The 72,089-nt window shown below is 36.6% G+C and overlaps 2 protein-coding genes across 2 annotated transcripts; one reads left to right on the top strand and one right to left on the bottom strand.

Moving 5' to 3' along the window:
- The first annotated feature begins 37,185 nt into the window (after positions 1-37,185).
- Positions 37,186-39,089, top strand: LOC116265226 (probable inorganic phosphate transporter 1-7). The gene has a single exon (XM_031645787.2). It carries the CDS (start codon positions 37,266-37,268, stop codon positions 38,895-38,897), a length of 1,632 nt encoding a protein of 543 aa, XP_031501647.1. The 5' UTR covers positions 37,186-37,265; the 3' UTR covers positions 38,898-39,089.
- Positions 39,090-49,468: 10,379 nt separating this feature from the next.
- Positions 49,469-51,376, bottom strand: LOC116265227 (probable inorganic phosphate transporter 1-7). The gene has a single exon (XM_031645789.2). The coding sequence runs from the start codon at positions 51,277-51,279 to the stop codon at positions 49,648-49,650; it is 1,632 nt and encodes a 543-aa protein (XP_031501649.1). The 5' UTR covers positions 51,280-51,376; the 3' UTR covers positions 49,469-49,647.
- Between the last annotated feature and the right edge of the window lie 20,713 nt (positions 51,377-72,089).

Below are 72,089 nucleotides of genomic sequence, written 5' to 3'. Positions count from 1 at the left end.
TCATATGTCAATGGTACTCAAACAGGCTCCCACTTTTCAATTGTTCACATAGTCATCTATTTGATTGGCAATATGCCTAATCTTCATTATAACTATCTAAAAGAATGAACAATTATATCCGAGACTATCATACAAGTATTTTTCATCTTGTACAGTCTTTATCAATATACCATTTCATAGACAGAATTTCATTTAACTTATCATTCATACAATAATTTTCATGACCAAATATTTAAATCATAACATGCAAATAAATCACTTATCGCCATGTCAGATTTATCAAGTATTTCATAAAGGTCAAAACATTATTCCACTACCAAATGCATAGAACAACAATTCAAGTATTGCCATTTCTTTCAAGGAATAGAGAAGTTGGACTCAATTGGTTATTCATAAATAAATTCACAAGATGATCATTGAGATCACTAATAAGCTTCAGTCGGTTAATTACCAAACTAATTCTTAGTTGGATCATTGTCTGACTGCTTATTAATATATATCCAATCGATCAAACTTCAACATTAAAAGAATCATCATATTTGTACCATTGGAATAATTCCATCTCATGCATAAAAACATCATATACCCTACTTTTAATTAGGTATCAAATACATATGTATTTGTAAACATATTTTTTCATTTCTAGATATTCATTTGACATGCATTCTTGATCTCCAAAGATCTTAATATCGATCTAGTTTGTGTGGATTTGATTATATTTATGAGTGTTATCTTACACCTCTAGCCAAATATTGTAAAGAAAATTCATTCTTAAATAAGAACTTACTTAGTATCGTACTAGTATAGTTGGATCCACAAATGAACAAATACCATAATAGCTAGTTTATATTAGCATGGACCCAAACTAATAATATCCACTATATAACTAATATGAACTTCAAACACATTATACTCATTTAAATATTATACAATATGATTTAACAACCATATTTGGATCAATATCAACTCATCTCTCTTTTGACAAAATCAAGTTATCACCTTCTAACACTTTAATGCTATAAAACATCAAATAAACACATTCTTGCCAGTATGAATTTTAGTTTATTACATTTCTTGAACATGTGTTAAAACAAATTCATTTTTATAAGAATGAGCAAATAAATATTTATTCAATAGTTCTCTAGAATGATTTTGGATCTACAATGACAACAAATATCACAATATGATCAGATCCAAAAGCAAACATGATAACATATATTTACTCAATGTAAAGAGGATATGAATTTTTTCGCACATATCCAAACAAGTCAATTTAATTCTAGATTTAAACTTTATGTAATGTGGATTTCACCTGTTCAAATCTAAAAATTCAGATCATATCATCATAGATCCAAACACAACAGTAGAACGAATATCTTATCTTAAATAAGAATATAGTTCTCTTAAGCCAACACCAAAGATTTTTTCTTTTTCTCACTTTTAAGATGACGCAAATCTAAATCCATACCAGCTAGCCATCTCTTATAAGAGCAAATAAAATTTCTTGTACTAGAGCTTTAGTACAACTATCTTCAAATAACAAAATATTTTGTTAATATGGACTTCATCATGTGTAAAAATGTCACCTTACAACTGTAGGCAAAAAGCAAATATGATGATATATTGGGATATTTGGATCCAATGATCTAAACAAATTAATCTGGATCTAAATCCATCATAAACCGAGAACAATGATATATGGATCTCACCATGTCTAAGAGTATTGAAAAACTTGCTGCAAGCATTTTTTCAAGAAATGGATGGAGAACCTCTTTTAGTAATTCCATAGAAATATAAACCCGCTGAGAATATTTGGAACAGTTTAACACTATTTTATAAAATGCATAAAACACCATGGATGACAGAGTAATTTCTAACTTGGGATATACATACCTCTCCTTCTACTTCCTTTTTCATCGCTTTTTATTTTCTCTCTTTCCAATGTCTTCTTCTCAGGGGACTCTGCTCCCTTTCTGAAAGTTCCACCGAAGCAGTAGCGGAGCCAGCGTGGAGCTGGCATGGGCGCCTGCCCCACACCAGCCCAAGATAGCTCCATGTGATGATTTGCTTATTCACATAACATAACAAGCAAATCATCTTGTTGACGCCGGGTTACCCATGCTAGAAATGGATCAGGTCCAGTAGTAGCGGCCGGCCTGCCCATCACGCCCAAAATCACCATGTGAAATGGAGCCTCACTAGTCACGCCAGTATTGACGCCGAGTTACCCTTGCGATGAGCGATCTAGCTCCACCAAGAAACTTAAAACAGTCAGCCCGCCCATTACACTCAAATTCATCGAAACTCAAAAAGGGAAAGGCCGAAGGGGTGAAGTGCTGAAGCCGCGAAACGGCGAAGGGCAAGGCTGCAAGGGCCAAGGCCCAGGGGCGGCATGCCTGCAGCAGCCAGCAGCCAGCAGCCGGCAAGGCAGCGGCGCCAGGTGATTCTTCTTCGTGTTCTTGAATGATTGAATCGTTTCTTCTTCGAATGTGTTAGGTTTTTTTCATTTTTCCCTCCTTTGCAAGTTTCAATGCTCTTGGTCCGATTTTTGTGCAAACGCCCAGTGGCCGGATCTCGATTCTCACATGCACAGTCTTGTTCCACATTGGGGGACTCCCGGTAGGGTTTATCTTCTCAGTTCTCCCTCGTTTCTTTTTTTTTTTTTGGTCTAATGTCTAATATGTTATATTTTGTTAGGTTGTTTTCATGAAATACCGATTGTTCTCTTGGTTTAAATCGGACAAATTAATATGTTTTATTTGCTTTATTTTTCAAATAACATATATTTTAGTTTGAAAGTTTAGCCAAAATTTTCTAGCTCCGCCACTGCACAGAAGAGTGGCGATTTCGGCCAACTGGCTGGTCCCACGATGTTGGACGTTAATGGTGGAGGACATTCACTCCCGGCATCCACAGAGTTGATGTTCTTGGGCTGCAGACAAAAGTTTGGTAAGAAAGACTTCTGGCGCCTTTGCTGGAAGAGAGAATAGCCAAAAACTATAGTGGCTAAGTGAAGATGAGGCTCTTAGGGTTTGTCTTCCTCCTGAGCTAAGTCATAAACCAGATCCAACTCAAGGTTGATGGTTTCCTTCCTCCCATTCTCTATAGCAGTGGCGAGATCACCGCTTTTTGGTGACTACGTCGGACAGCCAAGGGCGGACAGTGGCTAGCTCCAGTGAAGACAAAGGGCTAGATTCAAGCATGGACGCTTTGGGTGTCGAGTTGTGTCAATCAAATCTGACCTCTGCAGAGGTTCTTTACCACACAGCGAGATGAGATTAGGCCGACACAAAGATCAGGCCCACAGGGGTTATTTTCCTCCTGAGTGAAAACAGAAAATAGAAACCGTTCGTCCAAGACTTCCCTCTGTCAAGTATGGAACCTTTTTTTGTCACTAGAAGACGATCTCTTCTTGGGCAGTGGTCTGCCACTATGTTGATTTGCTCATCGTCCATCTTACGTTTCTCGTTATTCTGCAGTAGTGCCGGAAAAAACCCCAAAAGTCATGGCAATAGGTAAAGCGGTCATTTCTCTTATTTTCTTCCTCTCTTTTTCATTTGTTTTCTCACGGTAGCCGCTGCGTAGGTGTCAGTTTCTAGTGGCCGAGAAGATGGCCAGAGCCGAATCAGCAAATGCATGGTTACATATTCTGTCTTGAGGGGTTCTTCTTTCTCCTGAGCAAGATGTTAATTTCTCTGTTGGACGATACAAATGCTTCAGGAAAAGAACAACAAACCGGAGCATACCTGTAACTTCAGCGTTGGGAATCCCTGCAGCAACCTAGAAGGGAGAGGAGGTTCTAGCCACATGGTAAATTACCAACTAGTTATTATTATTATTATTATTATTATTATTATTATTATTATTATTATTATTATTAATCTTTCCCACTCTCCCTTAGTTTCTCCCTTAGTTGTTTCTTGTCTGTTCTTCCCTTTCTTTTCCACATACAGAATTCAAAAACCGTGAAATTCACAGGAAAGGAAAGGACAGCATAGCATGGTGACAAGTAATACCATAGTCAGAGAAACAAAAAAAATGGTAAACAACCATTGCATCAGAAAATCTATGCTAGAATGCGTCATCATCAATACCTATTCTCTTTCAAAATACTTGCGTGACATATTTCTAGATGGAAGCACAAATGTACAGACATGAGACAACCGAATATGCAACCATATTAAATCTCACCTGACATGTTATCTAATTTACGGACACATACTATGAACAGGTGAATGGTCTTCAACAACATGCATATGCTAGGTATCACGCTTGCCAGCCTACAATAAAATAGCACCAAACATGGTGTGCATATCAAGCACACAAAAACAAAGACAATAGCAGGTTTCACAAACATTATATTAACTAACTCACTGTTTGGGCATTTTGATTTTTTTTTTTAGGTTGTATAATGAGGCTCTGATACCACTGTTGGAACTTTAATGTTTTGCCGATGATCTCTATGAACCAGCTTAGCCTGCAATTTAAACCTGCACAACTAGAAAACGGGAGAGAAAGGAAGAGAGAAAGAGATTAGACTGAAAAACCATGGTGCGTGTAGCATTTTAGGTTTGCTTCAAGGAACCCTATGTAGCGATAAAAAAATCACTTCTTATAGCTGGGCTTATAAAATAAGCTTCCTTGAATTCCCCGTGTGCCTAGACAACTACAAAGCAAGTGGGCTACAACCTTTCAGTTTTAGATAACTATTGTAAAAAGGTTGTAACTAATTACCATGTAGTATGAGCGGGCCCACTCATACGTTATGAGATGTATGTCACGTTATGAGATGTAGGTCAGACACATGGCCACAACCCAACAAAAGGAAATAAAAATGGAACTTTAATCAATCAATTTCCTAGTCTATTATCCCAAAATCAATTTATTTTTTAAATCCATTGATGCAGCCAACATTGTGAAAGATGCAACTAATTTGTTGAAAATGTGCATGTTGTTAGGGTGATTCAGAGCAGAGGATAACCGCCTCTTTAGTGAAATCCCTGAGGGTTCGGATGGTTACGCAATCTGACGTACGTCGATTAGAGCCCCTTTAGTGGCATTCAAGCTACACCGTAACCCTTTCAATTGTTCAAAGGCGTTGAGCCAATGCCATTATATTAAAACGCAGTGGCACTCTAAATCCAACGCCAGCAAAGGATGCTCTTCAATGGCGCGTGACGCCTCAGCCATTGAGTGTCATAAAGCTTGTAGGGACTGCTCCACACGCTGTCCTAATGCACAGAAGGGGTGCTCTATATACTGTCCTATTGCACACAAGGGGCAGAGAGAGAGAGAGAGAGAGAGAAATGAAAAGCAATAAAGAAAAAAAAAAGACCGAAAGGGGCTTGGCCCTTTTTCGTGTGCAAAGAGAGAAGCTCCAGTGCAGCCCCCTTTCCTCGTTCGTTGCCCTGACGCACATTAAGGGTTTGAAAAAAAAACTATTTATCATCATGTGTTGGGGTGAGGAAGATAAGGGGTGGGGTGATGAAAATAAGGAACTGCGACGGTGAGAGAGAGAGTAGGTATCAGATTGAGAGAGATAATATGAAATCATACCTTATAAGATTCAATGGCGATGATATTGGTGGGCAACGATGGAGGGCAGCTATTGTTTAATGTGGACGATGATGGTGGGCAGCGATAGCGTGCAGCAAGCGAGGGCAGCGATGGTGGGCTGCTATGCTTCAATGGCGTGCGGCGAGGCGACACAGTCTTCAGCTACTGGAGGAAGGAAGGTGGGGAAGGATGGAGAAGCAGCGCCGGAGAGTTCTAGCGTGGGAGGGAAGGAAGGAAAGGGAAACCTCTCGCGTGGAAGAGGGAGGGTGGGAGAGAGAGATCGAGAGAATTAGTTTGGGCAGGGTTTTTGCTGATGCATAAGCGTATGCGTGAGGTCGTTGACGCCGGTCATGTATATGGCCGGCTGATTTCAATTATTCTAGATACACGTATATATATGTTTTTCTCAACCTCTTTTCCTTCTTTCTTCTTCTTCATCCCCATATCCATCTCATATTTCCTTCTTCTTTGGATTTCCCGTGCATAACATACTGATCAAATGCAAACTTAGATACCAATATACAAGATTTACTGCCACTCCTCTTTTTATCCTTCGAGATGTTTGAGGTGTTAATGAACACTACTTCAGATTATCGCTAATCACATCTATAACAAGATGCTAAGAGCAACATGCGTTAGTTGCCGCACATTTAGCAAAATTTTAGTCTATCAATATCACAGGTCTACAAAGCGGACCTTTGCGAAGATACTTTTGCTGCAGCTTGGCCAGAGGTGAATGGTTCCTGACCATTTTCTGTTTCTAATTTACAATGCAGGTTCAATACCTGCTCTGCCAGATTGGGTTCAAAACCAATGCTTCAGCTGATCTGTAGTAAAAGAGACCTTCATAAAAGGACTACAAGAGTGTGAAGCGGTAAGTTTCTTGATTGTGTGGCTTTTGAGTTTTTTCTCATTTGCTCTTTTACAGCTATATGTATTGCCCATTTCTGCATCCTTTTCTTTTTACTGTGTACTTTCATGTGTCAGCTTATTGAGATGAAAATTTCTAGAAGTTCTAGTAATACGTTTTTCTAAATTTTGGGAGGAAGTAACCGTTGGAAAAGAAAATAAGATTCTGAAATGGCCGAGATTGATAAGACTAGTAAAACAATGTAAATTTTCAGTAGTTCATCTACTGTAGCCCAATTGTGAATGTATGTTAACCTTTGAAAAGAAGAGAGAGGACCTAAATTGTCAAGGGCATGGTTGAAGCAACAGTGAAAATCTTTATTAGCAGGCAAAGGTTGGTAATGAAACTGTTACCCCTGCTTGTCTTATAATCTTAGGTATTGGCGATGCTAAATGACTGTAAAATTTCTACAAGGATTATCTTTTGCAATTTAAGCAGGTTGTAAACTTTTTATTATTTGTGAAAAATATGCAAAACATTATAGTTTTTATAAAAAAAATTATTTTACACTGTTCCAGTGTTTCTGAAGGGCAACGTTCACATGCAGGATCCAAGTTTAATTTCCTTGTCGAGGAGAGTGGGCGCAAGTCAGACTGAAGGTCGTGCCGTCTTATCAAGAGGTTGTTTATATTTGAAAGAAAATTTCTACTTGATTTATTGATGTCATGCTTCTTGTATGCAAAAAAATGGAGAGATGCTGTGTTGTTGCCGTTCGAAAGAGTTGTAATTGTCTATCTCAAATTACTATTATTATAAAAAGTTTTTTTTCTAATCACTGGGGCTAACCTAACCATTGCCAGAGAAATGGTGCTCAGCGCCAGCAAGTGATGTTCGGCTGAAAACGGGTATTCGTCTAGCAGGAAGGCCTATTAACATCTGATATCTGAAGCCATGTGAAGAGCTAGAGTTGCATTCAACTCCTAGTGGCACAAAAATAGCGCCAGAGCTGCTGTTTACTGACGCTTTCTGCATGCCATTGATGCCGAGAATTGTCATAGGCGCAGCAAGTGCAAGCATGCTGGGGTTTATCAAATAGCTCAAGAGTAACATCATCCTGCTTTAATTTTATCAAATCTTAAGAACCCAAGTACTAATTTCATCAGGTGGACTTGGAATGTCGTTCCTCGATGCAATCTCCTAGCAAATGCTATCTGCAACTTCATGTAATTTTGGCGGCATGACCAAATTGGCAGCCTTCCCGATCCAGTGAAGAATAGGCCAAAAATATTAAATAAGTTATTTTTAAAAATGTGAAAAATGTAGAGAAAATAATTTGAACAAAAATCTAAAATGTATTGCCAGATGGAGCTCTTGAATCGGCAAGAGAATCAAATCGGTTTGACACCAATTCCATTTGAATAGGCCGATTCAGGCAGGACGATACTCATACACGTCACATCTTCTTCTAGGTGAATTTTCTTATGCATTAAATTATTGAGAAAAGACAGATTGTTTGTCTCTTGGGTTTTTCTTGTTTACTGAAAAGGAAATTGAGAAAACATCATCGTCATCATCTCTCTGTCTCTCTCTCTCTTCCTATCCGCGGTACAAAAGAAATGGAAAACTTTATCTTTGACCACCAAATGCACAGGCCTTTAAATAATCTGATCTGGTGGCATTTAAAGGAAATGAGAGAATGAGTACACACGATGATGTGTACACATGAGTATCTATCTAACGCAAGCTAAAGGTAGACTAAACTCTAATGTCCTACCGTTACGCAAAGACAAAGAACGAGGATAGGAAGAAATATCCATATTTTTGTACAGCTACATCAAATGTCCATATTACTGGTAAACTCTAATGTCCTTACAGAGTATTACATTTGACAATTTATAGTCCGTGGAATTTTTTCCCCTCTAAGAATAAATGTCCATATTTTTGTACAGCTACATCAGATGCTTGCGCAGGCAAGCCATAACGTCATTTAGTAACTAACCTTTATTCAATGGATTGCTAACAAGTCAAGTAATGATGCCGATTTAAATAAAATAAAGATCACGATACTATTCAATTGCCCATCAATGCAAAGAATTATTTATGCAAGTTGCTTTTTCCTGGCTTTAGTTTTAGAAAGCTTAAAACTTAATTATCAGAACCCAAACATAAAACTCCTTGGGAGTACGAAGACTAAACATTCACATTGATGCCCAATTTGAACACGTAAAAGAAGCTTATTAGTGGCCGCTCCTGTCACCATTAATACTGTATAAATTATATTAAAGTACTTTTTCTTACGGAAATGTGGCTCGCTGAGGCTAGATCATGTAGTTAAATAAATCTTATCCACTTCATTCTTGGCGCTGATTCTTTAGGAAAAATTACAATTGACAATTTACAAGGTAAACTAGAATATATATATATATATATATTAGAAGCTTAAATATTCTAGTTTACTATCTATCTATTCCACTGTTCTTTTCAAAATTCAAACTATATAGATATGCTTTGGGTGAGCAGAAGAAAATCACACTGAGTGGATGCCGATACGTCCTCTCTTCTCCCATCCCCTCAAGGTGCAGAGCTGCTTTAGGTGTCAAGGGGTCGTCTCTCTTATTCTTCAACTTGCATATGGGTGATGTCTTTTTACAGCAAGAGAGTTGATGTCATTAGCCTCTGTCTCATCCATTGTGCCAACCCCCATAGGATGTACAAATGTTCTTAAAATGTCCAAATAATATGTTAAAAGATTAATGGTGATTTATGGATGTATAAATAGGACTTTGTGGTCAGGAAATTAGCCCAAGGCTTTTGATTTTCAGATCTTTATAAAATATGATTCAGACATTGGATTTTAATTAGTAATTCTTTTCCTATAATTTTGTAACCTTGGAGATTCTAATCATGTCCGGCAAACACTCAAATCGGTGGGCGATTATATGTGAGACATTTTTTTTTAACTTAGAAACTCCTATGATATGGAGGTATCTCAAAAAGGCCGAAGCTCCTCCCCCCTTCCTCTCAGCTTTGGAGTCCATAGCTGCAAGGGGCATCCATCAATTAAAGTACAACGGATTCACCATTTGCATAGAAGAGTAACACCTGTAGGGATCAAACTCACAAAAGCTTACCTTATTTTGACTTTGAGGCTTTTTCTTGTATTTAAAACTGCCAAAATGGATTATCGTTCATTAATTTGCTTATTTTATGTTTTGTTTCACCGGCCAAATTCTGACTCGGGTTTTCGATCTTGAATGAAGGACCGAATAGCGAGCAGAACTAAGTGGGCGATATTATCGAAGATCATCAATTAGAAGCAGCTGAATTTGAAAACCAAATACGGGAGTCCCGTTCCACCCCGAAAAAACAAATCTGAAAATATTGTCGTTTCAAAATGGATTTTTAAATTAGAAGATACATTAAAATGACAATGTTGAATATAAGGAAAAACTTTATTTAGGTGTCAGTAAGAAATAATTCATTTCTCTTTTAGCCTTGTTATAGACTCACTACATGTCGCTAGTGGGTTGAAACTGGCATATTCATCATTAATTCATAGATTTCGAGGAAGTTTATGTTATTCAACCGTGTTATCTAGCAGGAGTTCAGAATTATCCAAGGCACCTGCATATTTTTCCAAGGCGTTTCTACTGTTGAAGCCGTGGCTGTAGCTAACTGGAGCTTACACCAAAAAATCGGGAGTTCCGCCTGTAACAAAGCACTCGCCTGCCTGGACCCGGCCACAAATTTTGGCTGTCAGCTCCGACGGCGGCAGATGTCGAGCAAGGGCTCTTTGGAATCATTTGCACCTGAAGATCATCTCTACGAATTTTCATAAAGTTTGGAACAGTCATTAAAGAGCTATGATTTTTTGTAAGATCACTTGTTGTTGAAAATGGAGAGAAATAGAGGCAGAAGAGAGGAGTTTCTACCTGTCTGTTCACCACAAATGCTGGCGTTGTCAAAATCAATCATTCTAGCTGTCGAGCAAGAGTCCATACATTTCTTGAACATGTGTAGATTCTTCCAGTAAATTTATAGATTTTTTGAAGCTTCATGGCAGTAGCACTTGGTTTTTAAAGCATCGCTGGTTGTGAAATAGAACATATAGAGCAGCGAGTGGTTTTCTGCTTCTTTATTTCAGCAACCGGCGTTTTCTTCATTGATGATTTTTTTACTGTGATATCACCACGGGAAGAAACTTCATTATGTTACGCATCCAACAGTATCAAACTTGACATATTTCATGATTGGAGACAGCTACAATCATTAATCTTTTGATCGCCTCTCCTGTTGCTGGTTATTGCTGTTAGGCAACGCTGTTTATTGTTTTTCTTTTTTCTCCATCAACTCAGGTTCTCATACCATAAATTGATATGGCGTCTTCTTCCACTCTTGTTTTCCCTTATCCCTATACTATTAATGTTGCAATTTTTGTATCTCTCAAGCTGCGAGCTGAAAACCTTTCTCTTATGAAAAACACAAATTTTGGCACTAGTTGAGAGCCAAGACCGTCAAGGGTTTTTTATTGGTGAAGTTACTGCTCCACCATAACTTATTGATGATTCTTCTTCTCAGAAAATGCCCAATCCTCAATTTACGGCCTGAAGGAAAACTGATTGCCTAATCGATGGATAACCAGCACGTTGTCTGAAAGCGCTCTTGGTCTAGTTTTTGCCCTTGAGACATCCAAGGATATCTGGAGGGCTCTTATGAATATTTTCTCTCATAAGTCACGTGAAAGAGAATTCCATCTCACGCATTTGCTAACTTTGCTTAAGAAGAATGATGATTCTGTGGAAGCCTATATAGGAAAATTTAAACACATATGCGACGATCTTTCAGCTATTGAAAAATCTATTGATGAAGTGGCTCAAGTTTAATGGCTGCTTCAAGGACTTGGAAAAGGATATGAAGCCTTTATTGCATCCATGCTTCGACCACCTATATTGCCTTATGAAGTGGTTGTTTCTCTTCTTCAAAGTTTTCACTCTCGAATGAAAGGTCCCACTCCTCCTATCATGGCCATGACACCAACAATCTGGACGTGGCCGCGGGCGTGGACGTGGCTATAGAGGGCTTGGACACTATCAAAATCGGCCACATGAAAATTTCAATCTCTCTTTTAATGGTGATGAGAAGAAAAACAAAAACCCTGTTGTTTGTCAAATCTGTGGTAAGAAATATCATTATGCAATCAAGTGTTTTGAACGATTTAATCATGCCTATCAAGCCGGAGATACACAACAAGCACTCACCGCCATTACTATTGATGATACAAATGACTCAGAATGGTTAGCCGATACTGAAGCATCAACTCACAAAACTGGAAATCCTGGTAAGATTTCTAAAATCTCTACTTATCATGGGAGTGATCATGTTATTGTTGGGGGATGGCAGGTCTCTTTCTATAACCCATATTGGTAACAGTGAAATTGATACAGGCAATTCATCCATTCCTCTTTCTCATGTTCTATATGTTCCAAAACTAAAGAAAAATTTACTTTCAGCCGGTCAATTAACTAGTGAGTCACCATATGTTTTGAATTTTTCTCCTCATGTTGCCTTATAAAGGACAAGAGAACAGGAAAAATAGTGGCCCAGGGCAGCAATCGTGATGGAGTTTACACCATTGGAAAGGCCAGACATACAACATGCTTTTCATCCAAATTTCAGCGTGTTTCATAAGAACAATGGCATTTCAGATTAGGACATCCTCATAATGGCGTTGTGAGACATTTGTAGCAAAAAAAAATGATTAATGTTTGCTCTTCAGTTCCTAGAACTTCCATTTGTCATAGCTGCCGACTTGGCAAATCACATAGGTTGCCATTTCTTGAATGAGAAAATAAATTTATTGAACCTTTTGAAAAAATCCACTTGGATTTATGGGGACTAGTGCCTGTTTGTTCTCATTCTGGTTATCGGTACTATGTGATTGTTAACATCTAGATTCACCTGGCTATATCCCTTGAAGTCGAAATCTAACTTTTTTGTTTGTTTTCGACATTTCCAGAAATTCGTTGAGACACAATTTAGTAAAAGGATAAAAGTTTTTCAATCGGATGAAGGAGGAGAATATACAAGTACAAAATTTAGAAATTATTTAAAGTCTCTTGGAAAAAAGCAATAGTTTTATTGCCCCTATACTAAACAACAAAACGGCATGACAGAAAGAAAACATCGTAACATTACAGAATTGGGTTTGCCCATTATGTTACATGCCAACGTTCTCAAACGTTTCTGGTTTGAAGCTTTTAGCAGTGATGTTTTTCTCATCAATAGGCTACCATCATCTTCTCTTAAGATGGATTCTCCTTACTTGAAATTTTTTGGGCAGCATTCTAAGTATGATTTTCTTTGTGTTTTTGGATGCCGATGTTTCCCTTACTTAAGTGATTATACAAAAGATAAATTGGAGCCTCGTTCAAATTTCATGTGTTTATTTTTTGGATATAGTGACAGTCACAAATGATATCGTTGCTTATTTCCGGCCATTGGAAAAATGTTTATCTTCCAACATGTTTGTTTTGATGAACATTTTTCTTATAAAAATCCTGCTAAATTATATGATGAAAATTCTCCAACTTCATATTTGATTTCTTTCAAATGAGAAACAAGTGAACATAGAGCAACAGGCTCCCGAAGATAACAATCTTATTTGAACAAATGATGTTCATGAGGAAGAACAAAGTGAGTTTGGCACTCACTATCAATCTCAAAAGCTTCTGATTGACAATATGTCAATTAATGAACAGGTAGTTCACATGCCGCTGGATAATCTTGATCAGGGCGAGCATTAGACAGTCACGTCTGACACCATGGAACAAATTCAAGTACATAGAGATGAAGAAAACACTATGGCAGTCAATGAACAATCGGTTCACAATCAAATGGAAAACTTGGAAGAAGATCAAGGCCACCATGGAATTCTTGATACAAACACAACTGAAAACTAACAAGGTGAGCGATGGTCACTAGATCGATGGTGGGAACTTTTAAACTAAATCCCAAGTATGCCAACTTACATGTTTTGTATCAAGATGTTCCTAAAGAACCTTCAAGTGTTAATGAAGCTCTTAGAAAACTAGGCTAAAAAAAGGCTATGAACGAAGAAATTAGAGCCTTGGATGAAAATAATACCTGGAGACTTGTACCCTATGATCCCAAGATGAATCTAGTTGGTTCAGAATGGGCGTTTAAAACCAAACTCAAATCAGATGGGATGTTGAAAAACTTAAAGCTAGACTTGTTGCTCGAGTGTTCACTCAAAAAGATGGAATTGATTTTCATGAAACCTTTTCTCCTATTGTTCATCCTACTACTATTAGAATGGTCCTTTTCATTGCTATGGTTCGACGTGGGAAATGAGGCAGCTTGATATTAAGAACACTTTTCTACACAGTGCTATTCATGAAGATGTATACATGAGACAACCTCCCGGGTATGAAGATAAAACAAAACCAGGCCATGTTTGTAAATTACAGCGAGCTATTTATGGTCTAAAATAGGCATCGCGTGCATGGTATGCTAGATTAAGCAGTTTTCTTGTTGATTATGGTTTCACTACTTGCATGGCTGATCTGTCTATGTTTACATTGCATCAAAATTCTAAAACTATTGTGCTCCTTGTGTAAATTGATGACATTATCTTAACTGGAAACTATTTCATATTTTTGCAAAGTTTTATTAATGACTTTTGCAAGGAGTTTTTTGTCAAAGATCTTGGCAGGTTGAGTTATTTTTTAGGAGTAGAAGTGACCTGGAAAGAACAAGGGATTCTCTTATGTCAAACCAAGTATGCTAAAGACATTCTTGAAAGAGCAAAGATGGAGGATTGCAAACCAAGTACCACGCTAGTGAGCCGAAAATTGCCTTAGTGTAAAGGTGATGACATGAAATTTGACAATCCTATTCTCTATAGGCAGATAGTTGGTTCCTTGCAATACTTGACTCTAATGCAACCAGACATCTCTTTTGTTGTCAATTATGTTAGTCAGTTTACGCATGAGCCATTTCAGATTCACTATCAAATGGTCAAAAGAATTCTAAGGTACATCAAAGGATTAATACACATGAGACTAAACATATTGATGCAAAACACTCCTGATTTATATGTCTTTTCAAATTCGAACTAGACAGGATGATTTCGAACTAGGAGATCCACCATAGGATTTTGTGTTTTTCTTGGAGCTAATTGTGTATCTTGGAGTGCAAAGAAGCAACATAGTGTAACAAGATCTAGTACCAAGGCTGAATATAGAGCCATAGCTAACCTTTAATCCTCTTCAATTTTCCCACTCCAAGGCCAATACTTATCCATAAGAATTGAAAAATCTAGTCCAACTTATGTTCATGCTTAAATTTGTATACATTAATGATTTAACAATTACTAAAAGAACAAAAATTCAAAATCTCTTTTCTTTGGTAAAGCATTTGCAATCAAGGACTTGTTGAGTGTTAATCTATTGTATGGGAATTGGGGTAGAAAACTGCAGGAATAACTTATCTACGAGGAAGTATGTATAAGATCCTGTTGAAGAAAGGATGGAAATTATTCAAATTGATGTGTTGCTTTAGACGCCTCAAAAAGTAGCTCAATTTATTGCGATTAGTTTACTAGAGCCTTCACAGATGCATCACAATACAAAAAGTTGTAGGAATTACCTTAGGGTGCACAAACTTTTCAAGGTTTGATATATCATATACTGTACAAAACAGGTTAGTTTATGCATAGGCCAATAGTTGATGATTAAGTGCATGTCAAAAAGAAAAAAAGAAAAAAGAAAAAAGAAAAAGAATGTCTCTATCAGTGGTTTGTAATGCTGTGGGCAGTTGGCCTGTATGACAATTTACAATCTATAGGAAAATATCTTATCCTTGTTTGTAGAAATATTTTGCCATGGAAAAGTAGATGGCGAAACACTGTTGTCAAACCAAGCTAAAGGTTAGGTATAAGGCTATTTATGAATTAGCTTGTCAATTAGTTAATCTAAATCAACTTATATTTTAACTTGGTCTTAGACCTTGTAATTCCCACCTTATGGTATGGCAATTTAGTGGCCACATATTTGGTTGTTTGTCTTCTTCTGCTCAAGCTAAACATATAAAAACTTGCTGACTTCATGAAGGAAAAATTATTAAGGATGCAATTCAACTAAACTTTGTTCCACCTAATTAGGAATGTTTTGCTAACAAATTACCCGAGCCTCTAGTAGGTCGACCAAAAGTTTAACTGTCAATCGCAATCTTGTGTCAATTGGGTTTCGCGATGGAGCATGGCAAGATTCTACATATGCCAATAGAGGAAGTAAATTTCTTGGTAGTGCCACACAAGTTTTACCATCTAGAGGAGGATACCTCTCAAATGAAGAAAGCCAAAAGTCCACCTAAAGGGGGACAATGTAATGATCATGTTAAAGATGATATCATAACAAGTAGATTCAAGGATTGTGGTGGAAGAAGAAAAGAGCATCAACACAAATGAGAACTAAAATGCCTCATCAAAATTATATCCCTTGAAAGGAAAAATTTGCCTAATGATGTAACTTGAATTTATGAAAATGGATGCCTTATGTGCATAAAAGGAAGGTGGTAATACCAATGTGTGTGCTAGGCACTCAACTTTGTTAAAATTGTGTACTTCCTTTCGGTTTTTGTGTTTACACAACACCATAAAACTCTAAGGAGGCATTTGTTTAACTAAGATTGAGATCTGATGCGATTTGAGATCATTCTGGATCATAATCCAAGGATTTGAGGCCAGACCCCCACCCATCCAACCTCAAATATGAGATTTTGGCCATATATGGAAACTTCAAGTCCTCTTTTTTACATAGGTATCAGGCATATATTGAGATCTCAAATGCTATTTTTTACATGATGGTCAACTCTGGCGTCTATTTACCATGCGGATCTCACATAGAAGGGATTTCAAATAAGGTGGGATCTCAGTCGTGGAAGAATTCTTGTAGATTGTACATGGATCTATTGGTTGAACATAAAATTCTTCCCTATAAATGGAAGGTCCTTGACGTTTAAGAGATGAAAGAAGAAAGAATAGGCAGGCTATGTATTTTCATTACATTGACATACAGTGTACATCAACTATTTATACAGTGGTAAAAGAATACACTTAACGTCTAATTGTTATCCTCAAAAATTGGCAAGAGGTTGACAACATGATCTATTACAACTGAAAGGATCATGCCCCCCAAATTAGATCATCCCCACATGATACCACTGATCTTGTTTCAAATGCCTTGTGATTTTTGTTATCTGCTAACACTTCCCTTCAAGTTATAGCTTGTGCGTCAGTTATGCCCAACTTATTTATAAGTTTAAAAAATGATTCCTTTACTAAGGCTTTTATGGACACGTCTGCCACGTGGACCTTCATGCAACATATTCAGTGTAGATCTCCTGCCTTTGAACATTTTTTCGAAGCACATGATAGCCAATCTCTATGTGCATGGTTCTTTTATGAAAAACATCAACAAAGATGTAAATAGCTAGTTGATTGTCACCATATAACTCCATGGGCTGATTGTGAGCAATTACTAGGTCGGCAAATATGTATTTTATCCATATCATTTCGAAGAGGCAATGCTATTTCTCTATGATTAGCCTCGACTAATGTTTTGGACACAGTAGTCTATTTTTCTAACTTTTGATGACACTGGGCTATTTCAATGAAGATGAAAAATCTAGATGTCAATTTTCTTGTCATAGGACATGAAATCTAGTTTGAGTCACATAAGCCTTCAACATGAAATTGATTATCAAAGGGAAACAATATTCCACGTCTTGATGTGGATTTGACATATCAAAGTACCTCAGAAGTAATATCCAAATGTGTTGTTCCTCGATTAGCCATAAACTAAGAACGTCAACACTATGAAGTATAATTGGGTGAGCTTTAGTAAAGTAGACAAGGCAGCCAATTAATTTGCTGAAGAAGTTGGATCATTTAATAATTGACCTTTCTCATTTTTGACCTTCAAATGTTGTTCCATCGGAAGCTTGCTTAGCTTGGCACCAATGTATTCTCCTTCTTGCAAAATATCCAATCCATGTTTTTTTTCAGAATGAAAAATCCCTTCACAACATTTAGCGACTACAATGCTTCATAAATGCTTTAACTATCCCAAATCTTTTAGACTGAATTTTTCATTGACGAGTGACTTTAGCTTTTCTACAGCCTCAGCAATTATAATATCATCAATATATATGATCATAAATATGTTGTGTTTGTCGATTTTCGAGGACAATGAACAATCAACCTTTGACTAAGAAAACCCAACTGGTTTGAGAGGCTCAGTGACTTTAGATAATCAATTCAAAGAAGATTGCTTTAACCCAGATAAATATATTTTTAGCCAGCATAACATATTCTTCTCCCTCTAGTAAAAACAGTGAAATGTACATATAAGTCTTTTCATGAAAATCCCAATGTATAAAAGCATTGTTGAGATGTACTTGGAAAAGATGCCAACCTGTAATAGCAGTAACAGCCAAGAGACATCAAATGGTGGTGATTTAGCCATAGAAAGAAAGTTTCAGTGTAATTCATTCCTTTGGTTTGGGTGTGACCTTTACCCACAAGACTTGCCATACATTGTTCGATGGATCAATCAACTTTGTATTTGATTTTATAGACCTAGCGACAACCAATGGGGTGTTTGCTATGTGGAAGGTTGATGAACTTCCATGTGAATTAGCCTCCAAAGCTTGAATTTTAGTAGCCATGACATCTCTGATCAACTCATGATATTGCATTGCCTCTTCTAAGGTTGAAGGTTCATGATGGCTATGGGCATTGGCAAGAAAAGCTTGGTTGGGAGTAGAAAATCTATTAAGGAGATGATAGTGATGCACTGGATATTTGCATGGCTGTTGTACTTGTTGGGCTTGATGTTGGTGAAATGGCATGAGTAGCATAGAAGTGCTTGTAGTCCTTGAGATGTGATGGAACCTTTCATATCTAAGTTGGACACTGGAGTGGAAGATTATTAGTAGTAGGTTAAATGGTGGACAGGTTTGATGGATTTGCAAGTGATGTTAGTGGAGGTGAAGTACTATGGGAGGTAGCTGGATGAGGATAATCACATTCAAGAGACTCATGAGTAGGGAGAGGTAGAACAATCTGGTTATCACTGTCCAAAATGCATTGAAAGGGAAATTCATCTTCAGCAAATCTAACATCTCAACTGATGAAATTTCCTTGGTTTGCTAATCATAAAGCTTGCATGTGGCATGGCCAAATGAGTATCGAGTCACAATATATTTTTGGGAATGAGCATCACATTTTTGTGTTTTTGATGTATCATAAGCATTGTGTAAGCATCTGAAAACTAAAAAAAGATCACATTTGTAGTGTTGTCCATGAAGCACTTCAAAAGTGGTTTGACAATTATGGGTATAGAAGATTCAGAAGATAGGAAGCAGTTAAAGCACATTCTGCCCAAAATTTTAGTGGTAAAGGGGCTTGAAAGTTAAAATAATGAGTGACATACAAAAGGTCCATGTTTCTGCTCAGCAATGCCATTTTGTTCAGGAGTGGAAACACTAGTATGCTGGTGCTCAATTACCTTGTTCAAAAATGTACTACCATTACCACTAAATTTTTTTAACTTGCGTTTGAAATTGAATTTCGACATGGATTTAAAATTTGGATGAAATAAGGTTTCGTATTTGTAGAATAAGGAAAATCATCAATCACTATAAGAAAATAATGTAAAGCGAAGCCATTTGATAGTCTCCCCAAATATCACAATGAATCAATTAACAAGATCTAATGATAGAAATGGAACTAGTAGAAAAGGCAATCTGGATTGGTTAGCAAGATGACAATTAGAACAATGTCTAGGAACATGAGAAAATCAATTTCCCTATTAGTGTTTTAAAATGTGAATACAAAAGATGGCCAAGACGAATGTGCAGTAAGGTGGAGATATTGGCCACGATAGAGGTTGCATCAGGTGCATCAACTTACAAGGCATACAAGCTGTTCATCAATCTACCCATCCCAATTGTCTTCATCAAGCAATGGTCCTAGATACATCAAAATTGATCATCAAATATCACCATGCAATGGTTTATCATTTTCAAGTTTTTTGGCACAAAGCTAAGGTTGGAAAAGGTTTTTTTTCTCTCATCTAAGTGGTCTAGTATTTACTAGAGAGAGAGAGATAGGTAGGTATATGACCCTCAGGTAACGCGGTCGTCTGCAATGTTGTAGCTTGCGGCAGCGCGTTGCGCGCTGCCGCCCGTTCTTTCCCAGCACTGAGACTAGGCCTACGTGGGGTGCAGGTCCTGTTTTAGGTGGAAAACCTTCCCTTGGGAGTGGTTTTGGTCCTTTTAGGGTGGGCATTAACCCTGTCCACACCCCAAGAGGGTGTTTGCAGGGCTAATGACCAATTCCACTTAGTCAAAACCTATTTTTTCAGAAAAAAATTCAAAAATAATTCAAAATACTTTGAAATTCAAAGGAAAATGTTGTAAAATTAAAAAAAAAATTGAATTTTGAGTTTTGGCACCAAAACTCTTTATAAAAGCCCTTATTATCCTTCCTCTTGGGCATGAGCTAGACCTTGGAAAAACTCTAGTCTATTCTCACTTGAAGACTTAGAATTTTTCTCTTACCTCTCTTTCTCTCTCTCCCTCTTCCTCTTTTCATTTCTTGATTCTTCTCCAACTTGAAGCAAGCTTTATCAAGTTACAACTCTCTTGAAGGCATCCTCTTCATCATCTTGGAGCTCCACTCAAAGGCATCTAGGATCATTTCAAGCAAGGTTGTTCATTCTTGCTAAGTCATTTTCATTAGAGGTATGTATTCATCATCCCTCTCCTTTCTTTTCCTTGTTGCTTCCCTTCTTCATATCCTCATGGCCATACAAGATAGCCCTAAAATCTCTATTTTAAAGTCAATAGGCTATTCTTGAGTGCACTAGGAGCATGCAAAGGTAAAGTAATCTTTCATTTTATGATTAAATCATGCTCTTTCTTTTCTTGAATATAGTCTTGTTCTTGTTACTTTATTTCATCTACTCTTCATCTCCCCATGGTCATATGAGATAGCCTTCAGATCTCTATTTTAGAGTCAATGAGTTATGCCCGAGTGCACCGGGAGCATGAGAGGATGAGATGATCTTTCATTTCATAGTTGAATCATGCTCTTTCTTTTATTGAATGTAGCATTGTTTTGGTTTCTTCAGTTTCTCCCTTTTTCAACTCTCCATGGTCATACAAGATAGCCCTAAAATCTCTATTTTAGAGTCAAGAGGCTGTTCTTAAGTGCACCGGAAGCATGAAAATGTGAAGTGATATTTTATTTTATGCTTAAATCATATTATCTCATTTCTTGAATACAGCCTTGTTTTGCTTCTCTTATTTTCTCTCTTCCTCATTTCCCCATAGCCATATGAGATAGCTCTCAATCTCTATTTTAGAGTAAAGAAGCTATGTTCGAGTGCATCGGAAGCATAAGAAGATGAGACAGTATCCTATTTCAAAGTTGAATCATGCTCTCTTTCTTTTTTTGAATATTGCTTACATATTATCCATGCATAGTTGTTCGATTTTTTTCATTTATATGTGAATGCATGGTGAGAATGAGAGTATGGTTTGGGATTTCTCTTTATTCTTATGTTTATTATTTTGAGATTGGAACTTGTTCAACCCGAGAAAAACCATCACGAATATGTATATTTTAATATGCATTTGCATGTCATTTTGCGTTAGTTTCCTTTTAATCATCTCATTAAGAACCCTAATGAGCATCTTATCGTGTGGTTTGAGTTTCTTTCATAACCCAACGATAGAAGAACATATTTCCTTGTAACTAACAAAATGATTATGTTTATGTTCATGTATAAAAATGTTTGAAATATTGTTTTCCAAAATATTTTCAAAAGAAGCCTTTCTAATGTAGCTTTGGGGACTTAGCTCAGGTTCTTGCATGAGTCCAAGCTCCCCTACAACTTACATCAAACTTGAAGTCGGTTGTTTTAAGTAATTTCTTCATTTCTAATCTCATGAAGACACGTGTATATGTACATGTTATATACATATATGTGCACATGATGACTCTTTCATCCGTCTCTCTCTCTATGTTTTTACATTTTATTTTACAAATGTTCATATACATATGAACGCATATACATGTGTTCTATTTTCTCTCTCTAGAACATTTTGTTTGTCTCTTCAAGATAGATGTCTTCTCCTACAAATTTCTCATATATATATATATATATATATATATATATATATATATATATATATATATATATATATATATATTCTTTTTCTTTTTCTCTCTATTTAGGTTAAGACTTCATTTTCAAAAGCTTATACATACATATAGAGAATATGTATCTCCTCCTATTTCAAAATCTTCCATCTAGTGATCTTTGAAGTTTCTTTCTCTTTCTCTCTTTGTATTTATATTGCATCTCTTCCATTCCTTTAAACATTTTCTCATGATCTTTTACTTACCGACTTTATTAAGACCAAAAATCAAATAATGATCCAATATTGAATTCGTATTTGATGGTTTACAACCCCAATCCATTTTCAAACATTTTTCCTTCTTATATATGATAGTTATCAAAACAAAAATCTTAGATGTATGTTATGGTAGGAATGCCTTTAGATGAATGTTATGGTAGGAATGAATGATTTTCCTTTCCAATCATTTAGGATCAATGCATTCATGCATTCACACTCACTTGATATCACTTATGATCACAAGCACCTCTCCAAAAGAATTTAAGTAAGATGAGATGGAGCTCTAGCTAAGTAGTAACCAAATTAATGCAAAATCTCAAACCTACTTAAAGTCTTAAGGGGACCCTAAAATGACTTCAAAATGATTTCTCAAGTTTTCTAAATGATATTTACAAAGATTTCTCAATTCTAGTTTTCTCCAAAATATTTAACATTCTCAAGTAACCCTTCAAGAACCTTTTCAAAATTTAGAAATATCAAACTTTCAGTATTTTTCTATACCGCATATAGAAAGAGATGTTGAAGCGAAGATGAAATGCATCAATAACAAACATAACTCTTGGATTTATTACCCCCGGTAAAGGCACCGGAAAAGTCAATCCTCGTATCGATGGGTGAGTCACTTTCTCTCTCATTTTCAAAACAAAACTCATTTTTCTAGAGCACTCCAAAACCAAACGAAATTTTGCAAATGTGAATACTATTAAAACTAAGTTGATTAATCTCAACCCATATTCTACCACACAACTAGATGTCAGATCTCTACCACTATGTTAAGACAAAAACGTGAAAGTCTTATCATAAAGCAAATTTTATGTTGTCTTGGTTTTCTTAATGAAAGGAATTCAATCCAAACAGATTTTCATGATTCTTTTTCCTATATTTTCAAATATACCGCAACCATATGTGCAGTCAGAGTTTCGAAGTAATATCTGAAACTAGGTGCGGTCAACTCTAAGACACACACAGATATATAGTGCATCATGTTGTATGGTTGAATTTGCGAAAAGTGGCCAAAATGGCTAGACTGATATGTAATTGATGCACACTGTTTTCGTACCTAGGTTCCTTGATAAATTCAACTCATTTATTGGTCCAAGGAATCTAGACAGGAAAGCCTCCATGAACGTCACGGCTGACACTTCAGAGGGAAGTAAGCATCCGATTCTAAATTCACATGCACGCTAAGGCTTTATTCCCGCAAGATATCCTTAGTTCTCTCTCTCGCTGTCTATATCTATAAATGTATATAATGACACAAACCGGATGACCAATTGACCAAGCTTGCCGAAATAAACAAATATATGCTATCAACAAATATAGTCAATATGACAAACAGCAAGTTTTAAGTCACATCAATTTTCAGGAGGAAGAAGAAAATGTGAAGCATATATAAATAATGAGCAGCTCACAAGAGTTTCAAAGGTCATAATCCATGGGTTAGAAAGTCAAGATTTTATCTTCAAAAAGATCATTCCATTTATCAATTTTAGAAGTGAACCCAGTGAAAATGTACACCTAAGGAGAAAAAAAAAACCATGGGCGGTACGGTGGATCCAAGCCCGCCATACAAACGCTTGGCTTTTGTTTTCACCTGAAAAGTCTATGAAATACGATATATAGTTAGCAGCACAACATGCAAGTAATCATATAAATTAAGTGCCCTTTTTCAAAATGTTTAGGATTTTAAGTAACTACATATTGTATTTTGATTTAGTCTGTCACTCTTTGCTTTGACATAAGATAGTATGAATGATATATATATATATATATATATATATATATATATATATATATATATATTCAGGAATTATATATTATTTCATATCACATTATTACTTTATTAAAAAACAAAAAGGGTGTACACTGGACAAAAAAATTGTTTTATCATTTTTTTCATAGCCCTTTCAGATGGTTCAGTGTTGCCTCAACGGAGATGAAAAGATGAAAATCTTTCAATTTTATGTTTGAGAGAACCACCCACCCTCGACTCTGTCCTTCTCACATTTTTGCCCTCTCCCTTCACTCCTTACTGTTGTTCTTGTCTCTCTTGTTCGTGCTTCTGCTTGGTAAAAAGGTTTGGGGGGAATAGTTCTCTGAAAAAAAATGTCCCACGATGTACGGAAGTCCTTAGAAAGAAAAGAGTTTTAAAATATACTTGATAAAGCGGTTTGGGTGAAATAGGCTTAGGTTTGAGAATCAAAACGAGTGTTTGAAAGTAAAAAGAGGGAAGTTAGCTAGCATTCCATTTTGAATTTAAGTCACAAGATTTTACCCCAATTTGTTTACCACCTTATCAGAACTTGATCTTATATAAATTTTCTAAAAAGTGTTTATTGGTTATTCATGTAATTTATAAGTGCCTTTTGTATGCAAGTTAAATAAATTTCTATATGCCAAAAAAGATAAATCATTCATACCACAACATACATTTATAAAACATTTATAAAGTGTTTTATAAATAAAAAGGTAGAAGGTTTTTGGAAAACTAATGGGGTCTTTAGGCTACCCATGTGCAGGCCCCAGTGACAAGACATCATGGTTATAACAGCTTAGTGCTTATCTTGTTGAAGTGGGAATGTTTTAAGCTTAGAAAAAAAAATATATGAGTTCTAAAATCTAAACTTTGAGAGAGAGAGAGAGGGAGAGAAGGAAGTTGCCTCTGTATATTATAGAAAAAAAGAACATAAAATCACCGACACATGGCAGGATGACTATTAGCCAGGCGTCGGTAATAATTTTCATACTACGTTCAGCTAGCTTGCGTTGGTCAATAGGATATACACTAACGTGTGGAGGAGAAATGTGGGTGATACTTTTCACCGACAAACTTTTTATAGGAAACATTGGTAAAACTTTTACCGACGCTCGGCTCACTTTTACCAAAAGTTTTGGTGGCCATCGGAAATATACTCATTTTTTGTAACGGTAGTTGCGGTGCAACGGATCAGCCTCCGCAAGTCTGAAATGAAACAGAGGCACAGAGGCAGATGATTTGCAGAGTAGATGCGTGGAGCCCGGCCATTTTACGTGTCAAGCCTTCTTTGGTTACACAAAATAAAATATATTGACTATAAAAATCTCCTTTTATTTGAAGCATTTCACACTGAAGTCAATAGCCAACGAGCGAGCGGTCGTCACTCTCATTTTCTATGTAATTTTGTGGGTTATAATGGCTCATTTCCATAACCCAAATTAAGCAGAATATCAAATCTTTCAAGTTACAGAATATATATACGTGGAACGGTGGAAACATAATAAATCAGTAAGAGAGAAGCGGCCCGTTGGATCTTGACAACTGCAGAGGACCGCAGAAAGAATTCAATTCAAAAGTAAGTGTTTGTCCATCTTTAAGCAGATAAGAAAAAGGGGAATGGATTTGCCTTAAAGCTAGCTGGTTAGCGCAATAAAATGGGTCATTTTAGATGAGTATTAAAAATAAGCATTTTGATTTTAAAATTTCATGATTCTGAGTATACTAAACACCCTCTATAATTAATAGATATTAATACAATTTCAAATGCAAGGCACTCACATAAAGTATGTACCAACAAGCTAGCGACTCACTTTGTTTGATATCTTAGCTGACAATTACAATGCAAAAAAAAAAAAAAAAAGAATCGATGGTATAAGGAATGGTTGTTTATAAGTGCATGGTTTGTAACTATTTTCAAGTTATTTTCATGCGTTGGATCATATAATTTACTGCCACAAATGAAGAAGAGCTGTTAAATGAATTCAGGCTTGGCCTTTTGATTTGACTCGAATACAATTACTGTGAACGAATAAATAGGTCCGACTGTGTAAAATGAGAAATTACCGTGAACCTGATAGATCGAAGCCATTTTTACTAATTGGATAATAAAATCTTACTAGCAATTGAGATTTGACAAGCAAAAATTTCAGTCTGTTGCTTACTAAAAACCTAAGTCCCCACCCAACTTCTCATTCCTTATGATATATGGCTGCTTTGGGAGTCTCAAAGTGCCACGCTCATCGCAAGATGGCCCCTCATTGATGAACTCAAAAAAGAAATGCATGTCCTCAGAGGGGAGGGGCCCGTAACTAATTCGAGTCTTGCTGCAAGGTCGATCCATTAAAAAAAAACAAAAAATAACAATGAACCATCTTTTAGTCGGCAGACTCTGTAGGTGTACAAAAATTCAGTAACGATCTTAATCAATTAGGAAAAGGGATATGACACAATCTGCTAGTTTCAAAAAGAAACCCGTCTTCTTGTATTTTGAAATCAAATAGTCCTTTTCAACTTTTTTTATTTTTTTTCGTAAAAGGTGCGTTCATCTTGACTCAAAATTAACTTATAATTTTAACTCATGAACCAGTTTTTTCTTTATAAAGGGGGGGTGTATATGGCCACAAAGATTGAAACCTGAAACTTCCCAAACTCTCTTTGTAAGTCATAAATTAATCCGATTTGCCATAAAAGAAGCTGTATGTGTGTGTGTCTGCAAGTGTGTATAGTTAAATTTTAAAACTTTGTAGTTAAACAACAGTCAATAAATTGGCATTAGTCATGGTTTAGAGTACTGTGAGGTTTGTGATGGCTTTAGCAAGAATTATTTATAGTTTTTTAGCGATAAATTTTTAAGTTTTAACCATCTAAACTATCTGGCACACTGCAATATCGACTTGTCAAATATATATATACATATATATAACACACCATTTAATCTTATAATAAAGTTGACCAAGTAGGGGAAGAAGCTATAGTAGTAGGTACAACGTCCATAACTTAAACTTAATTACATTACGTCAACGTCAAGTTAGGGGCGGAGCCAAGGAGGGGCAAAAATTTAAAAAAATACATCAAAGTTTTAGAAAATTTCATGTCTTATATCATAATTTTGAAAAATGATATTTCGGCCCCCATCAAAATTTAGAAACTTTATTTAGATCTCCCTCATAAAAAAAATTTTCTGGCTCTACCCCTACATCAAGTTAGTGTAGATGGTCCAAATCTGTTTTAGCTTCTAACATTTATAACCTTTACAATTTACAGCCATTACGAATAGATTTCAACTATTATGCATATAAGTCCACAAACTGCACCACCATGACTAGGCCCTACGGCTTAAGCATGCGTTGGGAATAGGAAATGAGGACGACCAACTTTCTGCAGACACATATCTAACTCTTTTCTGTCGCTCTGTCATTTAAACATTGCTTAGTCAAGATTTATATGGTTATGTTCAAATACCTAAATCTATATTACGGTCATCGATTATGACTAGACATTGCATTGCTATTATGCCGTATATGTGCATTCGCCATAAACTATTATTTAATAAAAATAATATGCCTTGTTATGCAACTTGTACACAAGAGCACGATATTCAACTCTGAAAAGTCAGCAGGTACGTTATAGATTATTGATTTTTCCGGATCTAAGGCAACGGGTATAGTTACATCTAGGCATCAGGCCTTCAAAGACTAGCAGCTTTTATTAGCTAGATCACTTCTGGAATTCAGATAATTTTTTTTTTTTATGAATAGCACTTAGTCCATGCTGATGCAGGTGAACCCAATTATATGCATATATATAACAAGAAAGAGAGATTATCTTGGCAAACTTGTGAAGGGAGATTATATTGGCAAACTTGTGACTCATACTCAGATTGGTTGAAGATTGAATTGCAGGGTCAGAAATTCGATTTGACGACTTGGCTAGTCAGGTCATAAATTTTTATCGTGGATTTTTCAAGGTAAATTTGTCAGAGCTTCATGTTTCATTTTTTTCAACCATAATTGAATAACTTGTAATATGATGAGCATTTATACTTTTAATTAGTAGAGTTTCTAATATTTTACTGTTTAAAAAATAACAACCTTTAGAATTCAACAACACACCATAAATATATATATATATATATATATATATATGTAATTAGTTGACGAACGCAACTGACTCAACGAACCGTGACTCGTGACCCACTAAATTGATGATCCTAGCCGACTCAGACAACTTGCAACTCGGATCGGCAAGTTAGCAAAGTATGAAGGAGAGATATCAGTCCACTGGTCTGTGGAGTCACACATTTTACGAAAAAACCAACTATATTATACAAAGAAAATTAACATAAAAGGTTGATATTTTTTGTCATAACAAGTTTTATGAGCTCAAACAATTCTGACCGTTGATTTTCAAGTTTTTACAAAAATCTAAGTAACACTTTCAAAACGTCACTTTTATACGCTTTTATAATGTTTTAGTATATGCTTTTAAAATGTTTTAGTAATGAAGATATAATCTATGCGGCCGATTTTGCACAATAATCATGTATCATATATATAAGCAAAAATTAGTACGTGATCGGCCCGTCCTATCAAAAATAGTGACTTGTTATAGTTATACTCATTCTTTATATATATAACAGAAGGAACGGAGTTGCTAACACGCAAGAAAAGAAAAATTCGAGGAAATTAGTGGTCGAGTGTAAATGGGAATAGGAATCCTTTGTAGTTTATGACAAATGTTGTATATTTGACTTTTAGATAGCTGCATGTTTTGTTCTTAGTTATTAGTTTCCTTACATATCCCAAAACACACACACGCACACACATATATATATATACAAGTATTAGATTCTTCTTTCTAGAGATATGGACTCCATGAAATCTGTGACGATTGAAATTAAACAGTCATACATTAATTTCTTTTAGGATTATTTTTTTTCTTTTTTTTACAAAAAAGTAATTGATTAACCAAACAGAATGCTTGTCATCCATAGTTGTGACCAACCAAGCGAAAAATATTCCTCAAACTGCACATAAAATTGTTCAGCATGCATGATTTTGACAATTTGAGCTGTTCCGCGTTATAAAATTCATTTGTATATCATATTACGATTGCGTGAGAGTTTTAGACACCTAAAACGTTGTGTGTAGGGCCCTTTTTATTTTTTTAGTTTCTAGATGGAGCAAAAAAGTGCATTATATATATTAAGATTGTCTTTGCTTCAATGCTTACTGTTTGTATTCTTGCACGCAATCAAATCAATAGTCTATGGCTCGCCTAGCTGTTAATTATGCAACGGAACAATTCAACAGTATATGTAATTAAGCGCATCATAATCGCCTCACTGGAATAGATGCCATCCACGTCTTCGCTGAGAACTTATTAAAAGAGTATATATATATACATAAGAAAATGCAAACTGATTAAACAGGAAGACTTTATGGAATAATTAAGAGAGATTTGATCATGTTGGTTAACGGTTTATGAAGTGTCGGATATAAAGTTATTTTTTCATACGGTTAAATGAAAACTTTCACTTCAATTTTAAAAACGTAATTTGTACAACTAACACTAACTGAACTCGGATAAAGGTGAAAATGCAGCATAAACTAAACTTGTCCACATGCATCTTACATTAAATCAGTTTATAGATTGGGAAGGTATAAGTATATATGTGTGTCAGAATAGACTGATCGTGGCTTATTTGTTTAATTAAATTGATTGTTCTAAATGTGACGTAGGTGAAACAATTTATTCGAAGTCAAAGTACTTCCTACCATTTACCTTTTATAGAAACTAATTTTCTGCGTGACACTTGGTACATTAACAATAATCAACTTGATTAAATTGATCATAATCAATTCACTAATACGCATATATTTGTCTGTCCATTTTTTCCCTGATAAATAAATATTTACTTATATAACCAAGTGTTGAGATAACGTAAATAGACCCTTTCATTATATATATATATATATATATGATTGATTTGAAAGATACCACGCCTTTGTTAATAACAATGATGTGGACTTGCCCACAGCAGGGTTGCAGCGGAAAGATACCAGACCACTTGGCTAAGGGATAAAACCAAGCCTCTTAAAATCATGTTAGAAAGTGTTCTAAGGAAAATGTGAACCTCCTAATGCATTTATAAATGCTAATTTAATATAAATCATGTTTTAGTTCAAATAAGTTTTGTAAAAAAATTGATTTTTCACCTAAAACTTTTGATGTTATAAGACCCTTCATTTTTTTATTATTAAAAAACATTATTTAAGCAAGAAGATTAGTAACTTAATATATATCTCTAATCAAATTTATCTTAAGATCATATTTATTATGTCAGATTACAAAAAAATATTTTTATAATTAATTTTAATGGGTCTGATATTTGTTTCTTAACCAAATAATTTCGTTTTTGCAAAATTATATACATACATACATATATATATATATATATATATATATATATATATATATATATATATGTGTATGTATGTATATATGTGGTGAGTGAATGGTAACTCTTATCTATATAATCACTAAGTTCACTTATAAAGGCTGTTCAATCCATCGTGATGGATGGTTGAGAGACAAATAAGGAGAAAATATGCGAATTAATACTAGATGACAAAAATGTCTATTACTTTTTTCTACTTGTTTTTCTCTCCACCATCCATCACAACCAATCCGAATGTTCAGTCTGAATAGCTAGAGTTACCATTCAATATATATACATATATAATTGCTGACTCCAACAGTTTGCATCAGAATAAAAGTGTCATGCATGCCCAACTTGGAAGAGAAGAAGAAATTAAAACTAATGCGTCATGCGTGCCTAGCTTGGAGAAGGAAGAAGTAAATTAAAGAGTCTCTGAAAATCTGGAGACTTGGCCAAGAGAAATAAGTAAAAGCAATGGATATGCAATATTGGATTGGAAACATCAAAAAAGGAGGAAGAAAATAACAAGTCTTTTGAGATCCAGATGTTTTGGTCCAAATATGACGACTTCTACAGCCAGCCTTTAATAACTTCCATGTTGCGCTTTAGTTGATTCAAAGGGTCATGTATCGGCCAAGCCAACATGAAGAAAAGAGAGTTGAAAGCAACACCTCCTGGGGTTGTCAGACAGGGAATTAAGACCCAAGTGCTTTGGTGTCTAACAAAGTACAGCATGTCATGTGACGCGGCTAATGATCTGATCTTCTGTTGATTTAAAAATTCTCAATGAGCTGCCTGATATAGAAAATTTTAATTTTTGATACAGAATAATAAATATACTTCTGTTAGAGAAACACTCTTCCCCCGACCGATGAAAAATATTCTTGTTAATTTTCAATAGGTATGTTTTTAAAGGTATTCTATATAAAAAATTAATAATTAATTGTGTTATAAGCAGCTCTAAGAGAATTTCTTTTAAAAAAGATTGAGCTGCCATCTGTTAATTTTAAAAAATTGAGCAGTGATTTCTAATTCTCTCGAAATTATCAACTACTCGGAGGGATAGCAACCTTTATATATTTTGTGGCTCGGTTATGTTTACCAAATTCGGAAGAATCTTTCCGAATTTCGAAAAAAATCCAAATGAAAAGAAGGAGAAGGCAAAAAGAAAGCTGGAGATTAGAAGACAAGTAGTTAGATTTGAACGCAGCAAGTAATTCAGTCTGCCTAATCAACCCAATATAGAGCACCGGTTAGAAACTTATTTTAACAAATATTAAGATAGTTAATTATAATTTTGCCCTAAACTTGGTTATATGCGCTATATTGGTGCACGCATTTTACTGTGTTAATATGGTGAATGACTAAAATAGTCTTTGTTTACACTGGAGATGAAAACAATTGGAAATGGAAAAAAAAAAAAGTAAAAAGACTATAAAAGCCCTTTTTAAAAAAAATTATCAAACCACGGCGTACCATATACGTTTTGCACTCAACTTTCTCTACACAGGCAGATCCTTGTAAATATGTTAAAACCAAGGTGGGCTTTCCCAATTTCTCTAGTTTTGAAGAATGGAAATGTAGATTGAGGGTCAGGTCAACTCGCGGCGTGCTCATGAAACTAATCAAGAGTCACGAGAACTGGCTTTCATGGTCAAGCCCAACGTGACGATCATTACTTTTAAGTTGAGCATCGCAATTGTTATTAGATTATGGCTTTTTCGGGAAGATGGCTGCAATTGTTCAGAGCAAATGTCCCCGAGCTGACTCGTCTGCCCTCCATTCAAGGACAGAAGCAGTTGAAAGCAACAGCGTCCGAACCGGTGTCTCCTCCTATCCTAGTGTGGGTCACCGAGGCTTCAAAGGAAAAGTGGCGGCAAATCCTCTTCCTTGCGTAACTCTTCCGGCGTCCGCTTCTCTCGGAGCGTTGGAGAAAGGCTTTTCTTGGGAAGCCGAAGGGTCACACGGGTGAATGAGAAAATGAAAAAAAAAAAAAAATATTTTAATTCATTAAGAATGAAACGTCCTTCGACACGTTATTGTGGGGTGATCCTTCCTTTTCCTTTTTTTTTTTTTTTCTTTTAGTGGTAGCAACGGATTTCGAACCATTCCTACTGCTAGAATCTTTTATAGTGACTATTTGCTCTGGGTGTTTCGTGTTTGTAATTCTATCATTCTTTCATGGAGAGCCTAACTCCCAGCAGATTTGGTTCATGTGGCAACTAAGAAATGATTCCAGACATAAATCCGCATCCAGGAGAGCGGATGTTGTAAAGGGAACGTAGTAAGATTGCAATGAGAACTAGGAAATAGAAAATAAGTACGACCAGCAGTTATGTGCACAAATATCTATTAACTGTTTCTGTCTCCCTTTACTTTAACATTTAATGTTTGGTTAAGATATATATACTGCTGTTGGAATACCCAATTCTACTAAATGACCGTAATATATACATATATATATATCTTAACCAAACATTAAATGTTAAAGAGACAACCCTAGTCATTGTACCATGCAATATACGTTCTATGTGAATTCCCCATAAAGTATCATTTAACAAAAAAAAATATTGCTTGTATTACTGTAACTTGTACGCATGAACATGATATTCAACTCTGAAAGGACAGCGGACATTATGGGTTATTGAATTTTCAAGATCTAAGGCAATTGATATATGCGGTTACATCATCATTGAAAGGGCGCTGCCTTTCATTAGCTGGATCACGTCAGGTTTTCGGATAGAAAAACTCTATTTTCATGAAGTTTTTGCCAACTATGTGAGCATTATATATATATATATATATATATATATATATATATATATATATATATATATATATATATAATTTTAATGGGTTTGGCTTTTGTCTCTTAACCAAGTGGTCCAGTTTCTACCAACTTTCTTTTATATATGTATATAATATAAGAGACAAAAATAAGACCCATTGAAATTAATTATTAAAGTAATTTTCTACATTCTAACCTTATAGATATGATCTTGAGATATACCTATAGAATGACAATGTGTTGGGGTTTTTTTTTTTTATTTGGCAGGAAACATATATTAAGTATTAAGTCAGTATTTTTTTTACTTTAATAATATTTTTTAATAATAAAAAATGTATGGCTCTTGCAACATCCAAATTTTGATGGTAAAAAGGTTTAATTTTTTAACAAAAATAACTTAAGCAAAAACACGATTTATATAAATTATTATATATAAACACATTAGGAAGTTCACATTTTGATTAAAACACTTTTTGATACAAATTTAAGAGGTCTGATTTTTACCCTTATATAACGGTCTAGTATTTACAAATCATTCATATAGGAAGCTTCTATCAAAATCTTATTTACACTTGAAAAATGTCTCTTTTATATGCTTTTATAGTGTTTTAGTTATGACTATCGAGTCTATATGCATGGCCGATTTTGCAACCCACGAATCATATATGTAAAAACTTGTACGTGATTGAACCGTTCTCTAACTATAGTGGCTGGTTCTACTTATTCTTCGTGTATATAACAGAGATAGCTCTCGAGAATGGAGTTGTCGCTCACACGCAAGAGAAAAATATTTTAGGAAAATGATGGTAGAGTGTAAATAGGAGTAGGAATCCTTTGTTGTTTATGACAACTGTTGTAAATTTGACTTTTAGATACCTGCGTGCTTTTGTCAGTCATTTTTTTCCGACACATTCCCACACACAAGAACATAATTATTAGATTCTTCTTTCTAGAGATATGGCATCCATGAAAACCGTGTGGATTGAAATTAAGCAATGACTTGCATTAATTTCTTTAGAATAATATTAAAAAAAAAAAAAACTTGACTAACCAAGCAGAATGGTAGTGCATAAATCATGTATATTTGTTGATCATGCATGATTTTTGACAGTTTTGAGCTCTTTCTCCGTATAAAATTCAATTTGCATATCAGAATCCGATCACGTGAGAGTTCGGACACCTAAAACATTTCATGTATATGAGAGATCGAGTTGGGTATAACACCTTGTGCGCACAACAAATATGTATAAGGAAAAAAAAAAAAAGTACTTGGGGTGGTTTAGAATTTTTTTTATAAAGATAAGGGTATGTTAGAGTTTTAACATTTTTATAATTTCTTTTTCATCATTTTAAAAATCTTCCTTTTTATTTTTTACCTTATCGAAGGTACTTTGGAATGCATAAGACACATTGGAATTCATGGAGCAAAAAAGGGCATTATATATAGGGATTGTTTTCCATTCTTGTGCTGCAGATAAAGGTCTAAGTTTCAATGTTGACTGTTTATATTTTTTCATGTAATCGAATGAGAAGTGTAAGACTCGCCTACCTGTATTAAATTTATGCAAGGGACCAATTTTTAGTGTGAAGAAAGCAACCTAACGGGGGAAAAAATGTAAGGACGCATGTCACTTTCAGCAGCTTTCACCCGAGGTCGCTACAAATGACTTTCTTTGAAATAGACAAATAAAAACGAATATAGACAAGAGTTCCCAGTTTATTCAACAGTACGTCTTATGAGTATATGTGACGTACGTGATAAAGGCACCCTGTTGCCTTGACAATTACTTCCAACCCCAACTCAATATTCAACTCACACCTTCATAATGAGGGCATCATAATCGCTTCACTTAAACACAAGCCTAGATCTCTGTGTATGTGTGTGTGTGTGCATGAGAAAATGTAAAGAATAAGCATGTTGATTTTATAGAATAATTATGAGCAATTCGATCATCATGATTAACGGTTTAAATATAAAGTGTTACATATACATAAAATTATTTTTTCTTGAAGGTAAACGAAAACTTGCACTTCAATGTTAAAAAAGTATGTTTACAGCTAACACTTAATAAAGAACTCCAGTAAAGTTGATCATACAGCTTAAACTCGTCCACATATATCTTACATTGAATCAATTTATAAAATGGAAAGCCATATGTATACGTATATGTGTGCGAAGTGAAAAAAAAAAAAAAGTAAACTATTTAGACTGATCGCGACTTGTTTGATTAATTGAGTTGATCGTTAACAATGTGAAACATGTAAAACTATATTTTTAAAAGTCAAAGTACTTGCTACCCAATTCACCTTTTACAAAAGAATAATTTTCAACACGACACTTGGTACATTAATTATCATTCAACTTGATTAAATTGATCATAATCAGTTTACTAATTTCACATGTCTGTCTGTCCATATATTCCCTGATAAATAAATAAAATATATACATATACATAACCTAATGTGGGGATAAGCTAATTAAATCTTTTAGTCGTCATGATATATAAAAGATTGCTCACCATTAGCTTTCTGAAAGGAACCATCACGGCATGAACATACGTGTCATGCGTACCGAACTTGGAAGAGAAGAAGAAACTAAAAATAGCGTGGAAAAAATCTCCTTTTTTTTTAGAGATTAACTTTCTCACTACTCATTTTTACTATCCTTATAGAAGAACTCTTTTTACTTTTCAAAAGTATTGTTATTATGTCCAGGTGTATAATTTTTTGTGCACCCCGCTGTGCATATGACCAATTTCGCTTATAAGCATCAACAAGGAATGAAGAAAACAACAGGCCCTGTTGAAAGCCAGGTGCTTTCCCGTCCATCGAAAAATCTACGGCTAGGGTTGAATACATGTTGGGCTTCAGTTGAATCAATCTAACTAAAGAGAGCCTCGTATCAACCAAGCGAAGATTGAGCGGTGTATAAAAAGAACCACTCTTCCCCAGGTCGATAAAAAAAAATTTTGTAATTAATTTTGAATAGGGCTATTCGTAACAATCTTTTGCATCAAAGTTAAATTAGCAGTTAATTATGTTACAAGAAGCTCTTAGAGAATTAATTTCTCTCGAAAAAGATTGAGCGGTGAATTATTATTCATTCAAAATTTACACTTTTTTTTGTAATTTTTGTTAGTAGATGTGTTGGCGTCCTAAACTTTGGAGGTGTTGTTTTACGTGAAAAGCTTACCTTTTAAAGCAAGGAAACGTAGAAACTATGCTGGGGACATGCAGCCCACGTAAGACCACCAATGGCGACCGGTGAAACTTGTCAAAAGTCCACAAAATTTGTTTTCATGGTCAATCAGACTCGACGATTGGTCGATCGTCATAAAATCTCGCCTTCTCTGAAAGACGGCTGTAATTATCTAGAGGAAATGTCCCCCCGCTGACTGGTCTGCCCTCCCTTAATTAAAGGAAAGAGTCGAAAGCAACAGCGTTTCAATGTTTGAACCACTGTGAGGCCCTCCTCAATGAATTTTCCACAAAATCGAACGCGATAGACTTAAAAAAGAGTGTGGCAACAATTCATTCGCACTTCCATCTTTCCAAGCGCCACGCCTGTAGCATGTAAGCCTCTTACTTCCTTGATAAATCATGAAGATATAGAAATATATTTTTACTGAATTCATAGGATAAGCATCGATCAGATGGCAGACAAATAAATAAATCTATCTCTTACATGTTAGAAACCTGCACAGCCCACTTTTTGAGGTTTGGCAACAACTTAATCACTGAACAACCGTTATAGTCGGATTTAGGCGAGTTTCTAACGAGCATAGTGCGTTGTCCCTTTCTATACACCAAATCGAACGAAAGTTATTCATCTCAAAATCATAAATCATAGCACACACACACATGTATATATATACATGAATCATTAAAGCTATAAATGATTCAACAAAATAAATTACGTAATCAAACTAATTAAATCTCCAAACTTCTTCATAGATAATGATCGTGACGGTCAAATAAGTGTACCATGCATTAAAAAAAGGCCAAGGAAGGTAGATGATGGGGGCCCACTACATAAAAAGGCAGGAAATCAAAGGAACATTGTAATCTGGAATCCCCAACTGCAATTGTTTACGGGGCTGGTAGTGGGGCCCACAGGAATAGGCTAACTTCACACTCCAGCCAGGAGGGTTGGTTCCTTTGACCGGTACCAATGACGGAAGGCCAACTGGGAATATTCCGAGAGCACATTCCACCTTGTCTCCCCACTATATTTCTCCCGTCCCTCTCCGCCTTCTCCCCACCGCCACCTTTCAGCTACTCTCTCTTCTATCCCTTTTGCCTTCCACAAATTAACGACCTTCTCTTTTGTCTTGAGGTGTGGCGGCCGAAGCTTTGCCGAGAGCAAATGGCGACGCAGCAGAATGAGGGGCAGACACTCAAGGTGCTCAACGCCCTCGACCTCGCCAAGACGCAATGGTACCATTTCACGGCCATTGTCATCGCCGGGATGGGCTTCTTTACCGATGCCTACGACTTGTTCTGCATCTCGCTGGTCACCAAGCTGCTCGGCAGGATCTATTACTTTGAAGGCAACCCCAACCGGCCGGGGTCCTTGCCTCCTAACGTGTCCTCGGCCGTCAACGGCGTCGCCCTTTGCGGCACCCTTGCCGGTCAGCTGTTCTTCGGGTGGCTCGGCGACAAGTTGGGGAGGAAGAAGGTGTACGGCCTCACCCTTGTACTCATGTTCATATGCTCCATTGCTTCTGGTCTGTCGTTCACTACCAACCCCAAGGCCGTCATGACCACCCTCTGCTTCTTCCGTTTCTGGCTGGGCTTCGGCATCGGCGGAGACTACCCGCTCTCTGCTACCATCATGTCTGAGTACGCCAACAAGAAGACCAGGGGGGCATTCATCGGTGCAGTCTTCGCCATGCAGGGGTTCGGCATCCTCTTCGCCGGCATCATCTCCATCGTCGTCTCTGCCGCATTCAAGCACCACTACCCGGCGCCAGCGTACGCGGTGGACATGGTGGGGTCGACGGTAAAGGAGGCCGACTACGTGTGGCGGATCATCTTGATGTTCGGCTGCCTTCCGGCAGCACTGACGTGGTACTGGCGGATGCAGATGCCGGAGACGGCGAGGTTCACAGCGCTGGTGGCTCAAAACGCACAGTTGACGGCCGCCAACATGCAGAAGGTCATGAAAGTGAACTTCGACGAGCAGTTGGATATGGAGGAGGAGGAAGAGAGGCTGAGGAAGGTTGCCTCGAAGGAGAGCTACGGCCTTTTCAGCAAAGAGTTCATGAAGAGGCACGGCAGGCACCTGGTGGGCACTACCACCACGTGGTTCCTCCTTGATATTGCCTTCTACAGCCAGAATCTCTTCCAGAAAGACATCTTCTCCGCCATTGGGTGGATCCCCCCAGCCAAAACAATGAGCGCCATACAAGAAATATATAAGATCGCCCGGGCTCAGACCCTTATCGCCCTCTGTGCCACCATTCCCGGCTACTGGTTCACCGTGGCGCTCATTGACGTTATCGGTCGATTCACCATACAGCTCATCGGCTTCTTCTTCATGACTGTCTTCATGTTCGCTCTCGCCATCCCCTACGACCACTGGACCAAGAAGGAGAACCGCATCGGCTTCGTAGTCATGTACTCCCTCACCTTCTTCTTTGCCAACTTTGGCCCCAACGCCACCACCTTCGTGGTTCCGGCAGAGATCTTCCCGGCAAGGCTGAGGTCGACCTGCCACGGCATATCGGCGGCCTGTGGCAAAGCTGGTGCCATCATCGGTGCATTTGGATTCCTGTATGCAGCGCAGAATCAGAACAAGGCCAAGGCTGACCCAGGATACCCAGCAGGTATCGGTGTGAAGAACTCCCTTATCGTGTTGGGTGTGACAAATGCACTGGGCTTCTTCTTCACCTTCCTCGTGCCAGAATCCAAGGGCAAGTCCCTTGAGGAGATGACTGGGGAGGCCGCAGGCGATAATGTAGAGCTCGAGGATAAACAACGTCCTCTCCCTGTCTAAGCAGCTGTATTTTGTGTTTGATCAATTTATCTTTGCAAACCACCTGGCTTCTTAGTTTGCTTGTGTCAGCACTCATTCGTAAATCAGCTGGTTTTCCTCTCGTCTTAAATTTTCTGGTCATTCTTTTCTTATTGTGCAGATTGTTGTTGCTTTGGGCTTTCTCAAAATAAAACCACACAATGTCTTCCTTTATGATTTAAGCTGCTGTATTAAGTCGAGTTGTTTCTTTTTTTTTTTCAACAGAATAATTTTTCCTTTCACCAGTCTGTCTATCAATCAGTGGTATGATGTGAATAATCCGTGAATTGGATTCTGTTGCCGATTTAAGAGTGTCGTCGTGCATGTGTTTTAACTTTTTGTTATTATTATTTTTTTTAATCTATCTAGCAGAATGAGCGATGGAGCCGATAAACTAAATTGGCAGCTAAGACTAATTGTTACAAGGCTAAAGATGAGATTTGTAAGATATATATATTCATATATTCATGGCACCTAACACAAGCTCGAGCTTGACTCGATTAAACAAAGTCGAGCTCGAGCTCGACTCGATTAACTCGATTAGCTCGTCTAAATAAAATATGATCCTTCTTTTTAAAATATCTAGTAAATTTCATGACGTGGGATGAAATTTGTGAATCACTCAACCCTGCCAACAGTTTAGAACTGCAAATAGATACCATTTGGTATTAGACTGTTCTCATTATTAAATATTATAGAATCATAAGCTGATGGCTGAACAACTGAACAAAATGTAAATAGGACATAATGTATACAAGGAAATAAAAGTTTAAAATTGGCTACACAGTATGGTAAAATAAAAGCCAACTTCAGTAGCTGCATATGTCCTTTGATAGAAAAACAGACGAGCAGATTCGAGTCTAGATCTGAGCAGAGCATCATTTCCAAGAGGAAATTGGATAATAGCAGCAAAGTATTGAGCAAGCTTTAGAATATAGTTTGAGAAGACGTAGATAGGAGTCAAGATCATGAAAAGAGGGGAACATACCTGGTGCTCACAGAACAAGCGTTGCCAATCTTTTGGGTCATCTCTGGATGTCCATTTGTGTTCTTTTCATTGTGTGGACTGTCGTGGGGAGCCTAAACGAAAACGCAGACGGCAGGTCGAACAATGGAGCTGGTGGTTAGATGTCGAATGCCATTGCCGGACGGTAGAGCTGGTGTCTAGTGGTTAGATGCCGAATGTTTGATGGTGGTCCGATGGAGATGGTGTGCGGCGGACAGGCGGTGGCGGTCTGGCAGAGAGGAGAGGACTAGATAGATAGTCGACGAAAGAGAGAGAAAATGGGAAAAGAACTTATAACCGATCAATTTTTACCCTAAACCGGTGAACCGGTTTTGGTAAATTTGTGTATCGGTTTTCAAAATTTAAACGGTTTTATATAAACGAATCGAGTTGAGTATAAACGAGTCGAGTTCTTAAAACTCGAATTCGACTCGTTTACTCATTCGAGTTTCATTGTAAGCTCGAACTTGACTCGTTTATAAACGAGTCGAGCTCGAGCTGAGTTGAACCGGGCAAGTTCGAGTCGAGCTCGAGCTGGCTCGACTCGTTGTGCAGCCCTAGCTCTGGCCCACATTAAACTTGAAGTTGGTAATCTTAAGTTGTTCTGTGATTTCTAATCTTGTGAAAGCACATATGTATACACATATTATATACATCCATGCACACATGATGATCCCCCCATCTTTCTCTCTCTATGCTTTCACTTTTTATTTTACAAATTTTTATATATGCATGAATGTGTACGCATATGTATTCTATTTCCTCTATTTTGAATATTTCATCCCTCTTTTCAAGACAAATATCTCCACTTATAAAATTTCTTATATATACCTATATATACGTATGTATATTTTTATTTTCCTCTAAAACCTATTTTTTTCTCTTCAAATTAATACACATTTTTCTCTTTAAGTTTTCATATATATGATGTTATGTACACATTTATGCATGTCTTCCTCTATCTTTCTCTCTTTCTTTTCATAAGAGTGTTTTATTTACCAACTTCATCAAGAGCACAAACCAATTAATGACCCAATATTGGATTCATGTTTGACTGTCTACAACCCCAATCCATTTTCAAAAAATTTTCCTTCTTATATATGATAATCATCAAAATAAAAATCTTAGATGTATGTGATGGTAGGAATGTCTTAGATGAATGTTGTGGTAGGAATGTCTGATTTTCCTTTCAATCATATAGGATCAATGCATCCATTCATTTTCACTTACTTAATGTCACTTATGATCATAAGCACCTCTCTAAAAGAACTTAAGCAAGATGAGATGGAGCTCTAACTAAGTGGTAACCGAATTAGAGTAAAATCTCAAACCTATTTAATGTCTTAAGAGAACACTAAAATGATTTCAAAATGTCTTTCAAGCTTTCTAATGATATTGACAAGGATTTCCTTCTAGCTTTCTCAAAACATTTCACATTCTCAAGCAACTCTTCGAAAACTTTTTTAAAAGTTTGAAACATCAAACTTTCAATATTTTTCCATACCGCATATAGAATCAAAGAGTTAAAGTGAAATGCATCAATGATAAACATAGCCCTTGGATTGATTACCTTCGGTAAAGGCGTTGGGAATGGTTAATCCTCGTACCGACGGTCGAGTCCATTTTCTTTTTTATTTCAAAACAAAACTCAATTTTTTGAAGCACTTCAAAACCAACCAAAAGTTTTTGGGATGCAAACACTAGCTTATCTAGTGGAGGTATGGTGGCTTGCCCATAGTTCTAAACACCAAAACTGAAACTATTTCTATAGAGTATCTTCTTAGCATGTTACTAACACATGAAGCAGAGCTTGAAAATAGTGAGGATAGTATTTATACTCGAACAGCAAACATTTCCTTCAAGCAAGGATGATATGATTAATTTTCTTTCAATGACCAGAAAGGAGTGAAGATGAAAAACAAACCTTAAGCCGGCCAGCAGCAATCGAGTCATAAAAATTCTGATGTGACATGTTATGCACGTAGAAATATAAGGCATACTACTCAATAATGCTACACTCGGTGCCAAATCTATAGCAAGAAAGGCCATGGAGCATAAAAAATAAATAATTTTAGAAAAGTACTCTAATTCAATAGTGTCCTTCACCATGTCTATCCTCTACATTGATGATAGTGGGTGGTACCTAGATTTGAGAGCCATTCACCATATTACTTTAGATTTTAAAAATCTCTCATTGAGCATGCCATACTTTGAAATTGATCATGTCAAGATAAGTAATGATGTTAGTTTGATTATTTCTTCTATTGAGATTTCCTGTTACTTCTGCTCAAAGTCAATCCTTTACTTTTAAGTAATGGTGTTAGTTTGATTATCTCTTTGCATCGTGCAACATATACTAAATAAACATGGATTGTCATTTTCTGATAAAGATCTTAATAATGTTTGTGAGTCTTGTCAAATGGGAAAAAGTTGTACTTTACCCGTTAATAAGTTTTCCCAAAGAATTTGGAAACCTTTAGAGTTAGATTATTTCTAATGTTTGGGGACCTTCATTATTTTTGTCAATGCATGGATATCGATACTACATTTCTTTTGTGAATTCTAACTCGTTATTGCTGGATTTTTTTTTTTGTTAAACACAAGTCAGATGTACTTGGAGTTGTCCAAAATTTTAAAAAGAAGATAGAAAATTTATTTTATAAAAAAATCAAATATTTTCAAAGTGATTGGGGAGGAGAATTTCGAAATGTCACTACCTAGCTCAAGGAATGTGGGGTTGATCATCAAATCATTTGCTTTCATGTTCACAATAAAAATAGAATAGTTGAACATAAGTATTGACATGTTGTCAAAACAGGTCTTACTCTCCTTTCCCATGTTACAATGCTATAGAAATTTTAGGATTTCGCATTTCTTACAGCAACATTTCTCATAAATAGCATGCCCTCTTCTTCACAGATATGAAGTTTCCATATCAAATTTTATTTTAGTAGGTACCAAAACATAAAATTGTCAAGGTCTTTGGCTGGAGGTGTTATCTATATTTTTATCCATTCGATGCTCACAAGATGGACTATAGAAGCAAGATTTGTGCCCTTCTTGGGTATAGTACGCAACATACAAGATATTTATTTTATGATATGGGCGAATAGCAAGTCATTACTGGCCGTGATTTTGTATTTGATGAAGGTCGACTCCCTTTCCAAGAGAAAAAAGTTTGCTCACCCTACCGAACACCATCTTCCAACCAACCCATACCCATGTCCTTTCCCCTAGTCCCACCACCTTTAGCACTCTTACCTTCTTTACCCACTACATCCCTCCCATTAAAAGCCTTCACCCTCCACATTAGACTGCCCATCATTATTTGAACCTTCTCCTATGATCCAACATTTCCTATTTCCTCCCACACCTCTAATACCAAGCACCGAGTACCCCCAGCCACCCATCACACAACCTACAGCTGCTCTTATCAGCAAACCTCCAGTTACTAGAACCCACACCATGGTGACAGTCTCTAACAGCTCCCTCAAACCTAAGGCATTTGTTTCCACCTCTCCTATTGATCAAGAAACCTCCAACGTCCCTTGGGCCTCAAAGCAACCCTACTGGCAGCGAGCTATGGATGAAGAATACACAGCCTTCTTGAAAAATCACACATTGAGTTTGGTACCACCATCAACCTCTCATAATATTGTGGCCAGCAAATGAGTCTTCAAAATTAAACACAATGTTGATGCCTCTCTTTGGCGCTATAAGGCATGACTTGTTGCAAAGTGGTATACACAATATGAAGGTATTGATTATTTTGAGTTATTCAATCCCATTGTAAAACCTGCTACTGTTCGTTCTATACTTACTGTAGCCACTTCTAAAGGTTGACCCATCCATCAGTTATATGTTTCCAATGCATTTTTCAATGGTGAATTGATAGAAGAAGTCTACATGGCTCAACATCAAAGGTTTGTTGATCCTGCTTATGTACATCATGTTTGCAAACTTAATAAAGCAATCTATAGGCTGAAGCAAGCATCCCGTGTGTAGTTCAATAGACTCATTACATTTTTGCTCTCTTGGATTTTTGGTGTCTCATATTGATCCTTTTCTTTTCATGTTTTTCCAAGGCACTCAAGTTTTAAATATGCTTATTTACGTTGATGATATTATCATCACCAATACTTCTCTTGTCAATATTATAGCCCCTATTACCAAACCGGGACAAGAATTCTCTATTAAAGATCTTGGTCCTCTACACTTTTTCTTAGGCGTTGAAGCTTCTCGCACAAAGCATGGTCATCTTTTGAACCAATAAAAATATATTCATGATATTTTAGCCACAGTGGGCATGGACAATGCCAAAATCGCTCCAATGCCAATGTCGTTGAATAGTTGATTCAAGACGATGGACCAACCTTTTCCAATCTCACATTATATCATCAGGTTGGTGGATCATTGCAATATCTCACCTTAATAAGACCAGATCTAAGTTTTACTGTCAATCAAATTTCCCAATTTATGAAAGCACCCATTGAAGTTCATTAGAGCACTGTCAAGTGGATTGTAAGGTATATTAAAGGCACCTCGACTTATGGCCTTTTTATTTCATCCTCTTCTCATTTAGATCTCACAGCATATAGTGATGCGGATTGGGCAAGTGAACTAGATGATTGAAAATCCATTGGAGTTGTCGAATACTTTGGAGATCTCTTGTTTCATGGAGCTCTCGCAAACAGGCCACCATCACGCGCTCTAGTACAAAGGCTGAATACCGTGCTCTCTCTTCCACTATTGCATAGAAGTTATCTCTCTCTCATTTACTTCAAGAGCTCAAATTGGTCCCTAGTTCTCCACCAGCCCTCCTTTGTGACAATATGAGTAGCTCTGCCGTGTCCCTAAATCTCATTCATTATCAACGTTTCAAGCACATTCAGATTGACGTGCATTTTACTTGGGATCATACTTTATGTTCCGACTGAGAAACAAGTGGCAGATATTTTGACAAAACCACTCTCCATTGCACGCTTCATTGCCTTACATGACAAGCTCATGTTCATCCCCACTCTTTGAGCTTGAGTGAGAATATTAGTGAAGAAGATAAGGTGACAGACCATAAAAAATTGAAAGGCAAATGATAACAAAATGGTGAACCACCAAAACAAAAACTCAGCAAACATGATCTGATCCTAAATTAAAGTAATTGAGCGTTAAAGAGAATTGTATCAAAGGGAAGGCCTATCATTACTAAATCCTTGTGATCGGTTCCTAAAAACAAGGGCAATGTTTGTTGTGTTGGAAGTTTCAAGGAAACAGATTTGGGAACGTGTAAGAGTGAAGAACACTGTGATCAAATGGTGGAAGAACAACTATTTGTTCGGTTCACTCCCAGTGGCATGCTGGTTTACATACGTAAGTAGTTTTCGGAGCTGCCGATAGAGTAGAAAGCCCAACCATTTCGGTTTCCCCTGGCATCAGTTTGTTTGTTATTTAGGAAGGCTGCCTTCCTAGAGATAAGTAGTTCAGGAAGAAGCTCCGACGTAAACAACAAAGGCAGTGTTGGGGGCTGGTGTTCGATATTTTTTTATGGAAGATTGGTGCTGGTTTTTTTATATATATTCACTCTTGTCTCACGCTAAAGATTGAGCAAGATATATTCTCCCATATTCTGCTTTCTAATATTATCATACCAGAAATTAATAATGTCAAACAGACAATAACCACATACGGAGTTGGGTCATTGGAATGTGAAATATGTTAACCTCTTTTAGTAACAAAGAAAAACAGAGGATGGTTTGGACATTATAATGTAACTTGAAACGTAAAAACTTTGAAGATTACCACTATTTTTTACACATGTAATTGACTTAAAAAAAAACGCATTTTTTTTCTTTTACCACTTTTATCAAAAAAACTTTTCAGCAAGATCTTTTTTAAAATAAATAATCTAGAATTCTTGACAAGAATAGGGCCAGAGGACCCATCTTGACATGTGTGAGGAGCGTATTTTTTGGATAAAGCATCCTTTAATCAGTTCTTCGTGTGTTCAGCAAATGATTCTGAATTCATGTGGATAATATCGTTAAAACGCACATAGCCTGGTTGGGTATATATCAATTCCAGCAGCAACCCCCAAAATGATGTCTGAAACTATCCTTTACAGGATTTTCCCTTTTCTATGCTCTCTTTTATGTACTTTTTCTTTTCTGTAGGTTGCAGAGACAAAACAGAACTACAATGCTGATGATGGCAAAGATGATGAGGATGATGGTGGCGGTGTTCATGAAAAGAAAGAAATTGAGGACCAACATGAAAATAAAGACAATCAACAGAGGCAGTTGTCCATGGCAAGTCTACAATCTCCGCCCCCTGCTCCTCCTTTACAAGTGGAAGTTGGCGTGATGCTCCTCAAGCTACCCCTCTTTTTCGTGGTCTCCCCTCATGCTACTCCCCTCTCAGTCCCTTTCTCCACTCTTCAGGTGATGACCCTCTTCTCATAAAGCTTTTCTTTAGCGATTTCATCATGCATGATTCAGAACTTTCCAAGTTAGTTTCTTTCATTGGATTTGAAGTTTTTTTGCCGTCAAGGAATCTCTTGATTTTGTAGAAATAGTTGTGGAATTTGATGGCAAAAAGGAGTTCTGTCTCTAACAGCAGAAAGAATGCATTTTAGCTTGTTCATTCTTCTCAAAAACAAGGCTCAAGGGTCTGATCTCACGCTTGCAGGGATCAATTGGAAGCAGAGCTGCTAGTTTGAAAAAGACGGCATGCACCGACAGTGTGACCACCAAGTGGACTGTGGGCAACTTCATGGACATCTTCCTCATTGACAAAAATGGAGCGCCAACTGGACTGTTACAATTAGCAAAAAGAACAGCAGACAAGTTCAATGATTCTGCATGGCTATTCGCTTTGGGAAGGCAGCTTGGGAAGGTGGGTGCAAAGACCTTGATAAACTGGGTTCTTGATAAACCAGGAATATATATACACCCGCCCGTTCCATGAAATGCCATGTAAACTAGGTTATATTGCCTCTTTTTCTGTCAACTAATGCATTAGTTTGGAAGGTTGCCTCTTTCTCTCTACTTCTCTCTCTCTCTCTCTCTCTCTCTATATATATATATATATATATATATATATATATATATATATAGGTGCTTAGGGTTTGGCTTCCTTCTTGGCTATCTTACTAGCAATAGCAGTCGTGCTTGGCCCTTAGAGAGAGAGAGAGAGAGAAAGAGGTCCTGAGGTCCTATATATATATCAGGGTACCACTTGTAGAAGTTATTGCATGAAGTATTAGGAACGGTCAACCTAGCTGTTCCTATAAATTGTAAATTTAACTTTTAGAAACACGCATAGAAAACCGGTCATAATATATACATTAATAAGAACACTCGCAACCATTTCTAAAATCAATTAGGAACGCAACTTTTAGGAGCACATTAGGAACGGCCCCTTGACAGTTCCTAAGTACTTTTAGGAATGGCTGCCCATGCTTTTAGGAGTAGTTTCCTAAAAGTGCTATTTGTTGTTGTCCCCCAAAGTAATCGCTTCTCCCAGGCAGCAGGCCCTGGCGGTTGTCTGGTTAGCACCAAAGTTGAAATTATCTTAGAATCACTGCCTTCCTATTTTGCTGTAGTGAATATTTATCACATGGAAAAAGAAAGAAGAGAGACAAAGTTTTCCTGTGTAGGGTTCATGCTTGTGTAGGTTTTTGACACTATTAGTAGCGCCCTTGCAAAGTTCTAGTTTAAGCCTTTAACGCCTAAATATATGCACAATGGTCCTAGTATCCTGAATCCTATAGAGCCTTTAGGTTTGGCGAAGCTTAAACTCGTTAGAGGCTGTTGGCAGAGAGGCTGTCCCACATGCAATCAAACAAGACGAGCGCAAGACAGTGGAGGAGATCTCGAGTTAAATATTCCATGACATGCAATCAAATAGAACACAGATGTATCTATCTATTGGATGACGTGCAATCAAACACAAGACTGTGTATTTTTGTCCCCTCATTCTTCAATGCTAAATGCAGCTGTATCTATCTATAGTTTCGTTGGACGGAGGCCTAGGCTTAGGTTTTATCCTGGTCGTATTTTATAATTGCCAACAAATGGCAAAGTTCTTCATGAACAAAGATGGACAACAAATGGAAGCAGATCATCCAGTGCTCCGCATCCAAACACTGAAATCAGTTTTTTGATGCCAAATTGTCCAAAAAACCCTGGAAATTAAAGAGGTGGAGCGCCCCCACTGGGTCAGAAGATGGAAATGTTATAAAATGAACACCTTTTCCAGAAGGACAAAAAGGTTGGCCGTATCTTACAAAGCCCCTTACAATCCCACATCCGCAGCTTGTAACACAAGTGAACCGCGCTAATCTCAATCATACTGTAAGATAGATGACTGTGGAATGAACTTGGAAAAGGAAAAGAAAAGCATACATGCAACATCCAAAGTATCTGTTTCACTGAACGCCTATGTACCTGCACATAACCAGCTTGGCTTCTCAGTTGAATCACATGCAACAGATATGCACCAAAAAACAAAAAAAACAAAAAAAGAGTACACTTATTTTGGAGATCTCTCACAAAAAAAAAGTCTTTTTTGGACTTCTGAACTTTCACTGCCTTTTTGTCCTTGCAGGGGTTCACCTTTTTACTGGTTAGGGATATTATGGTCATTATATACTTCCAGTACAATCTTTTGTGCACATATAACAGTTTAGCCTCCAATGTTTTAATCCCACATCCGTGTGCCCATTTTGGCTTGATTCAGTATGCATGAGATCTAGTCCCACATGACAAGAAGTTTCAGTATGCATGAGATTTCTTTCCTTCTTAATTTCTCAACCACAATGAGCTTGTTGTTTGTTGTCGTCACTTAAGGAAGTTTTATTTTGCAGGAGCCTTTCTTTGATTGTTATTTCCTTAATTATGGGCGTTGGCATAGTTTCTTTGTTTTTTTATATGTTGAGCTGGACCTGATTGCAGGATATTTCTTACTGCGCCTCTGGGCTGAGAATGTTGCCTTGATGATGGTTTTGTAGCAGCATGGGAAGAGAGAGGGAGAGGTGTTTGGAACCCATATCTCTGATGGACAGGTCCACCATTTACTTATCATGACCGGCATAAAACATATATATAAGACTTTTTTGAGAACCCTTTAATAAACAAATCCATGGTGGTTAAACCTTTTGGAAGCAAGCTTCTTTTTTTTATGCTTATAAATGACTAAGACGACTTCTCAAATCATTTCCTTTGTTATTATAATGTTTTAAGTTCAGGGTGTTGTCGTCTTCAAATTCACGATGATAGCAGCTCGCTTCATCCTTAATTTGGGTGTTTTCCGATAGACAAAATGCCTTCAAATCCAGATGAAGTCATTTACTTGCCATCTCTACGTGGCAAGTGATACCCTTATGGGATAAGGCTGTTTGACAACAGTAATATTTTGTTACTCTCACTGATTTTCCCAAAAAAAGGTGGTAAACTTATGAAACACTATAACAATAACAAGTGTTTTACTAATATGATTGAATTTTCTTTTTGGCATATTCATAAAACAGTAACAATATATCACCGATAACAACTTTGTGTAGAGATGTTATTCATGTTAATACAACCACTTAAGTGACAAAGTTTCTCAACAAGAGTTCGGAACAATGCCAATTCTCTGCACGCTATGAATAAGAAGCAAACACAAAACGATGAGAAGGAAAGGAGAAAAACTGAACCCACGACTTCAAAATTGACAGAAAATTGCAGCCACTTAGACAGGAAGAGCTCGTTGTTTACTTTTGAGCTCTACATCATCGCCAGCAGCCTCCCCGGTCATCTCCTCAAGGGACTTGCCCTTGGATTCTGGCACGAGGAAGGTGAAGAAGAAGCCCAGTGCATTTGTCACACCCAACACGATAAGGGAGTTCTTCACACCGATACCTGCTGGGTATCCTGGGTCAGCCTTGGCCTTGTTCTGATTCTGCGCTGCATACAGGAATCCAAATGCACCGATGATGGCACCAGCTTTGCCACAGGCCGCCGATATGCCGTGGCAGGTCGACCTCAGCCTTGCCGGGAAGATCTCTGCCGGAACCACGAAGGTGGTGGCGTTGGGGCCAAAGTTGGCAAAGAAGAAGGTGAGGGAGTACATGACTACGAAGCCGATGCGGTTCTCCTTCTTGGTCCAGTGGTCGTAGGGGATGGCGAGAGCGAACATGAAGACAGTCATGAAGAAGAAGCCGATGAGCTGTATGGTGAATCGACCGATAACGTCAATGAGCGCCACGGTGAACCAGTAGCCGGGAATGGTGGCACAGAGGGCGATAAGGGTCTGAGCCCGGGCGATCTTATATATTTCTTGTATGGCGCTCATTGTTTTGGCTGGGGGGATCCACCCAATGGCGGAGAAGATGTCTTTCTGGAAGAGATTCTGGCTGTAGAAGGCAATATCAAGGAGGAACCACGTGGTGGTAGTTCCTACCAGGTGCCTGCCGTGCCTCTTCATGAACTCTTTGCTGAAAAGGCCGTAGCTCTCCTTCGAGGCAACCTTCCTCAGCCTCTCTTCCTCCTCCACCATATCCAACTGCTCGTCGAAGTTCACTTTCATGACCTTCTGCATGTTGGTGGCCGTCAACTGTGCGTTTTGAGCCACCAGCGCTGTGAACCTCGCCGTCTCCGGCATCTGCATCCGCCAGTACCACGTCAGTGCTGCCGGAAGGCAGCCGAACATCAAGATGATCCGCCACACGTAGTCGGCCTCCGGCACCGTCGACCCCACCATGTCCACCGCGTACGCTGGCGCCGGGTAGTGGTGCTTGAATGCGGCAGAGACGACGATGGAGATGATGCCGGCGAAGAGGATGCCGAACCCCTGCATGGCGAAGACTGCACCGATGAATGCCCCTCTGGTCCTCTTGTTGGCGTACTCAGACATGATGGTAGCAGAGAGCGGGTAGTCTCCGCCGATGCCGAATCCCAGCCAGAAACGGAAGAAGCAGAGGGTGGTCATGACGGCCTTGGGGTTGGTAGTGAACGATAGACCAGAAGCAATGGAGCATATGAACATGAGTACAAGGGTGAGGCCGTACACCTTCTTCCTCCCCAACTTGTCGCCGAGCCACCCGAAGAACAGCTGACCGGCAAGGGTGCCGCAAAGGGCGACGCCGTTGACGGCCGAGGACACGTTAGGAGGCAAGGACCCCGGCCGGTTGGGGTTGCCTTCAAAGTAATAGATCCTGCCGAGCAGCTTGGTGACCAGCGAGATGCAGAACAAGTCGTAGGCATCGGTAAAGAAGCCCATCCCGGCGATGACAATGGCCGTGAAATGGTACCATTGCGTCTTGGCGAGATCGAGGGCGTTGAGCACCTTGAGTGTCTGCCCCTCATTCTGCTGCGTCGCCATTTACTCTCGGCAAACCTTCGGCCGCCTCACCTTAAGACAAAAGAGAAGGCCGTTAGATGATCTGGGGAAAGGCAAAAGGGAGGAAGAGATGGAAGGTGGCGGATGGATCGGGTGTCAGCCTGTAAGAGGTGGGGAGGAAAGAGGGGAGAGGGGCTGCGGGGATATAGTAGGGGTACATGGGGACCATCTTAGGGAATGTGCCTTCCGAATATTCTCCGACTCACGCCATCATCTCCTTCGAACTGGCTGGCCTTCCGTCATCGGGACGACGACTTGGGGTTTGGTCAATGGAACCGAACCCTCCTTGCGCTTATGCACCTATACCTGTTTTCTTTATGATGTGTAAATTGTGAATACTTCGAATTTGGTTATACCTTTTTCTTATTGCGAACACGCAAAAGTGGAGAAAGAAACCCCTTGTTTTTCTTTTATATATATATATATGGAGAACTGAAATCTACCAACTGCAGCATCATGTTGCCAGCCGGCAACATATTCTAATGCAACGGTGATAAATATTTAATTAGCTTGTAACATCCGGCAGCTAGATGGTTTCAATTACATAGACTTTACTAGGCAAAAATGTTGTATACTAACATAAGTTGGCCGTTTCAAAGGTACGCTTTTAGGAATCAAAAATTAAGGCTGGACCGAAGCTGGTGCTTATGTCTATGAGAATAAGTCGTAGCAATATATGTCATGCATTAGGAGCTGTCTACACATAACTACCTCTCAGCTCAACCTTATCTTTTCACAAGTGTGCATGGTCCTTAGAAAGGTGATTTTTTTTTATATGTGTACATATATAATATACGTATATATGCACAAAGAATTGCCATAGCTCTCATTAATGTTCGTTTTCAATTTACAGTCAATGGTTCCGAATATCTGGTTATATTGAGGAGTTGGTTGCGCTGCCATGAGTTTGAACTAAATTCATGTTACAAGTATGGCGTCGTCTCTTAGTAAAGCGCTGTCGCTTTCAAGCGCCCTTTCCTTTCATGGAGGGCGAACCAGCTAGCTTGGGGACATTTTCCTCTAAACAATTTCGGTCGGTCGTCGTTCTGAGAAAGCCAAGATTTTAATGACAAGAGAGATATTTTGGCTTAATTAAACGTAATGATCATCACGTCCGGTTGACCATGGAAACCAATTTTGCAGACTTTTGGAAAATTTCACCACGCCGCGAGACAACTTGACTCGCGACCGGTTGTCTTACGTGGGCTGCATGTCCCCAGGATAGTTTGCTACGTTTCTAGAGAAATCGAGAAAGTCACCTCGTCCCTAATATGTTTACAAGAAACAGCCAAAAGTAATTAATTTGAGAAATTATATTTAAGAGTTGGCTGAATATTTATAAGGTAAGTTTATAATCGATGCTCTGTATTGGTTCAATGAGAGGCAAATAGAGTTTGGATCTAATTGCTAATCGTATCTGCATGTTCTAATCTACCGCTTTTCTAGTGCCTCTTTCATGATCTGCTTTTTCCTTTTTCATTTTCTTGACAGGAAAATTTCTTTATCCGTTGGCCAATATGACTGAACACCTTGAGAATTTGTTCATCAGGTTGGCAAGCTTTTCACATAAAACACCTTGAAAACTTACCAGCAGTGCAGGAAAACAAATATAATGCCGAACAAATAAGAAAGGACATCCTTAGTGGGGGTGGAGGCAAGTGTAGGTTAAGTGTGAGGAATTACCAACATGGACCCCAAAAAGTCCTTATTTTTATATTGGTGTCTGAGTAAATGTTCTCTGTTACGTATGGTGCCCTTAAAAAATTTAAATTTTATACCTATGGCCTCTTAATCAAAATTTTCTGATTTCCATAAGTGCATCAAGCATTGAATTTTTGAAAGAAATTCTTTAAATGCTGCCTAGATAATGACATAAACTATTATTTTTTAATATAAAATAACAAAAAAGCTGGTCCTGTTGATCAAAATAGCAAAAATGTTTTTTTCATAGACAAGGGGAAGAATGGTTTTTCAAGGGAAGAATCTTTTATTATTCTATATAAAAAAAAATATTATTTAGTTTTTATATTAGGCAGCACATTGGGAATTTTATAATAATATGAAGATCAGATCATTACCCGCGTCACGTTTCATGCCTTACTTCGTTAGACTCCAATGCGCTTAGCTCATAAATTCCTTGTCCGCTCAACTCTGTGGATGTTGAATTCAACTCCCTTTTTCTTCATAAATCTTGCTTGGCTAATACGACACCTTCATTCATGGTCAGCTTGAATCAACTAAAGCTCAATATGTTAGTTATTCAAAGCTAGCTGTAGATAGATGTTGTTATGGACCAAAGCAGTAGTAAATTGGGCTGGTGAGGGCCATTGCCCGTGCCAACCAACACCAGTACTTGAAAACTTTTATTAGGAAGGGGTTGGATCTAGACCCCAGCCAGATGCAATGCCCACGGCAAACTCACTTGAATGCCCCATAAAAACCAAACCCATTGACGTAAATGCCTCTTTAATAAAATTTTTTGGCCTCTTTGATAAAATATTTTGGCTCCTCCATGGGACAAAGACTGGTTATTTTTCTCTTTTCTTGTCGATTGGAAGACCGTGGACTCACCAATAACCAATCCAGCGTGACGTATCCATTGCTTTATTTCTTTCTCTTGACCAACTGTCCAGCTTGGAAGACACTTTTTAATTTCTTTTTTCATGTCCAACTTCGGCATGCTTGACACGTATATTCATTCCGTGTTGGTCCCTTAAATTTTGTACGTGTATATTTATATATAACCTAAAGTTGGATAACATAAATAAACGTTTTAGTCGTATATTTATATATATAACACCGTTGGATTTCTCTACAAAGAAATCTCCCAGCTTCTTACAACACACCACCTGATAAGTCGGGCACCACTAGTTAGACAGAGTTTCGGATGGCTAACGATTTTCACTCCTATAAATATATATACAGACCGACGAAATATGTGAATTAATGAAACTGATCATGCCCAATTTATTCAAACTCATTTGCAATTAATAATGTAAGAAGTGTGGTATAGAAAATTAGTTTCTAGGAAAGTTGAACGGGAGCAAGTGACTTGACTTTAAAAAATAGTTTTTGTGTGTAATACTGTTAACAATTAATTTAGTTAACCAAGCAAGTCACAATCACTTTATACACTTTGATAATTACTTCTTTTTTTAGTTGGTTGGCATGTATATATATATATATATATATATATATATAGTGATTTTATTTTTTATTTTTTTCTTAACGTGCCCTTCTCTTCCCACCGCTTCAGCCGTCTGAAGCCATTGGCCTTGGGCCTAGGCCAACAGATGGCAGGAGAAGCAATCCCACTTCCCGAGACCCCCTCCCCTGCCAGGCGCTGCCTGATGATGGTGCACCATCAGACGGTGCCTGAAAGGAGCGGGGGGCCGCCGAAAGGATTCCCCACTCCCTCCACCGTCACCACGACGACTGGTGGGAGGATGGGGAAGGGGGCTTTCCTTCTCCATCGTCGGATGGTGGCACCCAAGCCGATGGCTGGTGCCTTCCAACAATTGGCCGCTCGGCCTGAGCACCGCTGTCGAACGGTGGAGAAAGGAAGGAAGGAAGAGGGGGGTTGTCGGGGTGGGAAACGGTGGTAGGATAAAAAGACAATAATAAAAAAATAACAAAAAGGAATAAAAAATTATAAAAGAGAGCTTAAATGAAGAACTTCCATAGAAAAAAAGAAGATGTCCTTCAATTTTTATGCTCAAAGATGTCAACTAAAAGGTAAAGTCAGCTGTTTCCTCACTATATATATATATATATATATATATATATATATATATATATATATATATATATATATATATGAACAAGTTAATTTAAGCTATATGATCAGCTCAAAGTTGAAGTACGAGTTTGTTTTAATTATGGAAAGGTAACTTCAGATCTGACACTTTATAAAACGTTAATCAAGATGACCCAATTGCTTAATTATTCTATAAAATCTCCATGTTAATCTATTCACTTTACATTTTCTTTGGAATAAAATACACAAATACATCATGGTAGATAAATTAGCAGATATCATACTTTAGGTGCTACATCCGCAAAAAATTATCTTGGCTGTCCATCTACAGCCATCTTTTTCATCCGAATGGTTGGTAAGAAACAAAGAAAAAAGTTATTAACTAATGCTAAAGTTGTGTTTGTTCTACTATGGATCTGAGATCCGCGGTGATATGAGATCCTTAGGATCTCAAATCCATAGATTTAAGGTTGGATTTAACCTTCATCTCACCTTAAATCTATTGTTTTTAACATATAGCATGGATTTAAAATCCAAGTTACCCTTTAAGCTAAGGGTCTCACAAAATCAAAGGCAACCTAAATAACTAAAACATCATATTTCTTTTTTCTTTTGTCTTTCTCTTAACCATTCATTTTAGAAAGGTAAATGATCAAGATTATTTCATATGAGCCTGACACCTATGAGTCTCGTACCCACAGATTTTTTTTATATTCTCAACAACGTGGATGGCTTGTTTTCAAGTGCGGTGATTAGGATGCCCTTGCACACAGTATAAATTGTTGAATAAAGAGGGAATTTGTTGTGATTTCTGATTTGCTCGTCTCTTTCAAAGCCATTTATAGCGACCTCGGGTGGAGGCCTCTCATGGGGTATGAATTCTTACGTTCTTTTTTTATTTCAGTTAATTTGCTTTCTGCACATTTAAACTTGGTCGCTTACATAATTAACGGTCAGGCGAGGCTTGGAATATTCAATTTGATTGCGTGAAAGAATACATGAGTAAGCGTTGAAACTAAGACAGCACAAAAAGGGAAAAACAATCTTCACATTATAATGCAATGCTTTTCAGACTCACTGCTACGTTGAAAGCTGAAGCTCCTATTCAAACCCTCATCTCAGACCACAAGACTTATTTTGAGTGTCTCAAGATGTTACTCATGTCGCCAGGGGCGGAGGGGTGGGGGGGGCCGCCTGGGCCATGGCCTGGGTGAGCCCAAGAAAATTTTCTTTTTTATATTAAAAAAATCAATTTTTTTTAGTTTGCCTCGACCGGTCGCTCCTCGTCGCTCCTCTTGGCCCAACTCTGGCCCGGCCCGCAAATCGTCTTGGCCCGACCCTAAAAAAAATCCTGGCTCTGCTGCATGTGGCATTCAACTTACCTATTAGTGTTTCTCTCTTTATAGCAAAGAGAGTTGACGCCCTATAAATGCGAAACAAAAATTGCATGCTTAGCGGCCCTTGCCCATAAATCATGCAATGTTTTCATGTGTCTAAACTCTCACGTGTTTGGATTCTGATATACAAACTGAATTTTATAAACTACAAGAGTTTAGAACTGTCCAAATTAACCTTGCGTGCTCAACATATATATATATATATATATATATATTTTGAAATCAGTCAACCAACATCACTATTTACAGCAGCCTTTAGCATCACAAAATATATAAAAAAAACTCATCTGGTAATAAATAATTGCCTATTGATTTCAGTTTCACTATATATAACACACACACACACACACATATATATATATATATATATATATATATATATATCGATAAACCTTTTGGATCTTATTAACCAAAGAAATACGACTTTGCGCTATGGTGAGTTCAGCACCAATCAGGAATCCCCAAAGAATTCCAAGAATTCCTGTTATATGTTCGTTCCAACCTTCAACCCTTTTTTCTAGGTTCATCGATATTGAATCAATCGAACGAACTTCTAACACTTGTTCAACCTTTGGAAGGCCGTGAGTTATATCACCAGATCTCGATTTTTCATATATAAATGTAACTAATGTATCTCCTTCGTAAGTAAATATATATATATATATATATATATATATATATATATATATATATATATATATATATATATATATATATATATATATATATATATATATATATATATATATATATAAGGTGAACCAAGACTCTAGTTATCTAGAGTCACCTAACTGTTCATCTTGTTGGATTGAACGATTCCAATTAGATAACTGAGTGACTCTTAAAATGCATATTCACCATTTAATATATATGTAATTCAATTTTGCCTATTCAGAGTCAATCAACTTATTCATAATGATCATTTAATTTTTATGATGAATGATTGAGAGAAAAACAAGAAAAAAAAGTCACTCTTTATGAGTGACTCTTAAAATGCAGATTCACCATTTAATATATATGTAATTCAATTTTGGCTATTCAGAGTCAATCAACTTATTCATAATGGTCAACTAAATATTTTCATCATCTAGAATTAGTTCACATTTCACAGTTTTTTCTTTCTTAATTTTTTATCAACCTTCCATCATAATGGATTGACGGCTATTGTGAGTGGTGAGCTAGACAACTCTTGACAGTTAGAGTCACCATATGGTAAAAAAAAAATTTTTAGATGCGTGAAAATGTCAATAAAAATAAGCAAAATATTAATAAAGGTATTATTGACATTTTATTATGAATGTAAAAGTAGTGTTACTCATACTTTAATTGACATTTTTGCACTGCGTTAATAAAAAATAAATTTGATTGATGTGAAACATTAAATGTCACTGAAGTTGTGGAGATACCCATACCTTGTGCAATTTCACCATAGGCCTCTTCAATTGTACGAACCTACCCAACTCTTCTTTTCTATGGAGGGAGTTCTAGACCTTTGACTACTTGGCTGACCGCTTGGGCAAAATGAAACAAAAAATGCCATATAAATTAATAAAAATACGAAAAATGAGAATAAAAAACAAATTTTAGCATTTATAGTTGAAGTAGAAATTGGCATCTTCTTTTTTGAAATGACGCCTAAAAGGAAGATTAGCACAAAAAAGGCATATATATATATATATATATATCTATATATATATATATATATATATAGAGAGAGAGAGAGAGAGAGAGAGTAGCATATCTTTGACAAGGTAGAAAGGATAAAATGAGGAAGAGAGAGCATGGGAAAGAGGGGCATGCATTTATTTTTATATAAATAAGTAAAACCGGTTCATCAGATACCTATATGGTCCATGATTTGCAAAATCGGCCAACTAAATGTGATATTTATAACTAGAAATTACAAAACCATACAAAAGTAGTATTGTCAAAGTGTGTAACTAAAATTTTGTAAAAGTTAAAAAATCTATTGTCAGAACTTTTTGAGCTTATAAAAGTCTTGTTATGTTCAAAAGCAATAATAATTAAAGTCATTGAATGGTGATTCTGCTTTTGTAAAGTCACCCAGCCTGCTCAGTTCGATCTATGGATGATTAATAAAAAAGGAAGAAGAAAAAGGTGATAGGTATTTTTGACACATAAGATTAGTTTACATATTTTTCTTTTTATTTTTTTCTTAACCATCAATTTCTTTAGATAAATAACCCTCTATTAGATAGTTGGGTGACTTTGGATGGCTAGAGTTATCATATATATATATATATAGTGATCTAGTTATTTAGAGTAATTCAGCCATCTAAATAATGTCATCCATCTAATATTAAGTGATAAAAATATTTATCACATTTTTCTTTTTATTTTTTTTAATCATTTACACGGTACAGTTTAAAAGGTTGGGTGACTCTAAAAAACTAGACTAGAGTCATCATTCAATATATATATATATATATATATATATATATATATATATAAAAGAGTGTAATGATGTATGTCATGTTTAGATTTGCCTGCATCAACTTGTTTAAAACTTGACTTTCATTTCATAAAAAAAGAGTTTTGTACCAAATGATGTAGTTAATTATGAGAAGCTGCCTTCCAATGATGTAATATGTGCTGATTTTCCAGAGTTGAATGTCATGTTCTTAGTGCAGTACAGTACAAAACATGTTACTCTTATTAAATAGTTTTGTAAAGTAGCAATGGTACAATGTTAGTAATAGTCGACAACCGTAATATAGAACATTGTATTCCAACAAAGCTATATATATATATATATATATATATATATATATATATATATATATTGACTAAACATTAAACGTTTAGATGATAAGAGAGACAGAAAACAGGCAAGATATGTACCGGTTGATATGGACAGTAGGCACATCCTTCAAATATTGATATAGTCTGGATCACGAAGGCAGAAAGAAAGAGAGTGCTTTTCTTACTTGGGGAAATGAGATTCTACTACCAAATAAAAAAAAATGGAAGATTCACTGATGGTCGAAAAATGTCGATAAAATAACAAGCAGCGTTTGTAAAATTTTTACTGACGTTTATGGTGGCCATTGGTGAAAAGAATGTCAGTGAAAACTATTAACATTCTTGCAGCATGCGTGGCTGCACACGTCGATGAAAATTTTTATCGACACTCCTCCTTCATACCCTTATTATGTCTGGAATCGTTTGTTAGTTTTAGTATGACCAAAAAAATAACAAGACAGCAATTTTGAGAGGAAGCTACTTGTTCTTGTCTCATTCAACCAATAGAGCCGTTCCACCAATCATGGAAAATAGAGATGGGCGTCGGGCTGGGCCGCCGCAGGAGCCCGGTACCCGGCCCGATATGGGTGCAGGTTCGGACCCAAAAAACCCAGCCCTGGCTCGGGCACGGGGCAGGCCTGACAAGGCCCGACCCAACCCGTTAATATTTAAAAAATAACTTTTATTGTTAATAAAATATATATATTTTATATTTAAAAATATTTATAATTTAAAAAATATTTTTTTATTATTACAGAGTCAGGTTCGGCCGAACCTGAGCGTAATGTTTTGGACATTGGGCCAACCCAGCCCAATGCCGGTCGCCCAAGGTTCTTTCCAAAACTAAATTTCTTCCAACCTATTCTCCGATAATGACAGCCCAAATTGGGAAAGAAAAAGCAGGTGCCCCGTATCTAAATAATGAACATGTGAACGGAACGCTAAGCTGGCCTGGAGTCGTGGTGTGGATTTGTGTGTATGCAAAATAGTTTGAATCTGATTGGTTAAATTTAATTGAAGTATTTACAACTTTTATAAAGGCATGTTAATTAATGGAAAGCCTCCTCATATTCTTTGAAGGTTAGTTGGAAGTTTATTGCCTAGGAGAGAGGCCGTAACACCTCCTCATACCCCTCCCCCCAGCGTCCGGGGTTCAGACTTACTTTGTAACTAATATGCATGTTATGTGGAAAGATAGAAAAAACAATATCCTAACGTACAGTTACAAAGCTATAGATGTACTAAACAGATTTCGACCAGCTTGCATGCAGGTGCACTCACACACATATATATATATATACATTGGTAGAAATCCCAACCTTTAGGTCAAAGAACAAAATCAGACCCTTCATTTTTTTTTCAAAAAAAATGTTTTAAATAGAATACAAACATCTTAGTATATTTATAAAAACTATTTTAATATAAAATATGCTTTGATTGAAGTTGTTTTTGCAAAAAAATTGGAACAAGAGAGCCTTTATTTTTGCATATTATAAAAATATTATTAAAGTCCAAAATATGATTTGCATCAACTTATTCTCAGTGTAAGGTTAAATTGCAAAAAGAGAGAGTGAGAGAGAGGAGAGGTGAGAAGGAAGGGGGGAATTTCAGGTTAACACTACTCCTCCATACCAATACCATAAGGACAACACCTTATAGAAATCAAATTAAGGCCATAACTATAACACGCCATCCAACCCAACCAGTTGGATTAAAAAGAGAGAACCCATTGGATTCCCATTGCCGGTGGGCCACCCCAGATTCTGCACCTTCTCTTTCAATGCATTGGGTTCATCAGGGCTGCTCAGTGCCGGTGGCCACATGTACCTTGGAGTTAGGGTTCACTATATATATATATAGCACATACTTAAATCAGATAAATTTGTTACTTACTAAAGAGTTTGAATTTCAGTCATTCATTCTTATTACGACCATCCCTAATTTCTCATGGTAGTACTTAACTGTGGATAGCTTTAAAATACGATTTGTTGTGGAAATTGCCGCCAAACTTGTTGCAGCAGCTACAAGTTGTGTCAAGTGAAAACTCGTCTACTTCTCGTCCCTTGTAGCTAATGAATCTGGCAACCAGAATCTAGTCTTGGGTTTATCAATGGGCCATGTCGTTGCTCTAACTAGCTTCAATTCTACTTGTGCAGATCCATTCCCTGTTTCTCTATTCAAAGAAGGACAAGTATCAGTTTCAGAATTCTTTCTTTCGTCCCTTGCAAGTGATCTTCCGTTTCTCTCTACCACTGTTTGCTTTGCTTGTGAGACAAGCGAGTTAGAAAATTCTGGCTAAGAGTCATTGGGTATAAAATTTTAAAATTTCAAGGGGTTACCAGTATGTAAAGGAGAAAAAATGTTATATATATATATTTGAGGTCTGTAATTGTGGAAGCCCACGGCTGCCTCCGCCTCTAGAAACAAGCTAAAGATTCAAGCTAATCTCCAACAGCTATGTCAAAACAGCAACTTGTCGGCGGCACCAAAACCAATTTCTTGGAGATAAAAAAAAAAAAAATCGTTTTGCTTACAGAACACATTTTCAGCTGTGTTTATATGATACCGAAACAGAGTTTTGCCAAATCTCATGTTTAGCTAAATCTGTTTTTCAAAAAGGGAGCGAATAACCTGACACCCTTAGGTTATTTGTAAAAGAAAAGTGTGTTTATCCTATTAAACAAGCACAAAAGCCAGCTTTTTAATATTGATTTAGAAACCCCCAGTTTTTACGAAACTAGTTTTCACAAAACAACTTTTTTTTTAGTGTGTCGTCCAAATGCTACAGAAAGCTTCAAAATATACAACTAATAAGATCAGAAAATTGTAAAATGAAACCTATAGAGTCTGCAACACATGTGCATGAATCTTGAAACAAAGATACATAGTTGTATTAAACACCTTATTGCAATTATGTTATCGATTTTTGAAGATTTCAAGAGCATCTTCAACGATGAATATCTTCATGTTGGTTTAACTAAAGATGATGATCGCTAGGGGTGGAGCCAAGGTTGGGCTTGCTTGGGCCTTGGGCCCACTTAAAAAAACCATTTTTTAAAAACTCGCTTGTTCTATATAAAAATTTGAAAAAATGATATTTGGACCCTAATCAAAATTTAGAAACTTTAATTTGATCTACCTAATTAAAAATTTCTGGCTCTACCCCTAATGATGACGTCTAATGGGTTGAAGTTGTGCACCATGTTATATATATCCACGTCCAGATTTTAAAATTCACTGTTAACGATTGGGGCACTATTTACCCTTTTAAAATTCTGTTCCAAAAAAAAAAAGAGAGATTTGCTTGCCATTTTAAAAGGGTTTCAGCAACAACAACTTTTGGTCCAATGTCGACCTTAATTTATCCTTAATAATGTAGTAATATGCAAATAGATAATAAATAAATGAATGAATAAACTAATACACATAATTCCTGATATCATTTTACAATATCTTATACGAGAATCAATAATAAGAGGGACAGAGTAAAACAAGGTATAATATATAGTTTTATAAAATCCTAAATATTTTGAGAAATTTTCAGGGATTTATATTACTGTTATGTCGTACTATTAGGTAGTTATATTCTATATTTTCACAAACTTTTCAAGTGAAAACTTAACCAAGTATATATGAATATAGTGGGATCATAACGGTACCGCCAAGGGTCTTTTTTTTTTCCCTTAGGTGCTCATTTTCTTTTGTTTGAGTTCCAAAAATATATGCCCGGATTCACATCATGTAGAGAGTATGAAAGCTTGACTTTGTAACCCATTGCTTATGACCTTTGCAGTATCGCGATCTGTTAATTGTTTATATACAAATCCTTCATATACTCTTTTTCCTTTAAAAACTAACATGACTCAACACTTGTTATTTCGTTAGTTTGACTATATAGTTAATTGTATATATTAATTGATTTGGCTACTCTGTGAACTGACGAGAGAGAGAATGAAGGATATATTGCCCTAAGCAAGCTGTGGCGTGTATGTGAATTCAGAATCTCATGTTTTTTGTCTTGGAAGCGACAGCCTTGACGTTGATGGAGGCTTTCCTGCTCATAGATAAAATGGTTGAATTTACAAAAGAATGCCTTGACTAGTTACATTAAAGCCTGCATACTTGGGGCCATGAAAGAAAAAACTGATTAATCCTTCTACTAGAGGATAGGTAGTGTTTTTCTCTCTTTTTTTTTGCTTCTTAGAAAGAATTAAGACATGCTAATGATAACCATTTCGAGATGAAGAAATTAGTAATATTATTTGTGAACGTTCCGTGAATGTGGTCCAAACTTTATAACAGACCCCTCAAAGTTGAACTGTTTAAAAAGTTCCTGAAACAGGTAGTTGCATTTAGAAATTATTCATTCAACAGTTTATCACAAACATTTAGAGTTTAACTTTCCACCAGTTCTCTCTCTCTCTAGAGAGAAAAAAAAGGACAGCCCATGGGTTCCCATTGCTGGTGATGTATCGGCTGGAGAAGAAAAGTCAAAAAAAAAAAAAGAAAAAAGCTGGTGGCAAAATGGTCAGGGCTGCTCGATCATGGCGACATGGCCACAGGAGCTACTTGTTGGCTGGCCCACACGAGCCCATAAAAAAATCCCATGAAAGTGACCTGAAACCAAAAACTCTCGGTTCTGCCACTGTGGCAACATGCACCTTGGAGTCAGGGTCGGTGCCTTTATATATATATATATATATATATATATATATATATATATATATATATATATATATATATATATATATATATATATATAAAAGAACGCATATTATTCCATCAGAGAGAAGGAGAGAAAGAGTGAATTGCGAATTAATTCAGGTCAGCTTCTTGCATATATCACAAATGAATCAGATTAATTTGTTACTTACGAAGAATTTGAGTTTCAGTCATTCGATCTTTGAGCATATAAAATACCCCTTCAAACATCAAAATAAACTGGTTCATGAATTAAACTTTTAGTAAAGATGAGAAGGCACCTTAACTATGGTAAATTCATCTTAAAAAGGACAACAAAAATTTGATCCCGAATGTAATTAATTGACCAATTCTTTGGAATCTAGACCTTATCTTATGCTCTGTCCTAATTTATTATGACCGTCCCTGAATCCTCATGGTAATAATTAACTGTGTATGGTTTTAAAATATGATTTGTTGTGGAAATTGCTGCTAAACTTGTTGCAGCACCTATAGATTCTGTCAAGTGAAAACTTGTTTGGTTGTGGTTTACTTCTTGTCCATATAGCTAATGAATGTGGCAGCCGGAATCTAATCTCGGGTTTATCAATGGCCCGTGCGGTTGCTCTACGTAGCTCCAATTCTGCTTGTACAGATCCATTCACCTCTTTCTCTGTACGAAGGAAGGACAAGCATTTATTTTAGAATTCTTTCTCTGGTTCTTTGCAAGTAATCCTTTGTTAATCTCTGCAGCTGACTTTTTTTTTTCTTTTCTTTTACTTGCGAGACAAGCAGGGACATTTTGGCTAAAGGCCACTAGGTATAAAAATTTTAAATTTTAATGGGCACCAATCTGTAAATTAAAAAAATTGCTCAGAAATATCAATATAAAAAGTGAAAAGTTTTTTGAGGCCGGTGTAGGCAATTGTCGATATGTAGCCACACTTCCCTCCTCCCTTGGAGACAAGTTGCACTTAAGACGTGAGAAGAATCACTTGCAGTTCAAGTTCAGCTGCGCTAAAGATTCTGCAAAGCTCCAACAAGTATGTCACAAGAACTTGTCAACGGCGCCAAAACCAATTCTTTGGAGATAAAAAATGATTTTGATTCCAAAACACTTTTTGAGCTGCTTTTGAAAGATACCAAGACAGTGTTTTGCCAAATATAACTTTTAGTTAAACCTTTTTTTCCAAATGAAGTGAATAACATGACACCTTATAAGTTGTTTATTAAAAAAAAAGTGTTTCGATCCTATTAAACAAGCACACAAGCCAGTTTTTCAATAATGACAAAACTGTTGAAAACAGTTTTTTTTTTTTTAATGTGTCATCCAAATGCTACCGTAAGATTCAAATATCCAAAAATGTAAAACTAATAAAAATCACAAAACTGTAAAATGAAACCTATAGAGTCTGCAACACGTCTACATGAATCATGAAACAAAGATAGTTGTATTAAACACCTTATTGCAATTATGTTATCAACTTTGAAGATTTCGTTAACATCTTCCCCGATCGCCGATGAATATTTTCATGTTGGTTTAACTAAAGATGATTGTCTAATGGGTTCAAGTTGTGCCCCATGTTATATATCCATATCCGTATTTGGTATTTCCTGTTCACGACTGGGGCACTATTTATGTACCTTTGTTACATTTTTTCAGATAAAAAAATAAAAAGAAAAGAAGCAAGCAGAGACATGTACTTGCCGTTTTCAAGAAGTTTTGACTACAACAATTTTTGGCCCAATATCGACCTTAATTCGTCGTTAATAACGTAGTAATGTGAATAGATGAATAAATAAATTAAGACACATAATTCCTGATGTCATTTAACACTGTCTTTTATGAGAACAAATTACTACTAAATTAGTATTACTTAAAATCCTAAATATTTTGAGAAATTTTCGCGGATTAGTATTACTTGGACGTTGTACTACTACATAGTTATATTTTATATTTTGACAGAGTGAAAACTTAACAGTAGAAGATAAAAGCTTGACTTTGTGACCCATTGACAGGATATATAGTGGTCTGTTTGACCAATGCTTCCTATGCTCTTAGACCTCATCAGTTTTACCACCTCACAAGCTCTCAGTGGATCTTCGGATGCAATTTTGTTAAAACTACAAAACAAGCTCAGTTTATGGAAACAAAAGTTACTGTCATGGGCCAAAATTTGCCTAATTATGATCGAGCTGCAGACACTTCTTTCTTATTGGATGGTTGTTTTAAGATGCCTTGATGGTGATGAAGAAAAGGGAGAACATCATGTGTGTACAACTCGAGTGATACCGAAACTGTGCGCAAGCTTCATCCCCTTGCTTTGCAAACTGTTGGCTTGTCCAATTAATGAAGGAGGAGAGTAGGGTTTATCAAGTTAAGTGGGAAGAATATGCCTTACTGTGAAGAGGACCTTTTACGGAAAGATGTCATAAAGGCATAGCAACAAATCAGAGGTTCTCGGATGTGATTTTAATGAACTCTGTTGAGTTAAGGGGCTTTCGGAATGTAGAGGAAAAGGTTGAGATGAATGGGATAGCATAGTTACAAAAATACATTCTTTTTCGAAAAAACACATTAGGGACATGAAAAAATGAGTCAGCCACAAAAAAAAGTAAAAAATGCATTTTTACAAAAATTCCTAATTGTAGAAAACCTAAATAAGTGTGGGGCTTTTCGTGAACTTCATGTTTTTTCCTTTTTTCATTTTAGGTGGTTTTCCATGTTTTCTTACTGTCAAACTTCTTGTTCCCATTTTTAATTGTTATTTATTGCTTATCCACCTATTTTTTTATGTTGTCCTATTAGTTTCTCTATTCTCTTTTTTGTCTAATTTTAACATTTTTTAATTTTTTGAAAATTTACCATACTTTTTTTCTTATTTTCCCAATTTTTCAAGCTCGCTGTGTGTTACCCAAGAAAACCCTCGCCATCTAAAACACAAAAATGATATTTATGACTATGCTAGACAATAAGCCATAGTGAAAGTTCGTGGGAGAAATTCCAAATGGAGAAGTTATCCATAGGTGTTTGATAGTTGTTCATTTAATATGCCTCAAGGACAAGATTTGTTTCGTTGGAATTGGGCTCCAATGGTTTCAAGGAAACAGATTTGGGAACATGTAAGAGTGAAGAACACTGTGATAAAATGGAGGAAGCATAACCATTTGTTTGGTTCACTCCCAATGGCATGTTGTTTTACATACGTAACTAGTTTTGAGAGCTGCCGATAGAGTAGAAAGGTCAACCATTTCCATTTACTCTAGCATCAGTTTGTTTGTTATTTAAGAAGACTGCCTTCCTAGAGATGTGTTCAGAGTTACTAGGTGGTCCAGGAAGAAGCTCAGACATAAAGAACAGAGGCAGTGTTGGAGGCTGGTGTTCGATATTTTTTTTGATGGAAGATTGGTGCTTCCGAAATCAAGTGAGAGTACACCAAAATGTTGTAAGGATGTAACAAATTGAGCAAGAAGAAGGAGATAGGTTTGATGGTAAAGCACAGCAGGCACACAAAGGGAAAATACAAAGAATCAATGAGAAAAGCCTCAATCAACAAGGTTTCCATTCTGCTATTATATACTTCTTTAAATAATGAATCCATTACAATCAATCAAAAGAGCTTTATATGGCTTAATTCTATTGGCATGTGATATACACAATCATCTGGAACTTCCTTCTTTTATGTTGGACCACAAGCTACGTGCAAGTAGAGGAGCCTGTGAAAATATCTCTGAATACGTTTATGTTGGTAATTTTTTGAATTGTCCATTCACTTGAAATAAACAATGGTTCAATTTATCCGTCATAACAGCCTCTCTTCAAACTGATGCATGTAAGTAACATATGCCCATTTTGGCTTTTAAGTATATAAATTCATTTGATAGTGATTTGCACGGTGAGCAAGTCTGGTAATTGCTGACCTGAAAGGATGAACTGAGCACAATTTGACCTTTCTTAGCTAAATATCACACTAGGTGACAGTCTAACTCAGCGTGCTTAGTATGCTGATGAATAATTGGGTTTGCTGTCATTTGGATTGCTGATTTATGTTACATATTATAATTGAATAACTTGAAAAACAGACCATAAATACTTCAACGATGTCAACTCATAACAAGTGCTTGCCATTGATCAATACTCTACCTCTGTAGAAGATCTGGAAATCTTGTGTTGTTTCTTTGTTTTCCAAAAGGTTACTCTTCCACCCAAATAAATATAGTAACTAGTTATTGATCTCCTTGTGTCTTGATATGCAGCCCAATCTGGATCAAAATGCACTGTCAACCTGAAACCTATGTCTTCTGGGAAGGAAAGTTCGCTGACCTGGGTGAGTTTTTAGATTTTCACAACTCTAAATGCTGGTTGATAGTGTCATGGAGGGTTTCTGCATACGTTGACTAAGAGATTGCACAACAAACGCAATGTCTGGCCTTGCTATTGTTAGATAATAAGGTGTCCAACTAATCTTCTATATAAATGTTGGATGTTTAAGTGGCTCTCCGTCAGTCAAAGAAAGAGTGAGTTTTTGCTCCATTGAAACTTTATAAGGCTTTGCATTCATGAGACCAACTTCATCAAAGATATTTCAGGAATATTTGCACTGCAACAAAAAGACACCTTTATTTTTTCTAGTAAGTTCGAATCCAAGAAAATATTTGAGAGCTCAATGTCTTTCATTCTAAATTGCTTGTTCGAGTACTTTTTGAAGTCCTCAATCTCTTTTAGACAATTTTCAGTAATTATAATATCATCTATATAGACAAGGACTGTTGTAAATGTAGCATGATGAATGCATGTGAACAAAGAATAGTCACTCTTAAACTGCTTGACACCAAACTTTGTAACGGTAGCAGAAAAAATTTTGAACCAATTTCAAAGTGGCTTGTTTAAGGCCCATAAAGTACCTTGTTCAACTTACATCTTCGCATTTCATCTGGTGCACCAAAGCCTAGATGTAATTCTGCATACACATATTCATCAAGATCATCATTTAAAAATGCACTATACACATCCATTTGGTGAAGAGCCTAGTTTATTTTTTGCAACAACAACTAGAAGACATCTTGTTGAGACGAGCATTGCAATAGGTGCATAAGTTTCATGGTAGTTTATACCCTCCACCTGATTAAAACCCTTGGCAACTAACCATGGCATATACCTTTTGACTTTTCCATCTATAAACCCACTTGCACCCTATGGGCTTAACATCAATAGTGGTGATGCCAAGGACCATGTATTATTTGTTTCCAATGTATCTATGGCAGCTTGCATAGCCTTTGTCCAATTCAAATCTTGCATTGCTTCAATAAATGATGTTGGTTCAAGCAGATGAAAAACATTTGACAATAAGGCTTTGTGAACAATTGAAAATTTAGAGAAAGAAAGAACTTGAGAAAGAGGGTAATTAGTAGAACACCTTACCATTCAAGATGAGGCTTGGGTGATTCTTGTAGAGCTGCAGTGCAATAGTATTCTTTAAGTAGGACAGATGGTTTGGTTCCTCAAATTGATCTCCCCACTACTGGTTGTGGTTCAATGGATTTAATTGAAAAACTAGAATTAAAACATACATGTCCATTTGCTTAGGTGTACCAATGGAATTGGTAGAACCTTTTGCACATGCTTCTGTTAGCCGTTGAAATTCAAGTGAATTAGAGCAAGGCAAATCTATGTTTGGAATTTGGGTTTCAAATGTTCCAAGAGGTGATGTAGGAACTTCATTTGGACCTTTACTTTTATTTGATTCAGCATCTTCAAAAGCAATGGGAAAAACAAGTGCATATGTATCATAGAAGGGAATTCATTGAAAATAATGCTTCTATAAACCATCACTTTTTTATTTCTATATTATGAACTTTGTATCCCTTTTGGTTGTATGGATAAACAATAATAAAACAAGGTTGTAACAGCTTGTCACATTTTGAGGTTGGATTTAAATTTTCTGCATAACATTAGCATCTGAAAACTCAATCATGGAAACAATTGAGTTTTTCTTTTAAACATCCTTTCATATGGAAGTGCATATTGCAAACATTTTGATGGGGTTCAATTTATTAAATAAGCTACAGTAAAGGTGCATCCACCCCAAAATTTTCAAGGGAAGATTATATTAAAACACCAATGCATGAGCCACGTTCAATATGTGTACGTTCTTTCTTTCAACCACACCATTCTATTGTGGTGCGTAAGCACAAGTGCATTGATGAACTATTCCTTTTTCTTGAAAGAATTTTTTCATGTCATTTGAACAAAACTCAGTTCCATTATCAGTTATAATGCTTAGAACATTAGTTTTGATTTGTCTTTCACATATGTTAATGAATGTTTTCAAGTAATGACATGTCTCACTTTTGTGTTTCCTTAGGTGAATCCAAATACCCCTTGAGAAATAATCTACAATAGTCATAAAGTAATGCACAGTAGAGTGTGAGGCTTATGAGTAATAGAGCAGTTCACATGAATGAATAGTATAGAAAGCACTTGACTGAGATGATAATCTAGATGGTTTCGCAATCTTACAAATTTCACACTAAGTATTTGACACTTTGATGTTGAAATCAAAATATGAAAACATATGGTCCTTAGTGAGGGAAGGGTCACCAAGTCTTGAGTGCCAAAAGGCAGACTGAATATTGATGGTGGTCATAGCTATGGAGTGAACGGGAATTTCAAACACTTTGCAAACATACAGCTCATTTTAGAGTTACCCAAGCCAGTCATCATCATGCAGTTTGGGTCCTGCAAGAAACAATAGTCCAATGTAAATATAACATGACATTTTTTTGTTGAATCAATCTACTAACAAAAAAAGATTAAACTGAAATTTAGGAAGATAATATACATTATCCAAAACAAGAGATGTTGACAAGGTAACTTCACCAACATGAGTGGCATGGACAATTATATTTGATAGTCCAATGGTGGAAGGACTAATAAGTTTGGTAACGTTAGAAATAGTTTTAAGGGAAGATGACATGTTGTTTGAAGCACCACTATTGACAATCCAAGAGCCAAATTTAGGACACAACATACTTGCAAAGTTTGATTGAGAGGACAAGTGGCTTTAGTTGATTGTGCTCATCGATAGGGAAGTAGAGGGTTTGTCCTTTGTGTAGTGATTGGCTTGTGTGATAGATGCAAAAAAGGCATGTTCTCTCCTTCAATAGCATTGACATTAATGGGCTTATATCCACTCTGTTTTCCTCCTCTAGAAGTTGGTGGGTGCCCATTCACCTTGAAACACCTCTTTTATGCAGCAATAATTACAATAGTATTGAGATTTTTTTATATTTTTATCTTGCTAATACCTAGGATCAGTATTTGTTGTTGCAAGACTAATGTGATCCACTACAGAGGCTTGCATTATTGCTTTCCTTTTGTTTTCTTCTTGTAATACTAATGAATAAACCTTAATGACTGAAGGAAGAGGCTCTAATAGTAGGATCTGACCCCTGTGGCATTATAGGAGTCATTCAAGCCCATTAGGAATTGAAGAACCTTGTCTTCTTGTTGTTTCTCCACAATAATTTATAGGGCACCACAAGAGCATTCATGCAAACTCTCACATGATGCTAATTCGTCCCTAATGCTTTCAGCTTAGTGTAATACATAATAACATTCATCGATTCCTTGAAACAACCTGTTAATTGAGGCTTTAATTTGATACTTAAATGGAGCACTACGTGTGAATCCTAACCTGAGATCAGCCCTATATTTCATTGTCCTTAAGCAGTACATAATTCTAGTCTCCAAGTCCTTGGATATCAAATTCAACAACCATTATAGAACAAGATGACTACAATATTGTCTCTACAAAATTTAATCGGTAGAGAATATATTTGGTTGAGGAATGCTCCCATGAATGTATGCAACTTTGTTTTTGGCTAAGAAAGTCATGACCATACCATGACTTCATGTAGCATAGTTCTCACCAGCTAACACTGGAGAAACCAATGTCATTCATAGATTATCTAAATGATGTAGGAAATAGGGATTGGAAAGCTTAGAAATATTTATGTTAGAAGATAAACCTGTTCCATTTGATGGAGAAATGGGATGTGTGCCGTTTCAGGAATGAAGTGGAGGCACTTCGACATTTTCTCCTAACATTGCTCTGATAGCATGTAACATATTATCAAGCAAGGAGGAGATAGCTTTGACAGTGAAGCAAAGTAGATGCACTAAGAGAAAACAA

Source organism: Nymphaea colorata, chromosome 12, assembly GCF_008831285.2.
Source record: "Nymphaea colorata isolate Beijing-Zhang1983 chromosome 12, ASM883128v2, whole genome shotgun sequence".
Taxonomy (NCBI): Eukaryota; Viridiplantae; Streptophyta; class Magnoliopsida; order Nymphaeales; family Nymphaeaceae; genus Nymphaea; species Nymphaea colorata.
This window is presented reverse-complemented; position numbering and strand designations above follow the sequence as displayed.

Excerpts from the sequence above, each read along its gene's own strand:
- LOC116265226 (XM_031645787.2), top strand. The coding sequence starts at position 37,266 with ATGGCGACGCAGCAGAATGAGGGGCAGACACTCAAGGTGCTCAACGCC.
- LOC116265227 (XM_031645789.2), bottom strand. The coding sequence starts at position 51,279 with ATGGCGACGCAGCAGAATGAGGGGCAGACACTCAAGGTGCTCAACGCC.